The sequence below is a fragment of the Mirounga leonina genome, unplaced genomic scaffold (assembly GCF_011800145.1).
Source record: "Mirounga leonina isolate KUSES-001 unplaced genomic scaffold, KU_Mleo_1.0 Mir_129, whole genome shotgun sequence".
NCBI classification, from domain to species: domain Eukaryota; kingdom Metazoa; phylum Chordata; class Mammalia; order Carnivora; family Phocidae; genus Mirounga; species Mirounga leonina.
The window spans coordinates 49,631,061-49,703,149 of record NW_023270323.1 but is presented as its reverse complement, the minus strand read 5'-3'; the positions used below and the strand labels follow the sequence as shown (position 1 = coordinate 49,703,149).

General features: G+C 43.3%; 1 protein-coding gene across 4 annotated transcripts; it reads left to right on the top strand.

The window, feature by feature from the left end:
* Nucleotides 1–13,856: 13,856 nt before the first annotated feature.
* On the top strand, nt 13,857–48,925 carry KLF3 (Kruppel like factor 3). Of its 4 annotated transcripts, none has more exons than XM_035005142.1 (6): nt 13,857–14,181; nt 29,159–29,254; nt 36,769–37,255; nt 37,544–37,694; nt 42,587–42,747; nt 44,865–48,925. In XM_035005142.1, the coding sequence occupies exons 2-6, from the start codon at nt 29,198–29,200 to the stop codon at nt 45,044–45,046; spliced, it is 1,038 nt and encodes a 345-aa protein (XP_034861033.1). In that variant the 5' UTR covers nt 13,857–14,181; nt 29,159–29,197; the 3' UTR covers nt 45,047–48,925. The 4 variants fall into 4 exon arrangements, with proteins under 4 accessions (XP_034861033.1, XP_034861035.1, XP_034861034.1 ...); XM_035005144.1 differs by lacking the exon at nt 13,857–14,181 and adding an exon at nt 18,368–18,386; XM_035005143.1 differs by lacking the exon at nt 13,857–14,181 and adding an exon at nt 23,042–23,804.
* Nucleotides 48,926–72,089: the final 23,164 nt, after the last annotated feature.

The window sequence follows — 72,089 nt, the reverse complement described above, 5'->3', positions numbered from 1 at the left end:
AATAAATAAATAAAATCTTTAAAAAAAAAAAAATTACATTTTAAGTTATCCACTGGTTACCTTAAGTAAAAAAAAAAAAAAGTTAAGTACTTTTTTTCCCCATAAAATAATTGAGTAAAATTGATGTTCATAAAAAACGCATATTATCCTTTGGTTTTCCATATTTATGAAATACATGGATTTCTGTGAAATTGCCTGCCATGTGACAGTAGGTCCTCCATAAATGTTTGCTGAATCTGAATCTGTCCACCAGAGGAGCATCATAATTAAAACAGGCAGAACAGGTACTATGAGGATTCCTTCCATAGGAGTAGTGCCGTGGCAAGCTTCCTAGTCTGGAGATGAATCAAGAGGTACAGGTCAGAAGTGACCTGGAACTTTATTTAAATCTAGCTAATCCAAAGGAAGTGATTATTGCTATAAAAAAATGTAGGATTTATTTAATAGATAGTTGTATATATACTATAAATAACTATGGTTATTTGTAATAATGTGTTATTATATATAATAGTGTTCACTCATAAAATAATATATTGGATTATTTATAGAGGAAAAAATATACTTATCAAATATTACTTTTATCTTTTTTTTCTTAGAACCTAATATAAAAAAAAAAAAGACTTCCCTCTCTACATTAACATTAGAAATTGCTTCTGAATCTGAATCAGCCACGAATATATACCCTACACATTCAGCCACGGCTCAATTTTCATTTCCAAAGCTTTGACCACTGAAAACATTAAGCACAGGGCCTCTAAAGCAAACACCCCTATGACCTATGAGGGTGGTCCGCCCTCAGTTTCCTCAATGTAAAGTTTGGGTAACAATACTTACCTCCAGGGCTGGTTACAGCATTAAATGCAATGACGCACATGAGCATGCCTGGTACAGTGCCTGGCACACAGCGACCAGGAACACCCACGTTCTAGAATTTATTCGCTGCTCTCTGATCACTGCCCACTTGTTATGGGCTGAACTGTGTCCTTCCCAAAATGCATATGTTCAAGTCCTAATCCCTGGTACCTCAGAATGTGACCATATTTGCTGATAGGGTCTTTACAAAGTAAGTAGGTTAAAATGAGGGTGGGCCCTAATCCAGTGTGACTGGTGTCATTATAAGAAGAGGAAATTTGGATACAGGCAAGTATAGAGAGAAGACAACGTGAAGACACAAGGAGAGTTGGCCATCTACAAGCCAAGGAGAGGGCCTAGCACAGGTCCTTCCCTCACGGTCCTAACAAGGAACCGGTTTGGCTGACTCTGTGACCTCAGATATCTAGTCTCCATATCTGTGAGAAAATAAACTTCTGTTATTTAAGACAGGTTGTGGCAGACTCAGCAAACTAATACACCGCTAGAATCCAAGCTCCATGAGGACATGAGGACAGAGATTTTTCTTTTTGTTCTATGTTGTACCCCGAGTGCCCCTAATAAGTAATTGTTGAACTACCACATAAATGTTCAGTCCTGTACTTGGCACAAGATAGTCAGCAAATATTTTAAGACTGAATAAATTATTTTATTTTCCAAATACCAAATCAGGATATAATCTGAGAAAAACAAAGTTATGTAAATGTATTTACGTAAGCGTTGTAAAACATTAAATATTGAATCGCCCTTAGCAGATACCTTAATTGAGAAGGGCAAAACGTCATGGTATTCAAGCTGGTCTTGGAAAATCCAACTTTGACAGAGTAAATCATCAATTGTTTGACGTCTCTACTCCTCGGCCTAAATTTAAGCACTGTCCCATCTAACTCTCACTGGTCTTTCAAACTTGTTCCCCAAGTCCACAGGATCCCCTCGCTAGAATCACAGTGGCCTGTGCATCTTCTGGCTACATCATCCTTCTAGGCTCAGCTGCTCTCCCAGGAAGCTTTTCCTGACCCTCTGAAGCCAAAGTGATACCACGCTCATTTTGGACTACCATTCAAAAAATATATCACTTACCTCCTCATACCATTAGTTATCTCTGTGTGAAGATATGTGTCTGGTTTCCATTTCGGACTAAGGTCTCTGAGGACAGGAACCTTGAAAAATACTTAATTCTACCCCTATCTAAATAGGGGTCCAGCAAATATTATAAATAGATTTTGAATTAAATCACTGGAAAAAACATATCAGCATTCGTACCCAGCCACTGCCCTGACAGGTATGAAGAGCCAGAGAAGGCACTGGCAAATCCAAATCTCTTTTAACAACTTGGGCACAAATCCTCCCACAAGTGGGAAATAGAGAATAGTAATGACGTTCTTGATATGGGGCTACAGCCCCCAAAGAGTATAGCATGACCATTGCCCATCAGTCTAATAAACATCCACCATGCCTTATTTTTGAATAATGCCTATTTAATTTACATTGGGAGTTTCCTTTCCAAGGATTCTTACTCTTTGTTCCTCTGGGTGTTTTTTGGATCGAATAGCCACTTACCTCAGATAACCAAATCAGCAGCAGGATGCGGAAATTCATTCGATCTCTGCCTCTGTGGGCTTTGGCAAACAGTTAGGGTGTGGTTTGTGCGATCACAGGTAAAAGAAATACTGTACAGAATTAATTACTTTTTGTGTTGTTGTTTTTCACAGTCAGTGATTTTTTCTGATTCCCTTGATAGGAAATGTGAGCCAATATAAGGAAGTCTTTTCTCTTGATTTAAGGCAAAACTTTTAGGAAAAATGAGTGTGATATTCTTCAGGATGCTTTCTGACCACTTGATCTCATTTTCATATGACCTTTAAAAATCCTGTTATGTTTCTTTTCATTTAATTGGATCCAAGCAATAATGATAAATAAAGATAATTGGAGAAGGAGGGCCCTAACCTCACACATAGGCATGGATGTCACCTTCTTTGATTATTTTCGTGACCATTCCTTGTTTAATCCCCAGTCTAATTTTCTCTCCATGTTTATGTGATATAAAGAGGACATTCTGAGTGGACCTTTTAAGTACAGTATTTTAAATATAATATTTAATTATAATATTTTCCCTGAAAAGTTAGGCTCTAATAACAAACACTATCTTGAATAAAGCTTATATTTTCAGGAATATAACTCAGAGATACTAAAGCAAGTAATATGTAATAAGGTATAAAACATAAAAATGCAAATTGATACTATATAAATCAGAGTATAGGTATTCTTATATAGATAAATAAGTTGTAATGAGAAAACACGTTATTTATATTGTTAAGGCAATCAGTTGTCGGGATAATATAGAACTGTCTGTTAACTATAAAGACTTGTAACAGGAGCTGTAAAAAGATAAAGCCCGTACCCTAATTAGCTTACAAACAGCTTATTGGAGGTCACGCTAACTAGAAACATAAAATACACAGAGAAGCTGAAGGGGGTGTAATTCTAGAGTATAAAAACAATTTTTTAAACTTTTTTTGGAATATTTTTTTCTTAGATTCAAAAGGAAAATCTGAATTATACTCATTAAAAAAAAGCAATAATACAAGAAACATTTTCTTTAAAATAAGCTAAACAAGCTTTGCTTTCCTTTCCTAGTTTTTAAAGACTATGGAATAGAAAGACTTATCTAGACTTGAAATAACATGATCAACAGTGTTATTAGAGAGGGCATCAGACATAGCTATCACTGTGTCTGAATTAGACAATGCATCTTCGTCAGGTCATCTGTACCAAATGGTCTAGATTAAATTAGCTGGGCTTTTTTTTTTTTTTTTTTTTAAGGCTCTAAGTGTACTTTTGCTTGAAGTAGAGAAGAAAGTAAAGGGAACTACATGAGGAAATGTGACAAATGTTGTCATCCAAATGGCACCGCTCATTTGCTAGCACCACCAGCTAATCAAAACCGCCAAGTCCTGAGGACTGGACTTTTGGCAAAGTACTTTCAAAGGCAACAGAACAGGGAACACCTTGAGATATTTTGGGGGGCGCACGGGAAGCAAACTAAGATTCTACCAAAATCATCTCTCCTGGGACATTGTAATAAATCCTCATGGAGACCTTTCCTGTCTCCTCCTGAATCTTCTTGGGATCTTCTTTAAGATGCCCTTGTCTTCTCAGCCCTTAGTGAAAGAAAGCGAATTGTATTTGAGAAATTTGCCAAACAAGCAATCATGGAAAGGAGAGAAATTTGTGTGAATCTGGGGTGAATCTTAATTTTTCAGACATCTCCGTAGTATTTGGAGAAAGGAGTTTAGGAATACATCATGGTCAATTTCTGCTTCTTTTGAGTCTCTATTTTTCTTATCTTCAGTACAGAAAAGGAAACTGATTAGATAAGTTACTGTGTAACAAAAATTGTATTCAATGAGTTTGAAAGTGTTTTCCTCCTTTTTTTAGAAAATTAATTTTCTCTCCTGTGAAGATACTACTAATAGGCAGAACCATACATTCAGTGGTACTGATGACTTTTTCATGGTGGTATTCTAAAAAAAATTTTTTTAGTGTTTCTCTAAACCTGCAAGATTTAAGAGATGCTGGATTCTCTAGCATTTAATAGCTAATAGAGACATCTACAGCAATACTGAGCAAAATTGAAATATAAGTCTAAATAGTTCATATAAAATTATGGACAGGCCAAAATGTTCTTTAAATTTTAATAAGCTAAAGATTATACCAATGTGAGTAGAAACACAGTATACACTGTAGATTTTTTGTTCCTATCATAACAGAGTAATTTTAAATAGGCAAAACTCACGAAAAAAGGTCCTGTACATAAATTTAAAGTTTCCCCCATATTTTCTTTTATGCTCTCTACTCTTCCAAATTTTCTGGAAATACAGTGTCTTCAAGACAAGGTAGGGGGAGACACACATTGGAACGTACATGACACACATTTTAAAGGTACTCACAGGAGAAGAAATGATAAATCAATGAACAAAAAATGAATCTCTGGTAGGCCTCCTTTGGTATTGAGAACACTGATAAAAATAGAAATTTAAAATTAACTAACCGAGGGAAGAAAAACATGGCTAAAAGCTGAGCGGGGGCGGGGATGGGGCGGGGGACAGAGTCAGGGAGACAAACAGGATGCTGGGAGGTGAGAAATAAGGGTGGGGAGTAGTGGGCAATCTCAAGAGGAACTAACAAGGTCTGTTGCTTAGAGTTACCCAGAAAACTTTAAGAACAATAACAGACAAACAAATGTAGCTTAGAAAGAAATCCGAGAGAAGCTAGAACCCCAATAGCTGAGGCGATGCCATCCCCCCCTGAATTAATGGTGCTTTGGGGAGCCGAAGGTAGCCCCGCACCGATTCACATCCAGCGCAACTGCTGACTCTTCTGTTTCCCGCTGAATCAACAGATCCTGGCCAGAGCGCATGGGGAGAGGGAGAGTGGACCTTGTGCTCCAGGAAGTATGTTTCTGTCTTTTGAGAAATAGGAACTTGGGCTCTATTCACTCCAGTGTGCTGGGCTTTCTATTTTTGTTTTTGTTTTCAACGTTTACTCTTTGGAGTGGTTTTTAAAGTAAATACGTATTATTTTGAGGAAGAATTCCGGTTCCAAGAACGTGCCCACCACCGGCGATTCAAGCAGCCCTTAACAAGTTAAGAGTCAATAAAAGGAGATGTTCACCCTCTCCCGTAGCCCTCCCCTCCGAGAGCCCTTCCCTCCTCTCCCCACCCTGCTTCAGAATTCACAAGCACACAACCACACCTTTGGGCCCCGGGGGCTTTCAAGGTCCCCTCCCGCAAAATTGTGCTTTGAGGGCCCACATTTAATCATACACGACGTGCACATTTTTTCTCGGCTATTTTGTAAAAGCACACTTCTTTTTTTTTTTTTTAAATCACAAAAGTAGTATTTGCTCATTAAAGAAAAAAAAATAGAAAAGTATTCAAAGGCAAAGAAAAAAATATCACCCTACTTCTATCACTTCAATACGACCATTATTATGATTTTAATACTGTCTTCAAGTAGCAAATCTTTCTGAATGACAAGGGTGATAAAGAACTCTCTCCCGTTCATATGCTCCTACCATCTGCTGGCTGTTTCCCAGAACGTATCAGCAAAACTTCTGAAGCATGTGAAGTGTGGCCTCGCTGGCTGGCTGGCTTGAGAGACTAAGGAACGAAAGGCTGAAGTCTTCTTCCCGGGCTAGTACCAGTGAAACCAGTGTAACCAGGTTTTGACACGGAGGCAAGTGCTTCGGTCTGCGGGGTTTGGGGTTTAGGCCTGCAGCACACTTGGAATGAGCAGAAAAAGGAAGGTGGCAAGGCCACTTCCTAGAACCTAATTCACACACCCTCTCTTTGCTAGCTTAGTTACTCCTGCACCCACCGCAGACCTACGGTAAATGTTCAACCAGTACTTGCTCAAGTAACTTAAATCCAGGACTTCAGTGCCGATAATTTTTCACGAGAGGGGAGGGTTGGAAACATAGTCAGGCCCATGCCAAAAACCAGCTGAAAAATGACAAGTAGTTTATCTTATTTTGTGGGTCCCCCATTCTTTACACACTCTGCCTCCCAGCACAGGAGAAATCTAGGTAGTCCCCAAATTAGAAATAAGTTACACTCTACATCTTTATATGCGTAGGTCATTGATTTGGAAATTACAGTTCATTTCCCTTTCAAATAATATAATAATATATTCCCTTTGAAATGATATAATAAATAATATTTAAGATCCCTGACAAGTCCCCCTCCCCTCCAAAGGGGGATTCGAACTCTCAATGAAGCAGAAATAGTACATTTGCAATAAAAAGTAGAAAATAAAACTATTGACATATTTTATTAGTAAAGTAACCTTTATTGGTTATTACCCCATATGAATGATTATTTTTGACTCAAATAATCATGACGTACAGAAAGCACATTTAACCATAGAAAAAGGAGGCTGTGTCTAACTGTTCTCTCCTGGTTGCTGTTGTTCACCAGTTCCTTGAAGTCTTTTTCTCATGAATGGAAGATGTGGCCTGAGAGCCTAGGTCTTGCTCTTGACCCTAAGTCCGGCCACAATTCTGAGTAATTTTAGGCTCCATGAACCTGCTCAGTACTCCAGTCATTCTTTCCCTTGGTCTCACCACCTCTTCTAGTCTCCCACACCCACAGGTACACCCTGAGCCTTGTCATCTCTGGTACTGTGCCACCTTTAAATGTTAAGGCCACATGTCCCCACTCTCCAACTGCTCACCTCCTAACCCTTCACTCCATTATCCCCAATATGCCCTCTCTTCAGTGTATTTGAAATGTCCAGTTCATTGATCCTTTGGCTATCTCTCTGGAGTCCCCTTCTGTTTTAGCTCTTCAACTTAGATTCCAAGATCCAACATTTCAACTGTTTTGTACCACTGTTCTTCAATTGCGTTGTCTTGCCAAACATAATCCAGGACAATTCCAATTGTACTAGAAATGTTGAGAGCTCCTGGAGGGGTCGGGGGTGAGGGAAGCGGGGAGATCATACATCCAGTTTCATATTTATTATAACTCTTGGTCACCTTACTCTACCTCAATACTTCCTGGCAAACCGAAATTGAATGAATGGATGGATTGATGGATCGATGGATAATATTGGTGGAATTTGCAGAGAAACCAAAGAGAATCTCTGGGCCCTTTGTAATGCTTTTGAGATAGATGACCTTTAGTCTAGCATTTCTAATTTTATTTCAAAACATATGGTTTTGCAATTCTGAGAAAGAACAAAGTTGGAGGCATCACAATTCCTGATTTCAAACTATATTACAAAGTTATGGCAATCAAAATAGTATGTTTCTGGCATAAAAACAGACACATAGAGCAATAGAACAGAATTGAAAGCCCAGAAATAAACCCACACACATACAGTCAACTAATATTTGACAAAAGAGCCAAGAATACTCAGTGGGGAAAGGATAGTCTCTTTTTTTTTTTTTTTTTTAAGATTTTTATTTATTTGAGAGAGAGAGAATGAGAGAGAGAGTACATGAGAGGGGGGAGGGTCAGAGGAGAAGCAGACTCCCTGACGAGCAGGGAGCCCGATGCGGGACTCGATCCAGGGACTCCAGGATCATGACCTGAGCCGAAGGCAGTCGCTTAACCAACTGAGCCACCCAGGCGCCCAGGATAGTCTCTTTAATAAAAACAATATTAGGAAAACTGGATATTCACATGCAAAAGAATGAAATTGGACCCCATATCTTAACACCACTCACAAAAATTAACTCAAAAATGGATTAAAAACTTAAATGTAAGACCAGAAACTATTAAATGACTAGAAGAAAACATGGGAGAAAAGCTCCTTGACCTTGGTCTTGGCAACAGTTTTTTGGATATGACACCAAAAGCACAAGCAACTAAAGCAAAAGTCAACAAATGGGACTACAGCAAACTAGAAAGCTTCTTCACAGCAAAAGAAACAATCAGCAAAATGAAAGGGCAATCTACACAATGGGAGAAAATATTTGCAAACTACCTACTAATGAGAGCTTGATATCCAAAATGTATTAGGAACTCATATAACTCAATAACAAAACAAGCAAACAAACCATCTGATTAAAAAATGAACAAAAGACTTGACTTGAATAAACATTTTTCCAAAGAAGACATCCAAATGGTCAAGAGGTATGTGAAAAGGTGCTCAACAGCACTCATCATCAGGGAAATGCAAATAAAAACCACAACAAGTTATCACCCACACCTGTTAGAATGGCTATCATAAAAAAGATGAGAGACAAGTATTGGTGAGGGTGTGAAGAAAAGGGAACCCTTCTGCATTGTTGATGGGAATGTAAATTGGTATAACCACTATGGAAAACAGTCTGGCTGTTCCTCAAAAAGTTTACAGTAGGACTACCATATATATATATATATATATAGGATACATCCAATATATATATATGTAGGATACATCCAATATATATATATATAGGATACATCCAATATATATATTGGATACATATGATCCAGCAATTCCACTTCTAGGTATATATCCGAAGGAAATGAAACGCTATCTCAAAGAGATCTCTGCATTCCCATGTTCATTGCAGCATAATTTACAATAGCCAATATATTGAAACAACAAGTACTGATGGATGAATGGATAAGAAAAATGTCTTTCTCTCTCATTCTCACTCTCTCTTGCCATACACACACACACACACACACATTAAAAAAGAAGGAAATCCTACCTTTTCCAACAACATAGATGGACCTTGAGGACATCATGCTAAGTGAAATAAGTCAGACAGAGAAAGACAAATACTGTATCTCACTTATATGTGGAATCTAAAAAAGCCAAAACTCATGAAACAGGTGGTAGAATGGTGGTTTCCAGTGCCCAGGGGGGAAATGGGGAGATGTCAGTCAAAGGGCACAAACTTCCAGCTACAAAATGAATAAGGTCTAAGGATCTAATGTACAGCATGGTGAATATAATTAACAATATTGTATTATATACTTGAAAGTTGTTAACAGGTTAGTTTTATATGTCATCACCACACACACATACATACATACACAAAAAATACTAATTATGTGAGGGGATGGAAATGTTAACTAACCTTATTATGGCAATCATTTGCAATATATAGGTGTCTCTAACCATCATGTCGTACACCTTAAACTTACATATGTTATAGGCCAATAATATCTCAATAAAGCTAGCAGGAAAAAAAAGAAAAAAGAAAAAACCATATGGCTTTGTTATTGTTTAAGGTAGATGTTATCTGTGTTGCTCATAATTTCTTAAGCACATGACACTTTTCTACCTTCATAACGTTGTGCGTCGTCAAATGAAAAGGAGAAACTTTCCTGTGGGAAGGAATGGAAAAGCTCTGAAAGAGAGTGGGAGAGGAAGAAGGAATCTCAAGACTATGTCTTTGTATAGCAGAAAGAGACCTCCTGAAATGGAACTAACTATGATACAAGCCACGGAAGAGAAAATGGAGGTGTGCGGTGGCTTGTGTCCGCGCATCCCTGAATCAGTTTCAACACACTGTTACTATTTAGTTGTCAGCCATTAATCAACAATTACTTTTGGAACACCTTCTATTTACCAGACCCTGTTGTAGGAGCTTGGGAAATAGAAGTGAAGAATAGAATGTCCCTGCTCTCACAGAGCCCAGGTTCCAGTGGGGAAAAAGGTATCTAAAAAATGAACAAGAACAACTAGACAGAGACTGGGGAAGGGATATTTTAGATTATGTGGTCAAAGAAGTCATCTCTGAAGATGTCATATTTGAGCTGATGACTAATGATGAAAAAAGAGCTATTTATCCTTATGGAAATCTGAAACGTTGCTTTCTTCTCATGATTACAAGATGGCTGCCACAGAGTCAAGAATCACATCCTCACGTAACTTCCAAAGCAGGCCTGGGGGTTTATCCTTGCAAGAGTTTCCTTTACTCAGGATGAAAAACAAGCCCCAGCACACTTCCCTTCATGTCCTACTGGCCAGAACTGGCCAGAACATCCTTTACTCAGGATGAAAAACAAGCCCTAGCACACTTCCCTTCATATCCTACTGGCCAGAACTCGGTCACATATCTACTCTCCAGCCAGTCACTGGCAAAAGAGACCAGGGCTGCCATGACTGATTAGGAGCAACAAGGCTGGGGCCAGGGAGGAGTATCCTTCCCCCAGTATGTGCTGCCCCAAACCTAAACCAGACTGGCCTACTGTCCTCAAAGAACAAGAGTAAAGCAGCTACCACAAGGACCAAGCTTGAGATATTTCGTTTATACGGGTTGTCTTGAACAACTGAGCACGTGTGGGCACTGTGCTAATGTTAAGGATAAAAAGAAGACCTAGGCACCACTTTGACCATCTCACTTTACTGCTCAAAGACAGTCAGGGAGAGAGAACCCCCTCCTCCCTACTTTTCACTATCTCAAAGGTATATACAGTTCATGGCCACTGCCACCTTGAAGCTCGCCAATTATTCTCTCATCTCTTTAGCTCTGAATGACTTCTTCCCAATTCAGAGCTGACATTCATTCATTTTACAAATATTCATTGAACATCTGGGCCATGAGGATACAATTTTGCTAAAAAGACAGTGTCCGTGCCCTCACAGAGTTTCTTATTTCAGTGCCACGGAAAGAGAGTTAAACAACCAATTATAAGAAAGAGTTAGAAGAGGTGGAGCATGAGTGCTATAAGAGCACCAAGAAGGAGCACCTCCACTCATCCAAAGGTGGGATGAGGGATGGTGGTAAGACAAGATGCATTTTGTTGAAAATGTCATTTAAGTCAATAATTATAGGATGGATGGAACGTACAGAAATGAGAGTGGAGGTCAGGAGTTGGGGGAGAAGGCAAGGAGGCTAGTCCACCTACAAAAATTAGCATGTGCAAAGGGCCAGAGGTGGGGAGAGTGAGTTGGAGGGAAAAAAGTTGAGTGTTGCTGGAGGGAAGGATAGGGTGGGGGATAATAGGAAGAGATGAGTCTATAAAGATAGATGGAGGCCAGGTCAGCACAGGTAGTAAACTCTTGGACTTTATCCGATGGGAATGTAATGAAGACTTTGACACGTTTAGGTTTCCATTTTAGAAAAAGTATTCTTACTATTCCTTTGCTCCAATCCCTTTCCCACATGTCAGCCCCCGCGACAAACAGGTTGACCAACAAGACGCTGTGGCAATGGGCTGGACCAGGAGAGTGGTCAAGGAATGGGTAGGATTGAGGAGGTCCAAGATTCAGTGAATGACAGGGCTCTGACCAGCTAGGGGAAGGGAGGAGTCAAGGATGACTTCAGACATTTCTGGTTTGGGTACCTGGACAGAGGGTGGTCTCCTTCAATGGATCCTTCATCATTGTACAAGTTGTGTTTCAGCTATCTCCCACAGGGCACTGAACACAGTGTGTTCATTAATTAAACTTTTTTATGACTTTTCTCCTCCTTCCCCCACCTTCCATATCGAAGCCACTCCCTACTTATCTTGGATCACACTTTTCTCAGACCTCTTTCACATTTCTCCTTTGGGTCCACACCCACATGAACAATGTAAAGAACACTGTTTATGTGCTTTAGGTTTTCACCTCTGGTGTCCTCTGAGCAAAGCCTATAGTTTTGGGGCCCCTACTACGGAGCTAGACGGACGTGCAAAACGATTTCATCAGTCATCACTAATAGAGTCTTCCAGCTAATACAAATCTAAGCCATCCAATCAGACGTTTGATGTCAGTGATCAATGAACCGCAATTAGTAATTGACACGAATCCAACTTATTTTCCTGCATCTGTCCTTTACCCGTTAAAAGAAACTCCTCATCCCTTTTAAACATTAATCTTATGGGACAGGAACCAGTGTCAGATCTGGGTGTTCTCCATGTGGTCTTTTATGTTATGTGCATTTTTTTATAACGTGCAATTTCACTACTTGAGGTTACCCGGTACTAATTTTATAGTACTGCATAGCTACATGATGGGGCTCGGCATATACTGTTATCTCTACGTTTTAAGCAGTACCATGCCTGGATGAAGCATCAAAGTGAGAATGGTGAACTTAAAGGGCCTTTAAAACATCTTGAAGCAATACACTGAAGCAGCGCGGTTTTTTTGTTTTTTTTTTAACATTACACAGGACTAAAACAATTGAACCAATTTGTCCTTTGTTCTTTTTATTGCATTCTTTATTACATTAATACTGTTTAAAAGAAATTCAAAAAGCATTAAACTCGGGGGCTAAGCTATACCCAGTCCTCCCGGGGGGCCTGGCTGGGACAGCAAGCGCGTTTCCGCCGCCCCGCACCCAGCACGCTCGCGCTCGGTCCCAGGGAAGCGACAAAAAAATGAAAGGTCCCGGGCCGAGCCCTCTGCTGGCCCGGAGTTCTCCCTCCGGGCAGGAGGAACCCGGCCGAAGTTTGCCAAGTTTTCGGGCAGGCCCGGCTGAGCAAATGCCGCTGCTACCGGTTGCCTTTTCGCTCCAGTGGCAGGCCGGGCCCGTGGGAAGTTTGCCTCCGGGAGTCCCCGGACCTTCAAAGAAGCCCTGGGGGGGGGGGCGGGAACGCGCCCCCAACCCCCAGCCCCGGGCCGCCCCTCCGCGGGGCGGGCGACGAGGGGACCCGGCGCCGCGGGCACAAAGAAAGAGCGCTCTAACAGTGTGTCGAATGACCTTGGAAACTCGGGACCATTTTAGGGTTTAAGTCAATCCCCACTGCCCTCCCCTTTGCCGCCGCTCCTCTGCCCCCGAATCCGCCCCGCTCCTCCGCTCCTTCAGCTCCCCTGCCTTTTTCTTTAAGAGAGTTGCACGCACTCGGTCCAGGAGGAGCCGCGCTGGCCGCGGGGCCCAGCCCTTCCCGCCGCGCCCGGGGCCGCCCTTCCCGCCGGAGCCGGCTGATTGATGGCCCGGCCGCCCGGGTCCCCCGCCTCGGCGGGCCCGCGCGCCCGCCCGTGTGTTTTGGAAGCGGCGCAGCGGGCTGCAGCCCTGTGACGCCCGGAGCGGGCAGCGCCGCCCTTCCTTCCCCCCGGGCTGGGGCGGCGGCGCGGCGGCGGGTCCCGAGCGGGCGGGGGCCGGGAGGCGGAGGGCGCAGGGAGGGGGCGCGGGCGGGGACTCCGGGGCGGGGGCAGGGGCGCGGGCAGGGGCGCGCGGCCGGGTCGGCCGGGCCGGGCCGGGCCGGGCACGGGGGGGCGGGGGGGAGGGCGGAGGGCGGAGGCTCAAGGGCGGGGGCCGCGCCGCGCACGCCCAGCCTCTCGGCCGCGCCGCGCCTCGCCGGACAGGTTGGGCCGGCGGGGCGGCGCCCGGCTCCGGGGAATAATGAGTGTCTGTCAGGCCGTCCCCGGGTGACTGGGCGGGGCGGGGCGGAGGCGGCGCGGGAGGCGGGGGTGGCGGGGGAAGGGCGCAGGGCGGGGTGCGTGTTTGCGCGAGTGACTCGGCCGACCCCTCCGGCGGCTGCCTCCACCCAAGTGGGTGGGGACCCGCCCAGCCCGGGCGGCCGCGGCGGCTCCCTCTCCCCTCCCTGACCCTCCCACCCCGGGTCCCAGCCTCTACTTACCCCGCCAGCCCCGGGAGGCTCGCAGAGCGAGCGGCGCCGGCGTCATGTGACTGCCCGGAGTTGGTGCCAGGAGCCAGAGGGGAGCCAGGAGCGGAGCCGCGCGGAGCCGGGGCCCGAGCCGGAGCGCAGCGCGAGCGCCCGCCGCACGCGCGCCCGTCCCCGTTCCTGTCCCCGTGCCCTGCGGCCGCCACCGCCACCCCGGCTGGCGCGCTGACATTACTGCATTCGCGGGGTTCAAGGCGGCTCGGATCAGGGCCTTTATTTCTCGTCTGCAGCGCTCAGCACCGCGCCTCGAAAAGTAAGTCCCCTCTCCCTCACCTTCCCTCGGCCCGACTCCTGCTGTCGCCCTTTCTGGCTCGTCCGGTCTCATTTTTTTTTCCTTTGGGGGCGCGCAGTGAATGGGCTGGGGGGGTGCAACGCGGGGGTGGGGGCGCCTGTGGGCTTGGGAAAGTGCAACAGCTCCTGGAAGCCGGGGGTGGGGGCGGAAGGGGAGGCGAGGGGGAGGGGGGAACCCCGGGTTCATCGGTTGAAAGTGTGGGATTCGGGGGAGCCACCGTGCGGATGCCGCGATGTGGGGGACCGAGACCGGCGGCGCCCGCCGCGGTCCCGGCGAGGGCGCGGGCGGGGGCTCACCTGTGTGGTCCCCCGGCTGCCGCCCGCCCGCCCGCTCGCCCGCTCCCTCGCTCGCGATTCCCTCCAAAGCCCCAGAAATCTCAGGGCTCTCCGCGTGTGGCAACGTTGTTTGGAGAAAGGTAGTGAGGAGGCCGCGCACTCCTGCTCCTGCTCCTCCCCCTCCGGGTCCCCCACCCCCCGCTCCCGCGCCCTCCCCTCCCCGCCCCCCGCCGCCCCCCGCCGCCCCCCTCTTCGGACCGGGCGCGCCACCGCTCGCCCGCCGGAGCAAACTTGGAGCAACCTCCCGGGCCCTCTGGGAAGAAACTTGGGGCCGTTGGGACTGAAGGCAGCATCCCATTCTCGGTCCTGGAGCCCAGGAGCTGCCAGGGCGTCTGGATCCTCGGGGGCAGGAGAAAAGAGCTGGCCGGGTTTGGAGAGTCCTCCTCGGGGGCACAGAGAGAACCTGCCGCAGTGCCTGGAGCAAGGATTGCAGCGAGGCTGGAGGCGGAGAGCGCCTTAGGCAACTGCCTGCAGCGTTAGGGACTCGAGCCGTGTGGGGACTGAGGGACTGATCCCCTGGACCTGGACCCTTGGGACTTACCTAACATTTCAGAGTGCCTTTCTTGGAGATGGCAGATAATACTTGGAATTTTCATATCCACTTCTTTGGCAGATATCAGGGAGAATCTTCTGCTTTACATTTTACAGCAATATACAATAATAATAGATGGAGAACCTGTGTGAACTGGACTTATTTTTAATAAGTCAGGTTAAACGGAAACTGGAAATTGCTCACCTTCTTGTATTGCACTAAAATAAACATTTTGCACTGAATTTTTTACTAGCTCAGAATGTATTTTTCTGCTAATATCACCCAAGATACTTTAAATATTTTGGTTGTATTCTCACAAAAGTCTGGTATTTGGGGAGAAGTATGTAGTGGTATTCTGACTTCATTTACATTTAGTATATAATTATTAGCAAAATCGAGTAGGAGACTAGGGCAGTTGTTCATTATAGATTTGTCCACTGAGCAGTTTTGTACTTTTTTTTTTTTTTTAAGTGCTTTCTGTATGAATTTGAGCAGCATTTTTATAAGAAATCCATCTGGATGATAATCTGCCTAACCGGAGGAAAGACTTGGTTTTAGGGAAAAGGCAACCTGATAACATTAACATCTCCAAAATTTCACGAGTTAGTGTTTTTTTGTTTGTTTGTTTGTTTGTTTTAAGAAAGAATGGACAAATGAGTTTCTTGCGGCTCAAAGCATGGAGTATGTTGACCTTAGCGCGTTACGAGAAACCTGAAATGAGATGTTTGATGAATTTCAACTCTAGAGAAACTGTCCCCAGTTCCACAGTCAGTGGGGTTTGCAGCAGAAGTATTAGAAGAAAAAAGCCTAATGTACTATTGTAAGTGCAGTAAAGATACACTTTAAGGAACATTTGGCTTTCATGGAGAGTGCAAGTCTAAAAATCTTAGTGTGAGAATAACAAAGAAAAGTAGCTGCTAAGACCACAAAATCTTGTCAGATATAAAACATGCTATTGTTTTTTCACTGCAAAGTTTCTAAATTAAAACCCAATCTTCTGGTTGCTATGGGCACAGTGATGCCTTTTTTTTTTTTACCTGTAGTTTTGTCTACACACAGATTATTCAATCTCTGATCATGGAAACCTGAGTTGAACAGTCCTGGCTAACAAAATAAAGAGACATAATGGGGGGAAAGACTATGAATGGGTTTTACTACCTTAAATATACCTAAGGGAAAATAGACATTTTCAGATATCTTATAAAAATTGATACTCTGGTCTCTAGACTGTATAACACTTTTGGGTTAAATGAAATGTCAGGAACAGAATCACATTCTCAAAAGGTGAATTTCTTTAGATGTGTGTACATGGAGAACAGATGTGCAGCTGTGTGCGGATAGGTTTCTGACTATGCAGTTGAGAAAGATGGTGAAATTTGGGGAGGGGGTGACTCTAGGTAGCCCGCACTCAGTGTCCAGGAATGTAGTTCTGCATAGCTGAGGGGCCCTTAGAACTGGTCCAGTTGTCAGTTCATGTGGGATAACCCAGTTGTCCTCTGAATTCTTACCAGTGCTTTCTTTGCATTTTCCTCATGATGCTGAGGCTGAACAATAATCATTGCCCTAACCCCGAATTTGATTATGGCTAGAGACCAGCCACTGGGATGGGGGAAAAAGAGACAAAAGAAATTGGAAAGGAGGCTGGTGTTAATTAGGAAGATCTCTGCTGCCCGCATATGATAAAATCACATATTCCCTTACGATGTTTACTATATGTGGAAGCTCCTATTTGTAAATAGGGCAGGTCCCCTGTATAAAGCTGGTGTTATTATTCACACCCATAGAACAAACACCTCCACCCCCCTGTTGTTGTCTGAAAAAACTCCAGCTGCTCATGAATATAGGGTCAGGGAGGGCCGGCTAAATGTTTCTCTGAGCTCGCTCTCCAGCACGGCCAGCAGAGCTGTTTCCTGTTCTTTGTTTCAAGGCTGGGGTTTGCGTCATACATTCCAAGTGGCATATGTGTGCTCTTTCCTGTTTCGGGCTGTTTTCTGGTAGATCAGTAGCCCAGACCAGGCCGTGGTCCCTGCCCCTAAACTCCCGATCCCCACCCAGGGAGTTATCATGTCTCTACACACTTGGCGATTGCCTAAGAGGCCAGTGTTAGGTCATAATGAGGAGTCGGTTAACCTTTTTTACATATACCCTTTGCTCCGGTGTGTTTTCTGTGAGGGAATAAATACTGTGTCTTTTTAAATTCACCATTGCCAAAGGGTGACTCTGAGAAATGTGTGTGCAGGTTGGCTAGACGTCTAAAGGAGTTGCATTCGTCTGTTTTCCAGGCTTGTTTTGAGGTGGGCAGGGTGTTTGCTTAGAGATAGGCCTTTGGCCCTGAAGCTGTCAATGTTGGAGGGGGATTGCCACCTTACAGTTTAGAAGACCTAGCATTATCTGCAGGCTTTGGCCCACCCTTGTTCCCAGGTAGCAGTGGCCCTCCAGGCAGGAGGCCCCCCTGGCGGACTGGGCTGATTGGAAGAATCTCACTTAGGTTTTAAGGATGAAATCTTTAGGAAAAGTATTGAAGCCAAAACGTAAGATACATTGAGGAAATCAATCCCAGGGTCATCTCTTTTAAAAAAGACAAAGATGTAAGTGCTAGGATAATTTTCCCAAGGACCAAGATGTATTCTACATCTGATCTCCGACCTGTTTTAAGAATAAAAAGCTCCAAGAAAAGGAGAACTGGAAATGAGAAATTCATATTCCTGACAGTCTGGAAAATTTTAATCTTACATTTTGAAAACAGAAGGAGACTTCTCTTGTTTTTATTGTCTTACAACACCAACTTTTTCATAATCCCCCCTTTTTTTGTTGTTATATTCTGTCAGTTGTGGGCTAACACATTTCTAGGTTAACTATTTAAAACCTACTAACTTTTTCTCTTGGTTCTTCAGAAACTAAGTTTTAAAGAAATAAGTTGGATAAGAAAACTCCTGGCAAGTTTCTTTTTAAACTTATTTTTGGATTTTCCTTAAAATCCGAAGGAATTATCTACAGTGTTCTCTAATGGAATTAATTCAGAGTTGCCGAGGCAGCAAATCAGATCCTATCCTCCCCAAAATTGATGATACTCGTACTTTGGTTTTTAACTTCACATTCTACCACATTCTTTCTTTATGGATAAAGGGAAATATATGGTATGATATTAAGAAAACTACTAGAATCAAATAGAAGGTTACTGATAACCTTCCTTGAAAAAAGATGGATGCTTTGGAAGCTTTCAGTAAGAAAACTTCGGGAGAAGAAAACTTGAAATATTAAACTGATTTAGAGCGCAAGGGACCTTTAAACTAAAATTCGTAAGTAACCCAAATCAAGCAACTTTTTCAATTTTAGTTCCAAAGCTGTTAACAATCCAACTAGATTTTGTAGACAAAATCTTTGTTTAGCTTACTCCAAGTTATTCTTTCTTCCCCATTTTGGGGGAGAGGGACGTGGTTGGCTAATAGACATGATTAGGGTCTGATGTATTTTATCAGAAAAAAAAGCTTTTCAAACCTTTAAAAGCTAAGCTGAACAACTTGGGAAAATTATACCAGTCTGATAGTTACTAAATTACAAAAGGGGGAAAAAATGGGAATAATAGTTTCATCTCTTGACCATGCAAGTCATTATTCCTAATTTAATCCCATTTTATTTCTACCCCCCCTTTACATACTTGTCTTAATACTTCCAAGTCAACATTCTTGCTATAATGAACAGCTTTCTTAGGTGGTATTTCTTACTCTGTTTTTTCACACCAGTTGTGTTTTAAGAAAAAAAAAAATACAAGCAACCTCATCCTTTAAAGACTAGGAATTACATTATTCTGGAAATTGGGTTTCTTTCTGAAATGCTTCATATTCATTGGTTCTAGCTTTAAAAAAAAAATCTCTAGATTCATAAAGCAATTGATACCTGATTTGCTAATGTGTAATGTTCTAGTCAAAATTCATCTTGGAGTGAGTTGCAAGAGGATTGTGGTGGTTTTTAGTATTCTCATTTTCAAGCCTGATCTGTCCCTTTCTTAGACCCCGGTTCTCATCTGAAGCAGTAATGCCAGAGCTTGAGACAGGAAACCAGACGGCAGTCTGCCTTGATAAGGGAGAGCATTGTCTAAAGGAGGTAGCCCTGCTTTTTCTCCCCCTCAACTCTCCTTCCTTGAAATTTGGTCGTAATGAAAAAGAGACACAGTGCTGTAGACACAGTTCTGCACCAGAACTAGGACTGTTTCCTCCCAAAGCAAAAATATCCTTTTAATTGGATCTGTGCTTTTTCTGGAATGTCACCATAGTTCAATGAAACATTTTTTAAAAAAATTAAAATCAGTATATTTTGTATCCCTTGTCAGGGTTTTTAGTAGTCAAGTTCATTTTCTAGCAAAACAGGTTCCTGGAGCTTTTTGAAACTCACTCTATTGTGTTGGCAGGCTGAATACATTATCATTTCCTCCATCCAATTATTAAGGGGAGCTGGAGACAAAATGTAGCACGTTAAGTGGCCCTTCATCCCGTGCATTCTGAACAAACCTGGGTCTAGCCCCTACCCTGACTTTTAGGAAGGGGCTGCTTCCTGAGGCAACCCCCTGACCAGAGGACACAAGAGAGCCCAGCTTAGCCTGGGACCTGCTTAAGGTGGTTACCAATCTCTGGCAGGCCTGGGGATCTCCAGGGATGACCTGGGGCTAGTCTCAATCCGGATCAGTGGAGTTTCGCCAAATCTAGACATAAGAGACCAAGTGGACATTGAGGTCAGCGCATTCTACCCTGGAGAGCGACCTGTGAATGAACTGTGGGGTTTTTTCTCCTCTGGCATGTACACCTTCTGTCTACTAACTACTGTGCTTGAGTCTAATCACTGAAATCCACTCCTCTATCTGTTCTTGTGCTTTTATACTCATACCTTCCAAAGCTTTGCACCCCAAAACTACTTTCCTTAGCAAGTTCAAGTTCCTGTTCCGCTCCATTCTCCAAACAAGGGAGCTTTTCTCTCCCGAGCCTCCCAGAGTGTTTGCGTTTACTTTGTGTTTGAGACTTAGATGATTTTCAGGCTAGCTTCACTGGCCTCTGGGCAAGGTTTCCTTGAGTGACACCTGTCACACAATCATTGTGAGGCCCTTGCCCTTCTTTGTATCCTCATGTGTAAGAAGGGTAGTTTGACATCCATTCATTTATTCATCTCCCAAGTACTTATTGAGCACCTACTCATTAGAGCTAATCTCAAATTATGTGCAGTCCTTATTATTAGTTATGCCACAGGATGGAGTAGGTCCCGAGTGATATCACCTGAAATCTTAATTACCCTCTGGAACCTCCCCAGGGCACTGCCTCACACGGGCTGGCTGGCACGGAGCATGTCCCATCCCCTCTGTACCCGGGGAGTGGTCCCAGTTTGAGAGGACTTGGCCACGGCACAGAACCCGAAGCAGAACAGAAAGACCCCTGGGTCTGCCGGCAGACTTACTTCTGTTCTTGACTGTGGCTCCAGCCTGCTCTGTGAATTTGGGCAAGTCATTTCACCTCTGGTCCTCCATTTCCTCACTTCTAAAATGGGGATGAGGACCTGACCCTTCCACCTTTGTACAGTATTATGAGGATTTCCGTATTTACTCGGGTAAAGCTGCCAGGTTTTTTGTTGTTTTTTTTGTTCTTTTTTCTGAGTAGTTTTATGGACCAATTGCAGGTGCATTGGCTAGGAAGAATAATAGCCTAATTTGGGGCCTTCAGAGTGTGTCTTTCTGATCTTGCGTCCAGCATGCACACTCTGAGACCGGGCAGGCAGCAGGGGCCAGTTGGGAGGAGGTGAAATTGTAAATACTCTGTGCCTGCCTTCCACATCCCCTGTGGACAGATTGCATCTGCAGAAGCGCTAGCCCCCTGTCGCGGTTGGTGGTGTCATGTTCTCTGCCTGGGAAGGGAGCAGAGGAGGGTGCCAGGTCCACCAGTTTTGAAGTCCAACTACTTTGGTTCAAAAACCCAGCTTTACAACTTGGCAGCTGTGTGATCTTGGGCAGATTGCTTTACCTCTCTGTGCCATCATTGTCAAAGTAATAGGAAAGTAGTACCCACCCACCCGATTCAGTGATGCAGTCCATGTGAAGAACAGCACCTTGGTCGTGAAGGTGTCGTGATTAGTAGGAAACCTGTGACATCACCTAGCCCCTTGCTTTCCTTGGTCCATAAAAGTATCCTTTAAAAAAGAATACCTGCACACACACACACACACACTCATTTCTGTCTCTCCTCATGCAAAATTGCCTCTTCTTTTGCTTTTTTCCCCCCTTCTATTGTAGGTTTTAAAGCAGAGGGTACTGCTTTAACACTAGATTTGTTTAGAAGATCTCTCTGGGTAGCTAAAAAAAATTCTTGGAGGATGATACTAATAAGGTCTCTGGAGGACCCATAACAGGCAAGGTTAAGGTTAGGAGCAATAACCTTTTTTAAGGAAGTTTGGTTTAAAAAGTTTCCTTTAAGGTTAGGCCCCCTCACCCCTATTACTTATTTAGGGGAGGTTTCAAGTGTCTTCAAAGGCCAAAGGAAAAGGAGAGGCTGTGGAAGTCCTAGGATGGGCTGAGTGCTCTTTGAGCCCCTCCTTCTGCCTGCTGGAAAACGGCATCTAGTGAGCAAGGCTGACCTCCTTTGGGGAGTTGGGAGGGGGCCCTCTCTGCTCCCCTAAGGAAATGTAAGGCGCCCCTGTCCTTCAGGTGCTCCCAACCCAGGTGGTGGTCTGAGACAACCATCTAAAAGGCCCCGCCCATCTAGGTAAGAAGGGGTGGCCTCCGATCAACTGGGGCGCAATCAGCTGGCTGCACAGGGTGGAGAGGGCCTTGAGCTGGTCTTTGAAGAATTAGGAGGATTTAGATAAGCCGGAAGGGGATGGGGCATTCCACGCTGGTTGCCCAGCATCAGGGCCAAAAATGAACAAAGGCATGGGGGTGGAGGGAACAGGGCAGCCAGCGTGAAGGGCGCTTGGAGCAGGGGGCAGCCGGTTAGAAACGGGGTGTGGAGCATGGGCGCTTGAACCCACTCTGCAAGCCCTGGGGATCCCTTCGGAGGAAGGCTTGTGAGCTTGGGCAAGACTAAGGAGGAGAGGGCTTTGAGAAATGTCGGTGGCCAGGGGGTCGGGATGAATTGGAGGGACCAAGGGACATGGTGGGAGACGAGCGGAGGGAGATACCCAGTCACAGAGCGGGAATGGAGGGAAAAGTCGCTGAGGAAGACTTGCAAGATGACCTCTAGGTTTCCATGGTGAACGACCAGCTCATAAGGCAAATGGGGAGGTGGGGGCCGGCAGGCAGGCAGGCTTTTTGAGGCAGGAGCAAGGAGAAGGAGGAGTTGGGTTGGGGACATGTTGAATTAATTCTCTCACATAGCAGGGGCTCAAAATGCTCTCCTCTTTCCCTTTTGTGTACTTTTGAAGGGAGGGGGCAGTATTAGCTCACGGTTTCATATCCAGAGGTCCGGTGGCTCTGTGAGGTAAACTTTTCATGGAGAACCCTCGGGAGCCAAGGGCATTACTACCACCCTAACGATTCTTTCTGGTTATTTTTTTTTTTTAAGATTTTTGTTTATTCATTTGAGACAGATACAGAGAGAGCACGAGCAGGGGGAGAGTCAGAGGGAGAGGGAGAAGCAGACTCCCCGCTGAGCCAGGAGCCCGATGTGGGTCCCCGATCCCAGGACCCTGGGATCATGACCTGAGCCCAAGGCAGACGCTTAACCATCTGAGCCACTCAGGCGCCCCTCTTTCTGGTTATTTTTAAGGTTCCAGCCATCCCTGCTCAGGCCGGAATTTCCAGGAACTGGCTGCTGACCGGAGCCAGTTGGTCGGTCCCTCCCTGCCTCCCACTCCCTCCAGGGTGGGGCCCCATGGGTGGAGGCCCCTTGGGGTAGAGCGGGGTGGGTCTCCAGTGATAGGGCCCCAGCACCGAGGCAGAGGCGAGGCACTGCGGCCTCACGCAGCCCTTCTGGATTGGATTATATAATGCTTCGCAGAAGAGAAGCGTGAGGGCTGTGACCGGCCTTGTAGGACACAGCAGGATTATTACACAGTATGGGCGGTGGGGTTTGTTTGTTTGTTTTTTGTTTTTCTCAGTTGATCTTGGGTTGCTGGCCCTTAAAACTAAAACACCACAAATTGTCAGAGAGCATAAAGAAGGAAAACAAGTGTGTAATCTTAGGAGGCGAAATGATTTGCATTTGCGAAAAATTTCTTTAAGAAAGGTGTGGAATGCTACTAGCCAGGTGGCATTGAACTTGAGAGTTTACCTGAAGGATATGGGTTCGGGTTTCCCCACCCCCACCCCCCTGCTGAGCCGGGCCCCTCTCAGTCTGCAACTGTGTAGGGATTTTGCTTGGTTGTTACCTTTGCACCTGTCCCTATTTACATGCAAAATCAATTGCTTCACTTGGTCTTTTCCGAAGTACAGGGTGTGGGCAGAATCTTATCTGAAGCCATGTCCTGTTTGGACAAGTTGGACTCGCCTTGGCAACTCTCCACAGGGTGGAGCAGATGGGTGGAGGCAGAAAGTAAAATTGGGTGGCTTGTTAGCAGAGAGAGGAGAGAGGGCGGATTGTTTGCTCGTCGGATCATTATATTTAATCTAAAACTAAATAATTAACTTCTTTCCCATTTACAAAACATTTTGATGCAAAATGGCTAATCTAATTTGTGAGGGGCAAAGATTTAGAACTACTCCGTGGAATTTTTTCCTCTCAAACCAACACTAGGAGACAAAGGTAGGTGAAAATCATCCTGTGATGGGAAAACTGGGGCACATTTCCAGGTAGGGGCCAGCATCTGGCTGTCCTGAAAGGAGCCCCCAACCTAAACATGCCTTTTCCCACATCTGTTGCCTGGCGCCCCTGTGTTTCTGGCCAGGCCAACTGCCATGAAATATTTGACTCCTCTGGAGCTCTTAAGCAGTTTGGGTACAGACGTGAAGAAGTGTTTCTTTTGAAAGAAAGTTTAGCTGCAGGGATGTGGCCTGCTTGCCTGCCCTGGTCCTTCTCCTGACACAAGAATTACACACATAACACACACACAATTAAAAATTTTTTTTTCTTTTTTTCTTTTTCCCCTGCAGTTCCTTTGGGGAGTAAAGGGTGGGGGAAGGCAGTACACTTCCTCTTTTAACATCCAAACCCTTGGGAAAATTAAGGGCACTTGCAGATGGTGTCTTGCTTTGGTCATACTGTTTTTCTCCTTATACCTTGCAGAGGTCAGCTGGGAGACAAAGACTGCTCGGAGGGTGGCAGGTAATTTGGAGGCTCAGGCTCAGGCTGGGTTGGGGGAGGATAGCACAGGGACCCTTTGAGGATCTGAGGAGAGAAAGAGATGGAAAGTGCCCAAGAAGGGAGAACCTCAGAAGCAACTCCTGCCGTATCACAAGAAACTTTGCTTCAGACACACACATTCTCTGTGTGTGTGTGTCTGTCATGCTTCTAAGGAAGGGACAATCATTTATAAGATTGTTTCTATAATAAAACTTGCTCTCACTTCAAGTCAAGCTACTTTCAAAGGAGGTTTGGTGACATCATAGCCTCTTACATTAAGGACTGTGTTTATTTCTGAGCTCTGCGGCTCATTTGTACCCTCATAAAGTGACTGTTGAGTAGGCCTCAGGGTGGACTGGATATGATTGTGAGATGGAACTATATTGCTTCTGAAACTATGTAAATGATTCACCAAAGCTTTAAATACATAAATCACGTTTTTTGCATTTTGGCAAAAAAAAAAAAAATCTGACCTGTATTTTGACTTCTGAAAAGTCAGAAGTGTAAGGAGAGAGAGTGAAGGGAAATGTGTTTCTTCTTTTGGAGGAAAAATTCAGTCGTCTCACCCTTCCCAGCAAAATAACACAGAGAAGATGACATTTGTTCCCGTTATGGAAAATTCTGGCAAGTTCAGTACAACTAAGATGTAAATGTATTAATGATTGGAAAATAGTTGTTTGGAAAAAACAACCACATTTGGGGTCTCCTCATCTCTGTGATACCCACACAAAATGGTTAACAGAATTCCTGGGCCTGCTTAAAACCCACTAGGTTTAAAGACCCTGAGGTTGGCAAACTCAATTTACTGCCTGTGTCCCTAGCCTCTAATACCTGTTGTAGTGCGCCACCTACTGGTTCTACTTAAGACTGCGGTCAGTGTTGTGTACTAGATTTCCTCAGCCTTTGTATTTTATTGAGCATTCTTTTCAAAGGATGGCAGTATCCCCAGAGCATGAGTGGCCCATGTGTAACAAAAGCCACTGAGTTCTCATTCTTTCAGTACATGAGTTTTATGGAAGGCACCTTGGAGACATTGCAGTCACTCTTCCGACTCTAGACCAAAACCCAAAGCCAAGGTCAATACCAGTAGGGAAAGTGGTCTCTTCAGAGATAGGCTCAGTAGTTACAGAGTATAGATTCTTTCTGCAAATAAACAAACAAATGCCCGATTTGTGTTAATGTGTTCTATTCTCTTCCTAAATTTGGTTTCTTTCTAGCTTAGCTTCTCTCCCTTGTTAATGAACGTTAAAATATAGTTAATACATTTAAAAATTGGCACACAGATGTGTGTAAAGCTGTCCCACCTCGTCTTATTAACAGCTGAGAGCGTACAGTTTTCTTTGCATGTCCTTCACCTTCTCTTGTTCCATATCCCGTGACGACACAAAGTATGATCAGTCATTTTAGAAGCGACCAAATTAGGAACAGAGTACTGTTCGACATGCGAATGGACAGTGAGTGAGTTTGGTTCTGTTCATAGTGATATTCGACTTTTGTGCAGTCTTTGATTGTCCAGTGATGCCTTGTTTAGGAGTTTTGAAATGAGATAGTCTAATTCTACCACTCCCTTTTCACTCACTAGCTGAAATCCTTCTATGATGAGAAATACCCCTTCACCAGTGATTGGGTTACTCTTGAGGTACCATTCTGAACACATAAACATACCTTTACAATTATTTTTTTAATACACATAAATCAAGTTTTATTAGGGCAGATGCTCCATATTAGACTTTACTTTTTCTCTTACGATTTCAAGTCTTGTGAAGCATGAAGTTCCTTAAATTTAGATAAAACATAAACATTAAAGAATGCAAGGGATTTAAATAATGTCTTAAAATGAGAAGAGATGTAGTAGGTTAACGCGTCATTCATTTCTAAACGCATTTAGTAGTCACTGCTGTGGGTATTAGGAAAAGTCATTAAAGGCTTTATGAGCTAAATGGTGGAGTTAGAGTTTGAACCAGAGCCCGTGCTAAACTGTGCACTCTTACTGGTAGTGAGGGGGGTGAGGTACCTACCGTGAGGCATACACATGCTGGGAAGCTAGTGCCCTGGTGCAGTTGGGAAGTGACGAGGCTCTAGGTGAGGTCTCCGGCAGGATGTAGGCTGCTAGTCACTTTTAAACAATTCGGTCTGAGGGTTTTGTTGTTTTGTTTTGTTTTTTTTAGATTTTATTTATTTGTCAGAGAGAGAGAGCACAAGCAGGGGGAGCAGCAGGCAGAGGGAGAAGCAAGCTCCCTGCTGAGCAGGGAGCCCGATGCGGGAGCTCGATCCCAGGGCTCTTGGATCATGACCTGAGCTGAAGGCAGACGCTTAACCGGCTGAGCCACCCAGACGCCCCAGGTCTGAGTTTTTTAAAACGGCAGAGGGGACTGACCTCTAAGGCTAGGTATGTTAGCAAAGAGGCAGATACTTGACGTTGCTCCAGAAGTTGGACCTGACAAATTTACGTGAATACAGTATGTATGTCTAAAAATTGTGTATGTATTTGTGGCAAAGAGTTTTGCTTTGCTTTCAATTTCATAGCGAGGATGCAGATCTCCTGCTTGAGTCTCCAGACCTGGACCCTTTCATTATGCACCTGATAATAGGACTGCTTTCATTTAGAAGGATTTGCATCAAGATACACTCCAGTAGAGTGAATGAATCTGTAAGAGTAAATTCAATTTAAAAGGCTTGGGGGAGGGGTGGCCATTAAATTCAATTTAAAAGGCTTGGGGGAGGGGTGGCCAGCCAAGGGTGAGGGCTACTGAATTACCTGACCTCATTGATGAAAGCAGGAGGCCTCACATCTTGTTTACAGTCTGCTAGGAGGCACCGGGCAGCAGTTCTTAGAACCATATCCATCTCTGCAGCTGCTAGGCTGGGAACTGGTTAATAATAGATCCTAAGACACAAAAGGGGTTTTCATCCTTCATTATGAAATCATCCATTTTTCACTGGCTGTTGGGGTTTGTTTTTGCTGGCATGCATAAGAGGGTATTAGCACCATTGATTTGAGCAGCCTGGTATTAAATTGTGTTCACAGATTATAATACATACTGTGATGTAGGAAAATAAAATTCGAAGTCAGAGCCTTATGTTGAGTTAATGATGATACTCACGTGTTGTCATGAGACCCAGAACAGTCTTCCTTCAACGGAGCAAGGGAGCACAAGAATGACACAGTATTGTTTTTATAATTGTACGGGAAGCTTTCCTAGTATAGCCCACAGAGCATGGATACAGCAAACTGCAGGACTGTGGTCGTGGAGGTGGGGCTGGGGCTGGGGAGTTGTCATACTGAAATACAGGAGGGAACCTGGAACCAGAGACTTCTGCAGCTTTTTTGGGTAGAATGCAGTCTGGAACTTGTTCACTTTCCCACCTAAAACAGAGTGGTGCAGAAGAGACCTTGCCTCCAACCAAAGCTCTGTGAACCCTTAAGACGAATTTGGGTAGTAGGTGCCTAAAGCAGGTTGTTGAAGATCTGGGTACTAGCTGGGCAGTGATTCCAAAGCCTATGAAATGCAGCTGAATGTTGAGCAGACTGAATATTTTGTCTTGTGGGGAAGCAGTTGGCTTGATGTAGATAAGTGCCGGAAGTGAACTAGTCCAGAACACTGAAGGAAAGGGAAGGATAACACTAGCGTAACAACAGGAGAAGAGAGAGGCCAAACAGGATTAAGATGGACATTTCCTTTACATTAGGCTGAAGATTCGCTTATTTCCTAATGAAGACTTGGAGTGAATACAAACTAATAGTCTTCATATATAAAAAGTGCTTAGAAAACAATGGGCAGCCTCTGGGGAGGGGTGCAAGGCCCTAATATAGGCATTTCTCTAGAGGAGACAAGCAAATGGTAAATAAAGATGGAAAAAAATTGACTTTAATAATTAAATCAATTTAGAATAAAAATAGTTTGCCATTTTGAAACTAGCAAACAGTTTGTTTTTTTTTTAAGTGGTAATACACATTGCAGGTGGACGTGTTGAGAAATGGGTTCTTATTTTATTCACGGAAATAATAGAATGCTCTAAAAATAGAGCATTTTTGCTGGATGATGCATCAGCTGCTTTGGAAAACGTGCATGCTTCTCACCCAAGGATTCCCCTACGTAAGATTAACCCTAAAAATGAATTAAGGATGTGCAGGAGGACCTAAGTCCAAAGATGCTCACTGCCATCCATAATGGTGAAAATTTAGAAGCAACCTCAGTGCCCAGTAAAAAGGGGTACTTTAAATAAACTGATCCGTTCCGCACAGTGGCACACTGAATTCGATGGTATGGAACCATACTTGCTGAAAAAGAAACATTTTCACAATCAATTGTCAAGTGAAATTATGGGTACTAAATAGTATGTGTGCTATAATCCATTTTAAAACAGTTTGGAAGGATAAAAACAAAGATATGAATGGTGGTTGGTTCTAGATTTTCTTTTTGCCTGTCTTGTTTTTTCTTGATTTTTTCTGTAATGAACATAAGGAAAAATGTTTAACACTCATATATCATGTGAACTTCTGGTGAATTGCACAGCACTCTTAAGCAAGCTTGGCTGCTCAGAAGAGGCCGTACATATTGTTCCAGAAATGTCAAGGTTTATGTATTTGAGTTAGAAATGCCAGTTGGCTCTCATCGACTTAGGACCATGGCATCTGGTTTTAATTCTATCAAATGGCATGTTTCATAGGTAAGGAAAATAAATTCCAGCCATTCTGGGGCCAGGGGAGAAGAAGGAGCAGAGGAGGGATTTGAGGAATATTATGTTTTATTTTTTACTAGTTTATATTTAAAGTAACCTTGGGATTCATTTGGACCCCTTGTTTTGTTTTCTAGGCCAAACACCAGAGCACCCTAGAAAGCCGAACTAAAAGAATGCTCATGTTTGACCCAGTCCCTGTCAAGCAAGAGGCCATGGACCCCGTGTCAGTGGTAAGTTTTCCAGAATGGAGCCCCTCTTCTTTATTCCCAGTGCCAGTAACATGACTATGTGTTGTGTTGCTCCTTAAAGTTACTCATCACTTGACAGGCATTTGGCAAACAGACTTTTCTCAAAGCCTCGGTCAGTAAGTGGGGTAAACACCCTTCTAGCAACTGCATCCTTTAATAAATGGGGTCCACATTTCCTCAAGCCCCATGCCCCATGCCCTCCAAGATGTGATCAGCACAGAACTTGGGTCACAGGTGAATCTAGTCATGACAGAAGGAGGCTTTGCAAAAACTCCTCAGTGACCAGCATTTTAGTTTGGGCTCTCAGGATTATTGGTTTTGGCCAAAAAAAAGTCTGGCCAGACTGACTTAAAAATTAATGTGTGCATCTGGGGACATTTAAAAAAAAAAAAAAAGTCCTGTACTCAATGTTTATCGTGGTTAGGAAGCAATTTTCAGATGTACTTTTACAAGAAATCTGCATCAGGAATATGATCCTGTGACGTGTTTTTTTACTCAAGATCACCACCACGATCATATAGAAGAGTTCCTTAAAAATGTTTGTGAATGTCTTTTTCTTTTTAATACTGGAAGAAAAAATATCTCGTTTTGTCTCCTGTAGTGTTCAGCATGTCCTTCATGGAGCTGATTTAAAAAAAAACAAAAAACAAAAAAAACCCCTCAGTCCTGCATCTAAAAACGTATTCAGAATAAAATGATTTGCTTAAAACCCGCTGACAGCAGCTATAGTGAGCTGTGCCTGGGTGAGATGGTTGAGGAGAAGCTAGCGAAAGAGAACGTGGCCGTGAGGTTGGGATTCCTTTCCACTTGGAGGAGTCTGTGGCTGGAAGGGAACCTTGTCTTCTTCAAAACCTTCATGTGAAGTCAGCCCCTCCGTGAGTCCAGCCCCTCGGGATGCTTCTGGGCCCCAGGCGGCTAGGAGTGAGTCCAGGGGCTTCTCGAGGTCCAGCACTGGTGCTGTGGAAATGGGATGGGGTGGTAACAGAAAGGGTCCAGGGACTTCCAGGCAGGGAGTGGTTTGGACTCATGGCCATCTGGTTGGGCCAATAGGAAATAACAAGGCAAGGCTCCCACTCTGTCTTGCTCTTTTCTTCCACGGGCTTGGAAAATAGTCACAAGGGGAAAAACTTGGCCGGGAGTTGTGTATCTGAAGGTTGGTAATGACATGCTTGCAAAATTAGATCATCCTTATGCATCGGCCACTGAGGCTCCTGCCAAAAATGTTTATACAAGACACAGGGGTCACTCGGAGGCCCTTGGAGCTGAGTTGCCATGGGTATGACTGAGCCAGTGACGTGTTTACCGCTGTGTACAATGAAAAGTGAGGTCCAAGTGGCTTTAAGGAAATAACATTTACATTCCAGCGTGATAACTGGATAACCAAGTGTCTGAATACGGTAATAACTGAGCAATAAGAACTTCATTAATCAAAAAACTAAATCGACTTCTAATGTTATTCGGTGCTGTCACCGTATTCATCAGCTCCTTACCCCAAACTATTGCATGATCACTGAGGAAAATTGAGGTATAAAATCTCCCTATTAATTATATCCTTGAAATATGAATAGGTTTTTAGTACTGGGGAATATGATTAATTTTATAAATGATGCAGAACCATCTTTGATGCATTTTAATATTCAGTATACTTCCAATGCTTTTAATCAAGCATGAAAATATGGTTGAAGAGCCAATTTAAAGCTCAAATGAAGATCCTCATTGCTAAGTTGGTATGATATAATTAAGTGCAAGCAAATGCACTTGACTGAAAAAAAAAAGGAAGTAAAAGGAATTTGAAGTAACATACTTATAATGCTGTAACTTACATAAATGCATGAAGTTAAAATACATAGAAGTATTTTTGCAATTAATGGTCTTTTTCTCCTTCCCACTCTAGTTTTCAACTTCCAGCTAACACTTAGAGAATTTAATTAGATCATTTCACCAAAAGTTAGTATCAGTCCTTACAATGAAATTTCTTTTTCTTAATTCAGCAAAACCTCAGTTAACTGAAACATTTGGGGAGTGTGGGGTGTTGTGATTATTTTACTTAACAAAAACTCAAAAAGTTTTGTTTCCACTCTTGAACCGTCAGATTTTCTTTCCTGCCTCTGTAGGTGGAGTGTGCTAAGTCTAATTTATTATTCCTTTATTCCACCTTTTTTTTTTTTTTTTAATTCCACCCTTGACCTGAAGGTTGATTACCTGTTCGGTATTTTGCTATAGTTTAGAGAAAATAAGGAATTGTCACTTCTTTCTTAGTGAAATGTAAGCCTCAGTACCCTCCTCTGCTAAACCTTGTGCTTTGAGGCAAACAGGAAGGCTTTGGATTGTCCTATGAACATTTGCAAGAATGTGGAGCAGAGACCACCCCCTCCCCGCACTGTAGGTCTCTCCTACTTCCTATCAGTGTGATGCTGGCAAACCCCCAGTGGCTCCCTGAGCCTCTTTTTTCTTTCTGTAAAATTAGAGACAATATGTACAATGTGAGACAGCATGTGATACAAAATGCACATGTAACAGAGTTGCTTTTACTAATATATTGTCAAAGACGGTTGGAAATTAAAGAATTTAATTCAGGAAGTGAGAAAGAAAACAAAGTTTTGAAAAGTATTCTTTCTTATTTTATTCCTAGAGGAAGATTACTTTTGAAAAAAGTGTGTTTTTCCCCCTTCCTTTCTTGTAATGAAAATTATCCTCTAACAGACTCCTTACAGGTTGAGAAGTACTTAAAATCAGTAGTACTTCTGTTCTGTTCTCACAGACACTTTCATGACTTTTCTGAGCCTGGTAGAAGGAGAGCTTTCTACTTTTGTTTGCACAGAAGGGTATGACATTTGCTGTTTCCAGAGTGTGTGTTTATAAACGCACCACGCCTTCCTGTGCTGGGAACCCCACCCTTGGTATGAAGATCCCTTTGACTTGCCTTTGCCCTGTCATGGATGTTCACTGTGTTTTCATATTCAAGAGCAGTGAGACAGAGACTCTACTACCCAGGTTTCGTGCAGTCACTCCCTCCGCTTCAACTGTCCTGTGGTGGAAAACTCACCCAAACTATTCCCAATAAACCGAGAAACGATTGAAATGCTCACTTAAGTACAAAGTGGTAGCTTTGGAAAATCAACCAAACCTCTGTTCCTTCTTCCCTGTCACAATTGAAATCCTTGTTTTCGAGAATCAAAAGAATGGGTACTATCCTTCATCTTGACAGTAGTAAAAACCTGCACAGAGTATACCTTGATTCACTTCATTCATTCATCACTTTTTTGTCGATGAATGCCAGACCCGCATCTCCCATTCTAGTAAGAGGAGGCAATCAGCAAATAAATTACGCAGGGTGAACACATGAATGTGTGGCCCAACAGGAGAGAACTTCTTGAAAAGTTAGAGCCCTTTACCATCCCTACTGAGGGCCGGAAGATCGGAGAGACCCTTGTCTTCAGGCTGCTCTGTTCCAGGATATAAGGCCTCCCTGGGTAAGCGGTGTGCACAGGGGGAGTGGATAGCTATCCGTGGCTAGAGGACCTTTGGCTGCCTCCTCAACACTTGCCTCTGATTTGGATTTGGGGCTACTACAGCGCCTTTTTGCACTGCTTTGCTAGAAGATAGGAAAGGTCTGGAACAGGCAGCAGGCAGCTCTTGCCAGGGTGTGCTCAGCTAAGGCACACACCCAGAGGAATCCCGTATCTGTCCTTAGGCTGTGGAGAACCGGATTGTTGGAAGCTGATTGTGGTAGCTTGGGTGCTCCACCCAAATAATGAAAGCAAACACATCTTACAGAAGGTTCTGGTAAACATGCTATGGAATTGTCTAGTGAGATGGTGTGAGGAACCACATTTCTTCACCGTTTTTACACAAGGCGGTCAGACTGGAAATCGTTAATTGTGTACTCTGTTGTGTATCCAAATGCGTCTCCCGACTTTTAGCCCCGTAGCCTTGCAAACACTGCACATCGGTGCAGGGGGGACGGGGGGCATCCACTGGGGAGCAGAGTCAGCAGGAATGTGCATAATGTTTATAAAACTTGGCCTGATGTGTGGCTTTCTCTTCCTTGATGGCTTGAGAAACCTAAGAATATTATTAAACTTGCGAATCTCCCAGGTTCTAAATTCCTGCTTTCCTTAAACTCACCCCACAGTTAGAAAAATCCAGCAATGACAGCAATAAAATTTTGTCCTCGTTTTGCTTTCTATTTAGCTGCCAATAACTTGGCATTAAAATCTAGGTCATAGGGAGGTCTTTGAAGAATAGGGCTGAAAATAAGGGAGAAGCTACATTTTGATGAGTAGGAACAATTAGTGCTGCCTCCCATTTCCTAACTTTTTGTTTCTAGTACCAGAACTTTTGCCCTTTTGAGAATCGTATAAAGTGAGTTAACCTTTAGAACTACGAGAAATCTTTCTCCCCTGTATTTAATGACTTCTTTAAACCTTTGTTGTATATATTAGAATTTTTTTTTTTTTTTTGGTTAGCAAATCGCTGCCTCTTAACATTACCTATTTTAATTTTTAAATGTAAATATATTTAATATTAATATGGCTGTATGTTTTGGGCCTCTCACCCTGTGGTATACTTATATGTCCCTGGTTCTAAAGAAAGGTAGTATTAGTCTTTTCCTCCTTTGATTCTTGATAACAAAACTCAAAGCTGTTTTCAGAAACAATTTATAGGGCCGCTTGAGTGGCTTAGTCGGTTAAGCATCCGACTCTTGGTTTTGGCCCAGGTCATGATCTCAGGGTCATGGGATGGAGCCCTACGTCATGCTCCACGCTCAGCATGGATTCTCTTAGGATTTGTCTCCTTCTCCCTCCCCTTCTCCCACCCCAGCCCCGCTCATGTGCGCACATGGGCTCTCTCTCTTTAAATAAATTAAATCTTTTATAAACCACAATTTATATAATTTTGCATTTCCTGATTTTATATCCTTCACGTCCTTGTTTTTAAGCAGTATTATTAGTGAAAAATTCTTCCCCCACCTTTAAATTGTTTTTGAATGGTTTACCAAATTTTAATACTCAAAGTTAGTATTTTTATTCTATTCTATATCTCTTTGTCATTTAGAGCCATGCTGTTCGAAAGGGGTCTGTGCACGTAGGGCTGCTCCCCAGAAACTCAGAATCTGCATTTTGGCAAGATGGGTCAGGTGCATTGGTGCACAGTGAAGTTTGAGAAGCCCTGATTGGATCAAACCCATTACAGCGCTGCTACTTGTCTAGAAAAAGAAGGGACTTCTAGCACCACAGAGTATGTTAAGCTCAATACATAGCTTATCTCAGTGAATTCAATTTTACTTTTAACTTCACGGCCTCCTAGAATGTGGGTTTTCAATATCACCTTGACAAATTTTGCCCTATCTTCATGGCACCTGCACTTCTAATATTTAGTGAATAATTTTTCCTGCCCTCTTTTGTAGAATTGCTTTTATTAACGTAATAAATTTATTTTGAAAAGGATATTTGTATCACTACTGTTAAAAAAAAAAAAGTGTTTCTTAACGCATTTAAATAAACACATGACTGTTTTAAAGCTCTGTGTGTTCTTTGCGTACTATCTAGAAGTATCTTTGGTGCCCCCTACTGCAGGAGTCACTGTTCTAGGAGACCATAGAGATTGCGTTGACAGGGATAAAGAAAGGAGAAAGAACAGAACACACAATCTTAACGATGAGAAACTGACTTCAAAAGCAGATAAAGATAAATACTGCCTGGTCCCATACCCCCCATATTCCCTGATCCTTATGCCTGATATGCCCAGAGAAGGGAGTTTTCAAAAACAACACAGGAGATGCATAGGCAGGTGGAGATTTCACCTAGTGGAGGCCCAGAGAAGGAAGGGTATGATCTCCGTAGCAATCCCGGTAAAAACCACTGTTGTCCCGCAGTCATTTATAACTCACAATAGTGGCCACTTGGGGGACTGGGGCGGCTCAGAAATTTATCATGTATTTAAGCTCTTTAATGATAAGGCCCCATTGGTGGGTTTTCTTGGTTGTATCATGAGCTAGTATTGCCTCAGAATGAGAACTGCATCGGATTTGAGTGCTGGAAGAGAGGCATAGTATGGTGCTTATCACTTTCAGTATAAAGTATTCCAATACAAGTAGTATTCTGCAGGGACTCCTGGGTGGCTCAGTTGGTTGAGCGTCTGCCTTCGGCTCAGGTCATGATCTCAGGGTCCTGGGATCGAGTCCCACATCGGGCTCCCTGCTCAACGGGGAGTCTGCTTCTCCCTCTCCCACTCGCCCTGCTTGTGTTCCTTCTCTCTCTCTCTCTCTGATAAATAAATAAATAAATATTAAAAAAAAAAAAACAAGTAGTATTCTGCAGATGGACTTGACATGTTACCACTTAAAGTTTCAGTTTCCCTAAAATACCTACGAGTAAAGAAAATAGCTTATGTTGGGTTTATTTTTTTTAAAAGCATCCTACAACAAAGTTTTCTTTCCAATTTTAGTTAAGGATGGAAGTCATTCTAGTGAATTCCATGGCCAAGGACCGCACCCATAGTGTGCAGTGATTATGACTTTTATATTTAAAGCTGGTAGTAGTCCATTATTTTGATACTACAAAAGAGGAACGTATTTAAAGAAATTAGGTCAATTGTCAGATCTTAGGTTTGGAGGAAACACCGGGCCCCAGTTTGTGTGCAAGTCGCTTCAAGCACCGTGTGTCCTTATTTGAGTCCTCTTAGCTGTCTCTTACAGTTCTGTGTCATGTGCAAATTTGGACATCAAGTCACCTTCTACAGTTTCATTCAGACTGTGACCAAGACCATTGAACAAGCTGGGGTCAGGGACATAATTGTGCTGTAGTGGGTGGCCTTCAGCATAAGGTGAGCAGGATGACTGACCGTCCTGGTTGTCTAAGACTGAGGCGTCCTGGGATGTAAGGCTTTTAGTGCTAAAACCAGACCGTCTGGGGCAAACCAGGACTGGTGATCAGGTCACCCTAGGCATGGATTGGTCAGCAGCTGAAGCTCCCCGCCCCCCCCCAATGTACTGCTGCATAGCTCCATTTCTCTGTATTCTACATAAGCGTATGGTGAGAACTGCACACGTCCTGCTGCTGAGGGGAAAGATTTCCTGCCGACTGAGAAGCCCCATCAGCAAAGCATCAGGGTTCGTTGGCTTGGCTGGCTGTTGGTGAACCCCGACACTGACTCCTACCAATCAAGGCCCATAATAAGTCTTCTGTTTATGACCTGTTTTATTTAGAATTTTTGCCCAGTATCAACCTCAACCTTAACGTTTGATGTGGGAATCATCTTAGAATTCAATTTGAGATTTTTCGTGGGACACAGTTATCCCATTAACCTTAACGTTTATTAGACCAGCCCCCTCATAGCATTTCTTTTAGGGTCACTAGACATCTAAATGTAAGCCGCTTATTGAGCCCACCTAATTGAGAGGGCCTTGTAGTACATTTTCATTTTCATTCACGTTTCCCAAGGGAATGCACATGTGTCATGGCTTGGACGTTTCTGTTTTTCCTTCCCGATAGTCCTACCCATCCAATTACATGGAGTCGATGAAGCCCAACAAGTACGGCGTCATCTACTCCACACCGTTACCGGATAAGTTCTTCCAGACCCCGGAGGGCCTGTCGCACGGGATGCAGATGGAGCCGGTGGACCTGACCGTGAACAAGCGCAGTTCCCCGCCCTCTGCAGGCAATTCTCCTTCCTCGCTGAAGTTCCAGCCCTCGCACCGAAGAGCCTCGCCCGGCCTGAGCATGCCCTCTTCCAGCCCGCCCATGAAGAAGTACTCGCCGCCTCCCCCGGGCGTGCAGCCCTTCGGCGTGCCGCTGTCCATGCCCCCGGTGATGGCCGCCGCCCTGTCCCGCCACGGCATCCGCAGCCCCGGGATACTGCCCGTTATCCAGCCCGTCGTGGTGCAGCCGGTCCCCTTCATGTACACCAGCCACCTCCAGCAGCCGCTCATGGTCTCCTTGTCGGAGGAGATGGAGAACTCAAATAGCAGCATGCAAGGTAAATGCCACGGCCGCTGTTGTGGCGCGGCGGCGCTCGGGGTCTGCACCAGCGCGTGGCGCGCGCGGCGCTCGGGGCCAGCTTCATATGCATGCTGCTTGCTGGCAGAGTAGTGGTCGGGGGAAACGAGAGCGCCCCCCCACCCGATTTCCTTTCTGCTATAATTTTGCCAAAGGCAAACAAATACTCCACACATCAGTGTTGTAGATAGAAGCTGTACAATAAACTTTTTAAAAGCTGAAATTGGTAAATTGTACATGGAGTGACTTTTCTATTTTTATTTTTTAGTACCTGTAATTGAATCATATGAGAAGCCTATATTACAGAAAAAAATTAAAATAGAACCGGGGATTGAACCACAGAGGACAGATTATTATCCTGAAGAAATGTCACCCCCTTTAATGAACTCAGTGTCCCCCCCGCAAGCACTGTTGCAAGAGTAAGTATGTTCAGATCTATCGGACATTTGCGTAGCAGCGCGGATCTTGGGACCTGGATTGGAAGCACACACTTCCAACTCATGGCGTGGTGTGGATTGCCAGGAACACCTTGCAGTAGGTGGCAGCCCCTGGGAAAGATGGGGAAATCTCTCCAAGGGCAATGTGTTCTGCTATATCAATTGCATTATGACATCTATGTCAAGTTGGCAGCAAATTGATCACTCAGGATTTGCCACTTGTCACATAAATCATTTTTATCTCAGTATTTTTTGGGTGTTTTTGTTTTATCCTCCCAGACTATACATAGTTTTCCCATAATCTTAATCCCAATATGGATTGAATTTGGTATTCTAGATATCCTGCGTAAGGTTGGATCATTTAAAACTTTATAAGACACACCTCGTCCTTGCAGTTGTCACCTCTAATACTGTTTCTGTGATGGGGAATGTCTTGAATCAGAATTTTCAGGCCAGCCATGAGCCCAAGGAAGTCAGTCCAAGAAAGACCTGTAAATAGTGGTGGCAACAGAAAGTAGTCCATGTAGCTCAGAGAAGTTCAGTGTTGGAATAACCCATTATTCTCTGGTCTCTTTCATCACATCTGCCCTTAGAATATTCAGTTCGCTTTAGAACTGCCAACCAGGAGGAAGGTTTCTGTATTGACCTACATCCAAACACCGGACAGTGGTTTGTTTTAGGTCTGACTTGCCATAATGTGACAGGTGTCATACAAGTTAAATAGCATCACTGATGGGATTTGCTACAATAGAAAGCCTTGCTTTCTACTGGAGACTGTGTTTGGAGGAGCTCAGAAGGTGACCTTTGGGTCGGACATCTTGGATCCCAGCTCTGCCCTCCACCCTAAGTATGACCTTGGCCTAGTCAATCTTGCTGCCTCTGTGTCCTCTTTATTTTCATTATTGGTTGTCATTATTTTTCTTGTAATGGTCTTGTGTTGTGGCACTTTCAAGGTTGGCTGCTATGGCCAGCGTCCTGGTATAAGGTAATAGTTACTGTCCCCTCCAGGTCTCTTCCATCATCTTTCTCCCATAGCACTTTGTTCCAACTTGAAACAGAGTTCTGCCCACCTTTCTGCTTCATCTTTTCCCCCCTCCCTTACCGAAGTCATTCTGCAACAGAGTGTGCATTCTCTGGCTTTCGAACCACTATTTTCTGGAACTTAAAATACATTCTAATTCTATCCACATTCAACCCAAGTGGGTGCCTTCATAGTAGGTCATGTTAAGTGCCCATTGCACCAAGTCCTAGTCAGGTGTTTGGGGGGAGGGGTTGTCTTCACTCCCTGAGAGATGAAGAAGAGAAAGAATCCTACGAGTAGCCACATCAGCAGGGAGAGAGTGTCGGATAAACTCATACATTATTACCTTTCACGGTTGCATAATGTGCCCCCCCTCCAACCTCCAATGAGACTTCCTCACATGTTTTCAAAGGATTTATTTCATTCCCCCACAAGCATGTGGGAGTCGGAGCAAATGGAGACGGGTGAGCCAAGACATTAGATAACTCGCCTAGCAGTGGGGCCCAGGCTTGATCCCCTGCCACCCAGTGAGGGCTCTTCCTGCCACGTCCCTGTCTGACCAGTGCTTCCCACTCCTCTCTCGGGTGAAAGGAGACGCAGAAAGACCAGCCAAAATAGACACACCTTGTAGGCTGAGTTCCCTCTTTTATGATGCCGGGTGTCTCTGGCAAGGTGAATGGCAACATGACTTGCACTTGTCATTGTTCCTGCTCAGCTGATGGATGAGATGCTGTGCAGCTAAATAAAGCAAAGTGCCCGCAGAGAGAGGGATGATCCCTGGACCAAAAAAGGGTTATTCCAAAGTCGAGGTTATTATGAATTACAATGTAAACCACAATAGAAGGATATTTGAAAGCAATATTCTGTGTCCTAAATGCTGCTGAAAAGAAAATGCTTTTTGCTTACCTTAAGTGATGTTCTTTTGGTGATCTCAAGCTCAGTGGCTTTTAATGATTAATGAGTAATAGGCTTATTTTAATGCTGACCTAAGAATGCATTTTGCTCCTCAAAAAATGCAACAGATTAGCCACAACTGGGACATGTATTCTTTTAAGTAATTCTCTCCCAGATGTGATTAAGTAATGTCTTGGAATGTGCCCAGTAGCAGCCCACATAGGAAACCAGCTAGCCAGGAAAGAATCGATTGAAACCAAGCACCTAGTACCATTGCGATGAGGCAGTCCTGATAATCATTCGCCTTCCAGAAACCCGTCCTTTCCAAAGGCGGACTTTAAAATACAGCTTTGAAATCCATTTGCTTGAACATAAGAGTTACAGCTTTAGGATTATTTTTAAAGGCACTCAAATGTCTATCAGATTCCTCCTCCTTTTTTGTTTTTATATTTACACATGTGAAATGTATTTAGAACAAAGAGCTTGAGGATCAGCTCTCCCCATTTAATTGTGTCTGTGAATTATAGTAAACTTAACGAGGGGCTGGCTTAACTCAAAACAATGACCAGGTATCTGATATTTAATAGCTATTCTAACTTCTTGGTTGTAATGATCCCAAACAGCCTCTCTGAAAATGAGCAGTGGAGAGTCCAGAAAGGGGGAGATCTTGGGACCCCGCCATCCAGCTGCTGCCTGTGCCAGCATCTGGCTCTTTAGAGATGGGACCGCCAACCACTCTCAGAATGATGCTACCTGTCAAGGTAGACATTGGCTTGAATAGTGATTTCCTTTCCTGGTGTTGGGACATCCCCCAAAAAGCTCCTCATGAAATTAAACAGCTGTAGGGGCAAAGTTTGCAAATGGGCTTCTGAACCTCAAAATACTGACAGCTACCATTTAGTAGATTGACATCTGGAACACATGTTTTACTGCAGTGCTCTGTGTACATTACTCACAACCTCCTGAGGTCATACTATTACCATCATCCCCATTGTACAGAGGAAATGGAGGCGCAGAGAGGATAAATCCCTTGCCCAGGGTCCCACGGACTGCGAGTGACAGAGCTGGGATTTGACGTTGGGGCACACAGCCTTTTAACGTACCTTTATATGCAAAAGGAGCTGGGAAAAGCAGTCATAACTACCGCACGGAAACTATCAGATTCCCAACCCATGAAGTCTAATAACTGGGAGAAATTTCTAAAATCACCTGGGATACTCCCCCAGTATCCCAGAGGCAGAGGAGATGTATTTAACCATTCGGTTTTTTTTTCCCCTCAGCATTTTATTTCCTGAAGTTCTCTTAATAAAGATGAAACATTTCAATCAATGGCGTTAACGTTGAAAGTTAAAAATAAGCTGAGAACTCTTTTCTTTCTGTGGAAGGATTTTTAAATTAATAATTCAGCTCTCTAAAAACTGTATGTGTCCACAGATTGTCACTTTTCTATTTTCTCTCTGTTTGTACATACATATAAGTGAAGTCCTTGTTCCCACCCTTCCATGTTCACTTTTCCATCTAAACTTGGCTACTTTATTCTTCTGTATTGCCCCGCTCAACATTAAGGTAGGAAGGTAAAGTGAGAGTCAGAACTGCCATTTTCCTTTGCTGATAATAGAAGTGAGAAATAAGTACAGTCACTTAAAATCAATGCACCTTTTATTCTTTTCCTAGTTAGTTAGCATGCCTGGAAGAGTTCCTGATGGGGGACATGTATTGAGATTTTTACCAAGATCAAAACAAGTTTCATTTCAGGGGCCCCCTTTTGATTTTTATGGTGAAATTTTATTATCCTTTTTTATCTCCTAAGCTTGAGTGTTTGCCTTCATCAGATTCCCTTTCTCCTCATCCATATTTGTACAGAAAAATTCGTATATTATTTGGAACATTGTAAGAACTTTAGATTCCAATTTAAAAGACAAAGAAGTCTTTCATTACCGTCAGAGGCCAGTTCCATAAGCTTGTGATGTATCAAGTAATTAGTCGTTAGGAAAGCAAATGAACAGATTAGAATTTTTTAATTACTGACATTAATCAGTGGAGGAAGCCCGAGAAAGCTTTACAGACTTTGCCCAGCTCTTCCCCCCCATCTGCCTCTTCTCTCCTTCTGAAAAAGAGAAAGTTTAGAGCAACGGTGTTTGACATGATTGGATTTCAAAGCCACCCTGGAAAGGTGTGCCGACGCAGGAACGGGTCTGGGTGAGCGGACAGGAAGGCAGGGAGACGCCAGGTGCCCCCGAAAGCCAGCACTGCGCCAGAATTCTCCCTCACGCAGGAAAAACAGCAACCGTAAAGGTTTGAGGTTTGAAAACAGCAGTGCCATTATTTGTTTATGTAGTTAGTTCAGAAGAGCCAGAAGTGGAAGCTCAAATGTGAATTGGTGATCTTTAAGAGAAGCTCATTGCCAATTATGTAAAGGATAAATGTAGATAACGAGTGGGGTTGGACTGAGCTGTAGGAATTTGACCTTTTGCATTCTTCCCTACAGAGCAATAAATGACCATCAGGGCAAGCTGTGGGAAGACATTGGAACCGTACTGAGCATTGCTCTCCTACCACGAGATTCTATAAATAGGCAAATTTTAACCGAGGGCAAGAGCCTCTCCTAGCACCTGCATCTCCCTCTAGCATAGCACCTAACCCTTCTTACTGTCATTACTTATCTACATGTCTGTCTCCCCCTAGAGTGTGAGCTCCTCGAGGGCAGGAACCCTGTTTTTATTCATCTTTGTGTCCCGGTGCCAAGCACAGTGCCTGGCTCATGGTAGGTGCTCGCTCCATGTTTGTTGAATGAATATAGCAGTGCTTCTTGGGTTGATCAGCTAATTTCTTTTTGTTTATTTTGTTGGGTTTTTTGGTTTTGTTTGGTTTTGCCTAGTGTTGTTAATGCCTTTGGTAGACTGAAGGAAAGGAAAGAGCCTCTCCCCCGATATTTTACATTTCGCGTTGGCTTTCCTAGGAATCACCCGTCGGTCATAGTGCAACCAGGAAAGAGACCTTTACCTGTGGAATCTCCGGACACCCAAAGGAAGCGCAGGATCCACAGATGCGACTATGACGGATGCAACAAGGTGTACACTAAGAGCTCTCACTTGAAAGCCCACAGAAGAACACACACAGGTATCAGAACTACAAGGCGCGCGCACTCTTCTCTTAAGAAACAGGCCGATGGAATGTTAGGGACAAACAGTCGAACTTTCAAAGGTGATGATAAGGACACGGTCCAGGCACCTTGAAAGGGAGCAGAGCTGTCTACAGATCTGTCTGCTGGTCGTGAAAAACGCACTTTTTTGGGTCAAGATTTATTTTTGTAATGAGTTAGAATGGATTCAAGGCCCCCCCCCCCATCCAGTCATGTGGAGTTCTGTACTCTGTGTTGCAGGAGGGGAGAGGGAGGGTTGGAAAGGCTGCTGGAACGGAGGAAAAGTGCTCTTAGCCATGGGCCCGCTTCATCAAGGAGGCGGCCTTCGTGTGGACCATCATTTAGTAAATGGGGTACATTATCAAATTCACAGTGGCAAAAAAAAAAGAGAAAACCCCACAGTTCTTTACGCAGAACAAATACAGAAAAGTAAAGATATTTGGGTGATTCGTGTCTTCTAAAACGGAGGGAACTTCTGTGCTCTTGCCTGTCCTGTTTGTTCTGGGGTATTATTTATTCTGCCCAGGATTGAATACAGAGCATGCAGCCAGATCTTCCAAAAATGATGATACAGGTGAAGAAAACATAAAACTGTTCCATTTGCCCTTGAACATTTCATGAGCAAGATAGCTTCGGGAACCCGTACAGAAATGTTGTCCACAGCCTGATTCATCAGTCAGTATGGGTGATCCTTGTTGACAGCAGGCCTCATCTGACCTAACCTCAAACCCTTCGATGTGAAATTCTAGTACAACGGCAGTTGTTCCCTGGGCCCATCTTCCTTCAGTCAGAATGTCATTTGTTTGTTTGTTTGTTTGTTTGTTTTTGAGCCTTATGAGTCATTCGTATTAGGAATGTTTACAACAAGGAAAATTTGGGATTTGGAAGAGAAATGGGAAGGAAAGTGGTGGTGTGGAGTGTCAAGTTTCTCAGTGACTCGGGGAGAGGGAAAGTCAGCTTGCGGACAACTGAGTTCTTGGGCTTGGTCACAGTGTTCTTACAGAGGGAACTGAGGAGGGGGGCCTTGTGTTTAGAGGAATGTCCAGTCTGAGATGCCAAGGAAACCAGTAAAAGCATCCCCAGGGCATTAATGCGACCTGAGAGGTGGATGTTACCAACTTCCAGCCCAAGATTACAAGGACATTGGCTATTTGAATAACAATTTGGATGCAGGAAAAATACCTCAGCATTTATATTCTCTGAAGCAGAGCAGATAAGACAGTTCTGAAGAGCTCCTCGAAATGTCAATCCTTAAAATTTCTAGAGAATAAGGGATAGTAAGTGGGAATTGATTTGTGAGGCCCATTTGCCCACGATGACTCATAAAAACATGTAAGATTACCACTACCAGCCTTTTTATTTGTAAGGGCCTTCATGCTGGCTCCTCCCTATGATTTCCCCCCAAGGGTCTCCTGTTCCTCACCTGCCAGCTACCATTATCCCACAGCAGGGGGGTGGAGAGACCTGGCTTCTGACAGGCTGGGGAGGAATTACTGTATTTTTAGTATGTCTCAATTAGAGCATTATACTTAGGCATAATTGCTGAGATAAGATGCTGAAATCCCTGCCAGTGTCTGTCACACTTCTTATTTTTAGGGAACTGTTAAAATAATAAGGAAATCCCACAAACTTTCAATTTGGACTCCTCTTTAAGTGGAAAACACTGCGTATAACTCACCTCAGTAGCTCGAAGACTTGGAGATAAATACAGATCACAAGTTGTTTCTTAAGTGATTCATCCCTATTATTGAGGGTGAAACCAAAATTATTTGCTAGCTCCTCAGGATGGATTTTAGTGGCTTTATGCTTTAAGAACTAAATCTTCTTTTGGCAGTGGGGGGGCTGCGGCCAGAGTGGCCGGAGTGGCAGAGTTCCAGTTAAATATTAAGAGAATTAAGCCACTTGTTTTCTTTTTTGTCCTTCTGTGGTTTCTATGGCACTCTTGGTTTTTGGGGGGAACAAACAAACGGACATACCTTAGAAATAATATTTGCCCAGAGCTGTAGCTCAAAAATCTTAACTGCAAAATTTTTACTAATGAATAGCCTTTCGCCCTCAGGAAAAATATAAGCTCTTCCGTTTTTCCTTTTTGCAGGAGAAAAACCCTACAAATGTACATGGGAAGGATGCACATGGAAGTTTGCTCGGTCTGATGAACTGACAAGACATTTCCGAAAACATACTGGAATCAAACCTTTCCAGTGTCCAGACTGTGACCGCAGCTTCTCCCGCTCTGACCACCTTGCCCTCCATAGGAAACGCCACATGCTAGTTTGAATGGCTCCGTCCCCCGCCTCAGCGTGGTTCCCCACTCTCCCGGCTCTCTCTCTGTCCTCCTTCCCATGATCTAACTCATTTTTTACATGTACATTTTAATTTGGATTCAGCTGGTCTGAATCTCTGAATTTATATCATTCAAACTTCCATATGGTCAGTAGTAGATGTTCTCTAATCCTCCTCTCCTTACCACGGGTCAGACCTAAAGAATGTGAACACTTTTTTTTTTTTTTTTTTTTTTTTCCGGGGATGCTAAGCAAACCCTTCTTACAGATACGTTTAATGTAATGAGAACAAGGGAACATGTAAACTTAAAATAACCAATTGTCGGTTTCTCCATGTATTTCTCAAAAGAATGTCAAAGTAAATGTATTAGAAATACAGTATCCAGCCTGCAAGTCCTTGCCAGGGACGTTCATACCTCTGTGCCCTGGGATCGTATTTTGTGCTTGCCAGCAAGAAGGGTGGACCCTCTCCCAAGCTAGGTAGACATGGAGCAAGATTTCAGGTAGGACCGTCCATCCACTCTTCTTCCCTTCCATTGCCCTTCACAAATCCTGCTTGTCAACTCGGATTTATCACGTCCTCTAAATTAAGTCCTCGATACTCCTTTGGGCCTGCAGCTAACAAGGAGGTCTTTGCCACCCCTGGAGCTGAGCCAGAGCTGCTGATTTAGGCGGGTGATGTCTGTCAGTGAAGGGCTGAATGCTCTCCTTGCCCAGCACGGAGTCAACAAAGGGGCATGGCGCAGGGGAGAAGTGTGGGGGGGAGGGAAGAAGCCGGCCCTTCCTCCTAGGCGAGGGCTCTCCGGTGAGGTTTCATCATAGGGTTCGCTGCGCAAGGCATCCCCAGAGCTTCAGTCTCTATGCTCAACTGTGCAGAAGCATACAGCAAAGCCGAAAATGGATGGAGTTATCCCTGCCCCTGTCACCATTCCTCCAATGTCCTTAACGTGGGTCATCGAGCATCGACTGTTGGGACATCACAACAATATTTTGCCCAGTAATGGTAAAAAAAAAAAAAAAAAAAAAAAAATCTTTTGGGTAAGAATATGGGTGGCCTTTTACCCAACCTACTTAACAGCTTTTTTTCTTTGCAAACAGAGAAACGTTGAGGGGTAATTGTATTCCCATATCAAATTACTCATACAGCTTTTATACAGAAACTCTTCTGTGTGAACCATAGGGTGCCAAGTGGGCTGTCATTTGTGTTTGTGATGCATACCGTAAGTATCTGCTAATGCTTTAGTGGATGCATTCAATGTCAGACCTGAGTGACAAGATATGTAAATATAACTAGTTGTGAAGCACAGATACCTTCATTCGGGGGACAGATTTCTGAAAAACAAAACAAAATAAAACAAAAACAAAAAACAGAAAACCACAGTTCAGGGATTTATATCTTTAGAGTTCCAGAATTCCCCAACATTTACTGTTTTAAAGAGCTGGAAATTGATCACTATCAAGTATCCCCTCAGAAGAAGCTGAAAATGACTCGTGTTTATGTTAAAGATAAATAGCGCCATTATTCGGGGGAAGTTTTGTGTTTAGTTTTTGTTTTTCAAAAGCTGGCTTTTGAGCACCATAGTCTAAATGCCAATAAAAATAATTCATGCATAGAAATGTCATTGGTTCTAAATTTGAAGAAAGTGGGTGACGGTGGTCAAATGTGGGTGCATATAACCAAATGCGCCTTCATCCCTCGATAAAGGACGGAAGAGAAGAGAGAAGAATGGAATCCTGAAGATTCATCCCAGCCGCAACTCAGGATCCAACACAACCTTAACTGGGAGGAATACATTGTTCAATTGTTTTTAAAACATCAGTGAATGTGTGATTGTGGAGGCCTGCAAATCGTGTGGGGAGCTTACTTTGATGGCGCTGTTAATAAAAGTTAGTTGTAGGGACTGTGCACCTAAGAGATCCCACTCATCAGCCCTCTGAACCAGCTGAAAGGAAATGTAGTTGAGAAATGCAAAGTCATTTGTTACCTTCTTGGCACTTGGTTTCGATTTTCTTTCTTTCTTTTTTTTTTTTTTTTTTTGTGTAAGCACTGCAAAATTTGTTTAGAATATTAAAACCTCCCAATTGGGCTTTTTTTGTCTGTTTTTGCAACTATGACATGAATTGAGGGATAAAAATGGCTCTTGGGAAAGTAGGTATTGTCTGTACTGTAAATGCTTAGTCACATTCATGCCAAAGTGTTTATTTCTAGAAGTGGTTCTTTCGCAACACACTGAAGAATCAAGTTGGGATGCAAGGAACTTTTTTGTTTTAATGGAGATGACCAGTATGTGTGTGTTCCAACCCATAGAGAAGGTAGGGGAAAAAGGCAAGAAAGGGTAGACTGGTCATCTTTGAATAATTAGCTTTGAGTGTGAGTCCAGTTGATAGAAAGCTTCGTAGGTTCTCATGAAATTTGAGGTGTTTGTCACGGCATATTTAAATTTTGTTCAAAAGAGCAAGCAAGACCCTGCAAAGAGTATTCCATTACTATTCAGCTTGCCTAGGTTATGTTAACCATTCATTAACAAAGATCCATTTTAACTCGGAAAGAAAGGCAACCCAGAGAGGCCTTTCTCTGTTCCCATTGCTGGCCTATATACTTTAGTTGACTGATTGGCTCTTGACCAAATTTTCCTTTTTTATATATATTTGTATTTTACTATGATAGTTGAGAAATTTAGTCTCTTAGACATTTTTAGCTGTTATTGTGGAAGACCTCAAATACAAGATAGATGCCCTTGAACATGTGGTTTTAATGATGTGCCATGTTACTATCAATGGTGGTTTTAAATTGCCATATTTTACATTGATGAGAATGATTTGTAAACATGAAGTTAGTGTTGTATAAATTCTGTTATAGAGTTTCTTCTGATTATTGTCCAGGTGTCATCTTGGGGAAGTCAGAAAAATTAAGGCTGAATGCATCATATTTTAGAGTTCTGAAATGTGAATTTACATCATAAATGGGCATTAACATTCTAAATCATCCGGTGTGGAGAATGTTAGCAGCATAGCTATGTTCAACCAAGGAAATGCTAACTACACGGAAGTTTGAAGAGCCTTGGAACAGATTTATAGGGGAACTATAGATGTATATTTTATTAAACACCCATCTGCACTATCAGTGTTGCACTAATGTGGAATTTGAAAGACTTTATTGCTGATACTGTATATCTATCTGCACGTCATTCCTGATTAGATTGTTTTAAAGACAATCTCAAAGATCTAAGGTTTGAAAATAATTTGGTTTGAAAATATACAGTCATCTTGAAGGAATTGCTGTTATACATGAAGTTGCTCAGAGTTGTCTTTATTCTCTTCTCGGTCGAAGTTAACAATTTCTAAATGATCGCAAATTCACTTAATACATTTACAAAGCCATTTTACATGCATTAAACGAGGGCTACAACAATATTACGTTTTACAAATACTAGCACTTTTTTTTTTTTTTTGCTGTTATGTACTTAGTGTTAGAGGGTCAAAATAATCTTTCTGCTTAGCATCTCTTAAACCATACCTGCAAGTATAGCAGGATTATTACATTTACAGTACTTTAATACTTGTATAAACTATGCAGAAATTTTTAATAAAGTGTAATATATTTTATAAGCTAATAAGACTGAATGGGTAAAGGTTTTTAGCATGCATTAGTATACTTGCAAATACTGAAACATTTTGGTAATCTTTCTTACTAAAGATGTGAATGTTTAATGTACCTTCTCTGTTTCTACTCTGTAGTCCAATGGGAATTCAGTAATGACATTTTGTCATGTCAAACTGTGAACATAAATTTGTACTGTACAGTCCTCATATACTATATACAGTATGCAATATATGTATTATATACTTGTTAATAAAACCATCAGAATATTAAGTGTGATCATGTGATTACTATATATGCAGTGATCACTAGGAGCAAAACTTAGCAATGTAACATGTAAGAGACAGTACTTAGAAATTGCAAAGTGAATCACTGATAGGCAATTGTTGATGGGGGGAAAGAAAAATAAACTGGCAGATGCACGAAATGAGCTAACTTAGCCTTGAAGTTATGTCCCTGGGTTTTGGATAACAGCAGCCGGAAGTCTTCTAAGCCACAAACCATAGACTTGTAGACAACCCACCCTGAATCCACACACTTAACCTAAGTGAGTTCTTGGGATATTTTTTAGGACACAGACCTTCTGTCCAAAAAGGATTTCCAGTGCCTTGTATTAAAAGACACAATGTCTAATATATATATATTTTTAAGTTTTTAAATAAGAGATTAGGATTCATAGCTTGGGGAGTGGGGAATCAGAAACAGGACAGCAATTGCATTAAATAATTCTGGATAAACTTTGAAGCCTGCAGTAAACCATGTCCATGGACATTGCTATGTCCTCAGTATCCTAGGAACAACAAATAGTTTCTGATGGGGACTTAAGAGTTCTTGTTTAAAGCAAAATGTAACATCTCTCTACCCCTCCCCTAAATGTAATTGAAACTAAGATACTAACTTGTTAGATCTCACAGCAGCTACCTTGAACCTGGATTTCATCTTAGCATAACATAAAATGCTGGCTGGCCCTTACTATATGATACCTCCACAGCTTGGAGAGGGGAAGGAGGTTGGGGAGAAGGCTGAACTCAAATTTTGAAGCACTCTCCAGGTTTCTCCAAGAAACTTCCCTGCTTTTACACTGAGGTAGTTGACTGTAAACTCAAAAGATACAGATGACTGTTACATCCCAGTGGGATGCTGGCTTGGATTAGTCTAGGTGATTGGCTATAAGCTTCCAACTATATTTTGTATATGAGAGCTGGATTCTGCCTGGGTGATCAGAATGGTGACAAATGCAAATTTTATAAGAAACCAAATTCTTAGAGGAAGGGGAAGGAAGGATCTTCAGCACACACATGCATGCATGCACAAATCCGTAATCATTGTCCAGTATTTTAAGTGCTGTCAGGGTGAAGAAGAGATTAGGAGCCTTACTGGGGGCAAGTTACCAATTCCAGTGTGCCTAAAAGGAAAGAAGTGGCTCTGTTCAGGGAAGGACAAGTTGAGATGGTAGTAAAAACACATACATAGAGATGTAGAAGTTAAACTGTTAAGAGACCAGAGTGACCTGTGTGTGCACAAAACAAGGAATTGTTCTTCAAGGGTACATTCATTTTAAGATATGCAAACTGAACCTGTTACCTTTTCCTATTTGACCCAATCATAATCATGGTGGTTGGTAATGGTTCTGTATACATAGTGACCCCTAAATTAGAGTGATACATGCTACAAATTAGAATTCTTATTAAATGTATGACTTTGGCAGGTGGCAGTTCTCACTAAATCTAGACATGTTTATTGCTTTGAGTGCTTTTCTCATTATGTCCCTCGTTTTGCATTCCCTATGGGCATCCTGAGTGGTCTGGGTTAAGGATAGAAGACAGAAGCTGGATCTTTAGGTTCCTAGACCATATCTCTCACACTTCTTGACCCAATGTATCAGTCAGGGTTCCCCAGAGAGAAAGAGAACCAGTAGAATATTATATACACAGGAAGAGATTTATTATGAGGAAATGGCTCACATGACTATGGAGGCTGGGAAGTCCCATAATCTGCCATTTGCAAGCCAGAGATGTGGAAAAACCAGTGGTGTAATTCTAATCCAAAGGCTTGAAAACCAAGGGAGCCAATGGTATAAACCCCAGTCCAAGGGCAGAAGATCAGTGTCCCAGCTTAGGCACATAGGCAGAAAGCAAAAGGAGCAAATTCTTCCTTCACCTTTTTGTTCTATTCAGGCCCTCAATGGATTGGATGATGCCCAACCACATGGGGGAGTCAGTCTACTTGACTGAGTCCATAGGTTCAAAAATGTTAATCTCATCCAGAAACACCCACCCAGACACACCCAGAAATCATGTTTAGTCTGGGCACTCTGCAGCCCAGTCAAGTTGACATACAAGGAACCATTACTCTCAGGAAATCCATCAGGCTCAGAACTCAGCCTCTAAAAACTCAAAGAGAAGGCCTCTGAGGCTTGCCCATCTACTCCAGATCGCATCTCCTGCAGCAAAGTCCAGCTGCTTCCCTGTCAGTTACATGCCTCTACAGCTGTGCTCATGCAATCCCTCAACAAACTAAAATCCCACCACACATTCAAACCAGCTTCTCCCACATCATCCTCGAGCCTCTCCTTCATGAAACTTATGTAACATTGCAGGCCAACTATACCGAAATTAATTTTTTTTAAGAAGGCTCCATGCCCAGCATGGAACCCAACACAGGGCTTGATCCCACAACCCTGGGATCTAGACCTGAGCTGAGATCAAGAGCTGGACACTCAACAGACTGAGCCACCCAGGAACCCCTTAAATTAATTTAAAAAATAATAATAATAACCATTCCATCCTCCCTAATAGTCTCCCATACCCTTTTGAAGTCAATCCTTACCTCCAGGCCTATTTTGCTTTCCTGTACTTTTGCCTTTTTCATAATAGATTGCAGCCTTTTGAGTTTGACTTCTATTGCTTGGCAGTATGTATCTGAGATTCGTCCATGTTGTTACATGTATCAGTAGTTTGCTCCTTTTCATTATTTAATATGGATGTACCACAATATGCTTATACATTCTCCAGTTGAAGGATATTTGGATTATTTCCAGTTTGAGGCAATTATAAATAAAACTGCTACAAATATTCACGTAAAGATTTTTGTGTTAACATAAGTTTTCACTTCTCTTGGGCAAATGCTTAAGAGTGGGATTGCTAAATTGGGTGGTAGCTAATGTTTAGCTCTTTAAAAAAAAAAAGATTTATTTCTTTTAGAGAGAGAGCACAAGCAGCGGGAGGGGCAGAAGGAGAGAGAGAGGGAGAGAAGCAGACCCCCACTGAGCACAGAGCCCAACTTAGGGCTCAATCTCACAACCCTGAGATCACAACCTGAGCCAAAATCAAGAGTCAGAGGCTTAACCGACTGAGCCACCCAGGCGCCCCTCCAGCACCACTTTATTTTTAAAGATTTATTTATTTGTTTGAGAGAGAGAGAGAGAGTGAGTGTGGATGCATGAGCAGGGGGAGGGGTAGAGGGAGAGGGAAAGAGAAAGAATCTTAAGCAGACTCCCCATTGAGCAAGGAGCCCATCTCAGGGCTTGATCTCAAGATCCCAAGATCATGACCTGAGCCTAAATCAAGAGTCAGACATTTAACAGACTGAGCTTACCCAGGTGCCCCATCCAGCACAACTTTTGAAAAGATTATTCTTTCTTCAAATTGACTTTGTAGTTTTGTCAAAAAATCACCTAACCGTATACATATAGGTCAGTTTCTGGACTTGGTGTTTCACTATTCTATGTGTCCATCCTTTCACCAAAACCACATGATTTTGATTACAGTAGCTGAAACTGAGACTTCCTATATAAATCCCTGGATATGAGCAAATACCAAACACTTTTGGAAGCACATACTCTTAATCCATGACACAGAGAAAGCCTTACTTTGATTTACAAAACCAAACTAACGAAACACACGAGGAAACATATACCAGATGCAGGAGTCAGCTGTCCCTACAAATGGCACAACACAAGAGGTTCATGTGGTGGAATTGTCAGAAACAAACTATAAAATAAGTACATTTAAAGACATAATAGGATTAATCAAAGCCCTAAGAAAAGAATCTCTGGTTCCAGTTAAGGGATGAATAAGTGCATTCCACTCTATTCCTCCTGCTAATTACAACAGAAGACTCTAAAACAAGACTATCATAAAGCAACTCTTGGTAGACTCTGAAGGATGAAGAGAAGATGGTAAACTAGCTAGAGAACTTAGGACTTGAGGGACAACCCAGCAGCAAACTCCTCGAGGTAGTTTTCTGTTTGTTCTCCTGCCATAGAGACTGGTCTGGGAGCTAGAACACTCACAACCTGGAACCACTACCAGGTAGAGACAGGAAAAAAAAAAAAAAAAAGAAAAAAGAAAAAAGAAAGATCCAAGGAAAACCTACTCTGTTTCAACAAAGAACCAGAAAGAGGATGGCTCTACAGGATGGAGCCTTTATGACCATAACTGTCCCAGTGCAGGCAAATACCATAAAAGACACAACACTGCCCCGCTGCCCCCCATGCTGCAGAGTCTATGGGATGGAGCCCAATCACCACCCTTTACTCTGCACCGAGGGGCTCCCCTTTCCCCAGGCACTGGTGTCGTGGCAGTAGAGACAGTGGGGAGGAGCCCTGTCCACAGTGCTCACCCAGTACTAAGCAGCAAACAGGCAGCATCCCCGCCCCTTTCCAACCAGAGAGTTGGGAGATGATTATGGAGAGAAGGGAGCAGAAAAAAGAGACTCATCTCTGAGTGAGCCTAGCCTTACACTGACCATAATCAACGCAGCAAAAGCTTTGAGAATTAACTACCACGTGGAATACCCCCGAGCCTGCAGACTGGCCTCTCGGCAGTACACAGTGGGGCAGACCAGAGTAGCATTGCAAAGGTTCAAAAGGCAAATTCACATTTAAACCACAGCCCACAAAAGTGGGCCAGGATGTGTGTCCTAAATCTAAATGTGTTGACTGCCTGCTAAAATAGAGGACTTAAAGAGGAACCAGAGTCTCAAAACATAACACACAGAATTTCTAAGATACAATCCAAAATTTCTTGGCATAGCAAGAATCAGGAAAAATCTCATCTTTCATGAGAAAAAAAAAAAAATCAACAGATACTTAAGCCCAAAGAGTGTTGGGATTATCTCACAAAGATTTTAAACGAACGATCATAAAAATTCTCCAAAAGCAATTATGAGTACTCTTGAAACAAATGGAACACTAGAAAATCTCAGCAAAGAAACAGAAGATATTTAAAAAAGAGAATCAAATGAAAATTTAAAAATGAAAAATACAACATCCAAAAGAAAAATATTCACTGGGCGTGGTACCTGGGTGGCTAAATCAGTTAAAGGTCTGACTCTTAATCTCAGCCCTAGTGTTGATCTTGGGGTCGTGAGTTCAACTCCCGCGTTGGGCTCCACGCTGCACCTGGAGCCTACTTAAAAAAAATTATTTTTCATTAGATGAGCTCAATAGCAGAGAACACAGAAGAGAGAGTCAGTAGGCTTCAAGATCTATCAATACAAATTATCTGAACAACATAGAGAAAATAAATTGAAAAAAAAAAGAGCAAAACCTTGGGGACCCGCGAGAATTACAAAAGATTTAACATTCATATCCCTGGAGTGCCACTGGAGAGAAGAAAGTGCAGGGCTGAAGAAATATTTGAAAAAATAATGTCTGAACCCCCCCCCCAGTTTTTTGAAAGACAAAACAAACAAACAAACAATAACCACCATAGCAAAAACCCATCAGATTCAAGTAGCTGACTCAATTCCAAAACAACATCTTGGGATAAACACAAAGAAATCCCCCTCAGGCCCATCATGATCAAACTGCTGAAAATGAAAGACAAAGCAAAACAGTGTAGGGGTAGACATAACATGCATGAAGCATGATATTGAATTTTCACAGTGGCAACTAGATGGATATGAAATACTAGAATTATAATGGTCTTATTTTTATAAAGACATGTATAATATTTCATGAACTTTTCCAAAAATAAAATAAAATTTCTCAGCTTCTCCTTCTGCCTCATCCTGTTTCCCTCAGTCTCATGCAGGGCACACTCTATATCATAGGCGTTGTTCCTCATTAAACCACCTGCATCAAATCTCTGTCTGGGAGTGTATTTCCAGGGATTCTGGCCTGGCCATGTGCCAATTGGCCTAGTGGCAAAAAGAAATATTAGCCTTCTGTCTCCTCTTTCGCATGGTAGTGTGGTGAGATAAGCAAACGGTGAGTTTGCTGATAGATATTGTTAAATGTACTCCCATATTATAGCTTAATTTAAATAGCTTTGCTTTTTAAATTTTTTATACTAGATACATGTTGTGGTCTTCATTTGTATTCCTGCCCCAGGTACCACAAATGTTTGGAGTGAGCCTGCTCATCCCTCTTTATTTCTGTTATATTTTCTAGTTTCTGTTATAAAGAAACACTATTGGTTTTGTTATAAAGGAACACTATTGGTTTTAGAAGATGATCTTGTATCTGGCAAACAGGCTGAACTATCTTATTAGCTCTATTACAGAGCCTGCTGATGCTATTGAGTCATTTTTTTTTATGAGGATAATTAAAATACCTGCAATAGTAACTATTTACTTTTCCCCTTCAATCCTCATACCTCCTGTCTTATAGTGTTGGATTATTTCTGCAACATTGTGTTAAGCATTAGTAGTATCCTTGCCTTATAGTAATCTTTATGGAAACGCAACCAAAAATGTCTCCAATAAGCATGATTTCTGTTATAGGATTTTTTATCTGGGCACAAAGTTTAACAAGTGTTCTTCATCTATTTATACTCTGTGGTTTTTCTCCTTAGATCATTAATATGGTAAGTTATAGTGATAGATTGTGAAACCAATCTTGCATTTCTTATATAAAGCCTGCTTGTATATATAAATATGCATATTTTAATAAAATTTAAAACTTGTGTAGCTCATGTTTTATTTAGGATTTTGTATCTATGACAATAAGTGAAACAAACTTACAGTTGCCTGACCGTAGTTTCACTGGCTTCCTAAACCATGTGGAAACAAAGGAAGACCAACTAGGTGAGAACAAGCAAAGGCTACTATTTAGAGCTTGATATAACAAGAGAGTCGGCCACATCACTTGGATTTTGGCAGACTCAAAAGCAGGCAGAAAAGTGGGAAAGCTTTATAGTGGATTAAAAAAGAAAAACGGCTTCATGTATGCCTTGATTGGAGATTGTCGACACAGGGAAGCTATAGGAGGGCCAAGTATAAGCAGGGTATCTGTGTGATTGGTTAGGGCTACACAGTTGGCTTTTTCTGGTTGGCCCTAAGTTGAACATGGGGGCAAAAATCGGGGAAGCTGTCAATTATTAATCAAATCCTGGCTATTTGGGGCCAATCATTATAGGAATTATTGTTTGGCTTCCTGACTGTTTACTAGAGATAGTGGTCTGACTTCCTACAAATCTGACTTGCAGCTAGCACCTGGGCTTCATGAGCTGGTTACAATAAATAATGGATTAGTTTCCTGGGCAGCTCATTGCATATTATGGGCCAGAGTACTATTTGTACCAATGATCTGGCTATTATCTGTTTGTATATTCAGTCTCTCAGTGGAGTTGAACACCCTTTCCTTCTTTTTCAATTTTCTGGAATAACTTATAAAAGATAGAAATTCTTGAAAGTTTGGTAAAATTCCTCTGAATAACAGCTTGGGCCAAACCTTGGACAGTGGAGGTCTTTGTTTTTAATAACTATTAAATAATCAGGTTTTAAAATAATCATTACTCTATTTAAATTTTTTATTTCGTTTTTCCACCAGTTTTTACCTTCCACATTTTTCCAGAAATGTATCTGGTTTTTCTTTTCTTTTTTTTTTTTTTTAAGATTTTATTTATTTATTTGACAGAGAAAGACACAGCGAGAGAGGGAACACAAACGGGGAGTGGGAGAGGGAGAAGCAGACTCCCTGCCGAGCAGGGAGCCCGATGCGGGACCGATCCCGGGACTCCAGGATCATGACCTGAGCCGAAGGCAGTCGCTTAACCAACTGAGCCACCCAGGCGCCCTGTATCTGGTTTTTCTAAGTCAATATTTGAAAACTGTTAGTCATAATGGCATTTCAAAATTCTTTTAATCTCTGTGTCTAAAAGCTATTTTCCTTTTTATTCTACCTTTTACATATTTCTGTCTTCTCTTTCCTTTTCTTGATCAGTCTTGCCAGAAGTCTATCATCCCAATTTTTTCAAACTGCTAAGTATGTTTTGCTAATTAATCTTCTGGAGTGCATTGTGTTAGTTTTGTTAGTATCTGATTCCATTAATTCTTTTATCTTTATTATTTCCTCCCTTGGTGCTGTGTTTGCATTGTTATTTTTTGACTGCTTGAGAAAATTGCCTGACTCATTTCTTTTCAATCTCCCTTGTTTGCTTGTGTTAAAGTTACAAATTTCTTTCTAAGTTCTGCTTTAATTGGGTCCCCTGAATTTTGGCATCCAGGCAGAGTTGCCCCATAGTGTATGTAATGTCTTCTACTCAGTGCACCATCAGGCCTGGAAGGGGTGAGTGGAGGCCCTGCAGAAAGGAAGGAATGTTGTTTCTTTGCCCAAAGGGACCTTTAGCTCACTTCTCATAGCCCCCTCAGGGTTGGAATCACCCAAAACACATGCCTCTTTCTGATTCAAACAGAGATGCCACATAGCGTGGTGGGAATCCTGAGATGGGGCTGTTGCTTGCTCATCCCCAAGTGTTTTGCTATTTGTCTTCTTTTTTTTTTTTTCCAAATGTCACTTTTTCATTTATTAATAAATTATTTATGGGGAAGATTTGAAAAAGGCAAGGATTTTACAATTATTTATGGAAAAAGTGGAGGATCCCAAAAATGTTTCCAAGAGAATTAGTTGAAATTCACTAGTGATCTTTTTGGGAAGGGCTCAATGAATAATATCATATGAATGAACTAAGGAAGAACTAAACATATAGGATTATAAGTCCCTAAAAACTCAATCTTTGTTTTATATATATAAATAAATCCACACGTATTCCAAAATCCTACCTTTTTTTCTACATTCTGCCACTCAAGTAATTTTAATTTTCAAAAGTGGAAGAAGTGTTACTGATGATTATATCTTCCTTTGAAACCTGTAGAAAATCTGGAAGGTCAGTTGGGGACTAGTAGGTGTAAACACAAAGAATCGGGAGATCTGCACTTACCATTCTTGGCACGGGCTTACGTTTTCCATGGTGGAAAGTCTCCTTTAAAGAGAAGACAAAGCGAATACTACTGAAGGATTCCTGGAGTCCTCTTGTAATGAAGGCTGCTTTGGGTTCCTGTGAAAGTTTGCCATTGGGCCCACACACCTGCATGTCCTGGAAATTCATATCATTGTTATTTGTTTTAACTGAAAAGTTACGTAGTAGTGTTTTATTCAGTTTCTAGGTATCTGTGATTTTGTTTTAGCAATACGCCTGAGAAAGAAGGAGAAAACAGACCAATGAAACTGAAGAGACAAGCCGGAAACGCATCCTGGCACATATGGGCTTGTGTTATGTAAGAACGGTGGTACCACACATTAATGGATGAAAAGTCACTTAGGAAATGGCTTGAGAAGAACTGAATCACTACGTTATATCATATACAAAGATAGACACCTGGTGTAAAGAAAAAAACTAAAAGCTAACTGAAGGAAATGCAGGAGACCATCACTGTAAGCTCCCAGTAGGGAGAGATTTCTTCAACAAGACTGAAAATATATAAACTCCCTGGCAAGGTTTTGATGGATTGGATCGTACCAAAAAAAATTTTTTTTCAGTGAAGTTAGCAGTAGTTAACAGAATGGAAGAAGATATTTTCAATATCTTTACAAGCACCATACAAAGAACACATGTAAATCAATATTCTATCTCTCAAAAATAGTGTGGAGTGGGGCGCCTGGGTGGCTCAGTCATTGAGTGTCTGCCTTCGGCTCGGGTCATGATCCCAGGGTCCTGGAATCGAGCCCCGCATCGGGCTCTCTGCTCAGCAGGAAGCCTTCTTCCTCTCTCGCTGTGTCTCTGTCAAATAAATAAATAAAATCTTTCAAAAAAAAAATAGTGCGGAGTGAGAAAAGTAGGAAACAATATCACACACCCATTCATATAAAGTAGGTACACATATACATACAAAATAAACTACATGTTTTACAAGAGTACATGCACATTTGGGGCACCTGGGTGGCTCAGTTGGTTAAGCATCCGCTCTTGATTTCGGCTCAGGTCAGGATCTCAGGGTCTGAGATCGAGCCCACCTGGGGCTCTGCACTCAACGTGCAGTCTGCTTGAGATTCTCTCTCCCTCTCCCTATGCCCCTCCCCTCTCTAAACATATAAATAAAATCTTTTTTTTAAAAAAAGAATACCTGCATATTTAAAGTCACAACTTAATGTGTGTTTCAATGGAGGTAGGAAAATAAGGAAGGAACTAAGAAGAAGGGAAAAGAAAGAGAGGAAGAAAGAAAGCCGTCAGCTCAGAGCCTAAGGGCATCATGAGTCTATACATGAGTAACTCGATTGTATGCAGAAACCAAGAAGACTAGTCTAGTCCCTTGTATACTAGCTGTATACTTGTCAGTCCACGACTACCTTAAAAACTCATGTAAGACGGTGCAACCTAACCTTATTTTTTCTTTTAATAAGCAGAAGCTTTCAACCTTACTAATCAGAACTTTCTTTTTACTAAAAGTAGAATGTGAGAAAATGGCTGACCTGAATGTTTGAAATGAAGAGTCATCTGGCTAATTTCATTTAAAGGCCTCTCTTCCCTCATAAAGAATGGAGTGGAACAGTTGGTTTCATTTGAGCTTTTAATTAGACCAAATTTAATATGCCTACAAGTATTTTGCCTGCCAGACATTGCAAAAGTCTCTGCTGCTGATTTTACAAGAATTTAATACATGGGCTGGCAAGTTGGCTGCAATTAAATCAGAGATTATCTTGGTAAGTGAGAATGACAAAAGAAATCAAGGAGAAATACAATCTTATTGGAAGGGGAGGCAGGACAAGAAGGATGGGCTAGCAGGGATGGGCAGGCAGCCATGTGGGACGTGAGTCTCAGAAATGCAGTGTAGGGGCTCTTGGGTGGCTCCGTTGCTTAAGCCTTTGACTCTTGATTTCAGCTCTGGTCATGATCTCAGGGTTGTGAGATCGAACCCTGCGGTGGGCTCCACGTTGGGTGTGAAACCTGCTCAAGATTCTCTCTCTCCCCACTCCCTCTGCCCAACCCCCCCCTCCCCCCAGGCACCTGCTGGTGCTCCCTCTCTCTCTATATATATATTAAAAAAAAAAATGCAGTACAATTCAGTCAAGAGTAAAGCCAGGTTTTGTGAGACCCAAAGCTTACCTATTTGGGAAGGGGAAAGACTCTTAAAAAAAGAATATAACAAATACAAATACAAAATCAACTATGATTATGTGAATATGTGAATATTTATTTCAAATGAGAAAAGAAATCCAAATAAACTATAAAATTTAAAAGCCGATAGATATGTTAAACATTACAAAATTTATAAAAATATCATAGTATCTCTTAGCAAACTGCCTGACCATCTTTACAATACTTGTTTTCTGCACTTTTTAGATGCATAGGCTTAAATAGCCTCTTTCTATGGCAACAATTTCATAATTTTTTTTTTATTGAGAGAATAAAAAGACAAGCCAATCTTTCCTCTCCTGTGGTTGATTAAAATTTGTCTTTTAATAACTGGATGCATAAAACATGTGATTTCGCACACCAATGGACTCACCTTTGTAGAATTGCTATAGGCTTGTGTCCTATAAATATAGAAATTCTGAAAAAAAAAATCTATTTCATGTGATTCCTTCAAAAGGGAAAGACATATATATATGCTTCATTTATAATTTGCAGCATTATTGAGTAGATGCCTTTTTTTAATTGAAGTATAATTAACATACAGTACTCTATTAGTTTCAGGTACAATATAATGATCCAACAATTCTATACATGACTCAGTGCTCATCATAAGTGTGCTCTTGATCCCCTTCACCTGTTTCATCCATTCCCCCCCACCCACCTCCCCTCTGGCAACCCCTAGTTCTCTGTATTAAACAGTCTGGTTTTGTTTGTCTATACCATATGATTTCTCTTATATGTGAAAATTTTTAAAATATTTTATGTATCTATTTGAGAGAGAGAGAGAGAAAGACAGTGAGCATGAACAGGGGGAGCAGCAGAGAGGGGAGGGAGGAACAGACTCCATGCTGAGCCAGGAGCCGGACACAGGACTCGATCCCAGGACCCTGGAATCATGACCTGAGCCTAAGGCAGACGCTTAACTGACAGCCACCCAGGCGCCCCTTATATGTGGAATTTAAGAAACAAAACAAATGAATAAACAAAGAAAAAGAGAGTAGATTCTTGATAGGAAAGAACTTCTGTTTGGAGCAGGTATTGATGAGAATGAGTCCCCTGCTTTTGATTTTACACACCTTGATGACTGGAAGAATTTTCTATGGATTCGCTTCTGACCCTATTCTTCCACTGGCACATCTGGGCCAGATGCCACAGGAAACATTCCTATTTCAATATGACCTTGGACCCTGTGGCTTCAGGTGTCCATGCTAGCCCCGTAAGTGATAAAAGTATTCCTGGATATTATTCCCACCCTGGAATGAGCTGACAGTAACTCAGCATGGAAGTAATGTGAACACATGCATACCTTCTAAGAACCCCAAACAAAATGAAATTCCTTAGATAATATCCTTTTCCTGGAGCTGCTTCAGTCCCATTGACGTGAACAGAAGCCAGACAGGAATCTTGGCCAGATGCAGTTAAAATATTGTACTCTTGCAAATTTCATAAAAACAAATGGCAAGAGAGCATGACACTCGTGCCATCCCAGAATTTAGAAGGACTTATGCACGTGAATCCCTTGAAGCTTTATTAGCTTCAGAGTCAATCCACATCTGACACTATCGGGTTGCAAACCCAGCAGATAACTCATCTGCCGACCCTGTCAGAGAAGGCACACTCTAAGGTCTCCCCCTCTGGAGACTCGGACTCAGTAAATCTGTGCTTTGGAGCTGAGTGGGGTGGGGCAAGGTGGGTGTGGAGGTGGGACGGTGTAGAGGACAGAGGGGACCTATGGAGACCTTCTTATCTTATCTTAAATGAATGAAGAAATCTTTATCTCCAGGGCTCGTCCTGCCAACCTATGACCTACGCGTCAGCTTTTTAAGTCTCCGGGTATTCCAAGGGATGATGGCCAAGGTCAGCTTCTCCAAATTGCTAGTACTGCCCTTCCATCACAAACACACACATCCTGCTTCTCCCCATGCACTTCCATTCTGACCCTTTTAAAATAAGGCATGCACGCACATGCAGGCACACACACACAGGGCAAACATGAAGTCAGGGGCTGAATCTATCGATTGGAATCCTGGACTGGCCACTTGCAAACCGGGAAGCTTTGGTCTCCTTTCTGTGTTCTAAAATGGAGGCCATCGTACTTGTGCTCATCTCCCGCACAGACAGCCCAGGTGAGCAATGGGATCAACACGATCCCCCCCAGAGTTCATAGAAAGCTGCTTACATCCTAAGGATGATCTTCCTTCTTCAAAAAAAGATTTTATTTCTGCACTGCTGGAGGTAGACACAACTCTGACCTTGAGAGAGCATTTGAATAATCAAATGCCAACCAAATACTATTATGAAAACGGTAAGAACCCTTGCCATTAAGTCTGTCTCTCTCTCTCTTTTTTTTTTTTTTTTTATGCTTCTGCTCCTAAGCACACAGGCTTCAGAGGGGATCACCCTTGTTCACGTGTCCGCGGTGTCCCTGGCCATTCTGAAGTCCCAGCAATCTCTTTAACCTCTCAGGACCTCACTTGCCTGGTCTGTAACACAGGGGCAGCTCATATCGATATGATGGGGTTGTCAGAATGGAATGAAACTGTGTTTGTAAAGTCTTTATTTCATGCAATGTAGAGTTTTGCTCCATAAACCATAGTTATTGTCCTGACTACATTACTATTTAGTGCTCTCAGAATGAACAAGGAGGCCATGCCAAGAAAAAGGGGAAAGAGACCCCAGAGCTTCTAAGATGACAGGAAAAGGACGTTCTCAACCACTGGTAACGGGAGGATTGATTAGAGATTTCTTTAGAAAGTAACTTGATAGTGTTTATCAAAATTTAGTATTTTCTAGGAAGGCATTGCAAACTAATCTATACTAAGTTGACTAGGGAACATCCGTCAGGTGCTCTTGGCAAAATCAGTTGACTCCAGTGAGTAGAGGCAGATGATACAACCTTTATACTGAACCACATACCTGACCCTCGGGCGTCGGATTAGGGCGCTTCCAGGACTAACTGGCCGCCCTAGTACAGATAGACTGTGATGCACACCGCTCACACTCAGGACGGATGGGGTGAATTGGCCCTCTGCATTCATGCAACCTTTTCCTAACACGCCTTCTGGGACTGCAGAGCCTGGAAAACTAAACATGCCATTTCCTGAACTGCCTTGCAGCTGAGATTGGGAATGAAAATTAGGTCCCACCAAAGGCATGTCAGATGTGGTTCAAAATACTCCTTTTTTTTTTTTTTTTTTTTTACAGAAAACGGCTAAGCTGGAGGGCATGCTTTATGTGAGATCCAGATGGTCTGCTAATCAAAGCCTAGGACAGGGCCAACGTACCTGCCTGTGTAGGACTGGGCTGGTGGTCTTCCCGCCCCAAGGGAGGGGACGTGGCGGTGATGACCAGTAACCCTCAGGACAGAGGAGAATTTGCCTTTCTTACAGACAGCTCACTCCCAGGAGGAAGAGAGGCTAAACCGAGCTAAGCCCCTCCAGTATGGTTCCCAAACTCACCAACTAAGTGCCGCCACCTTCTTCCTCCCCTAGGCATGCCAGAAAGCGAGAGGAAGAGTGGACAGGAGTGTCACAACTTCACACGGAGGGGAGACACCAAGGACGGTAAGAAGTGTTCATCCTTCTCCGTTACCTATGGGCAGAAAGCCTCGGAGAGGGGCAAAGAGGACCGTCAATGATTTACTGTCGTATTGTTCGTTATTTTAAATTAATGTGTATAAGGATATTGCATTGTGTACCACGTGTGTAGTTAAAAAAGAAAGAAATGTGTGAAAGTAAGTGCTGTGAATTCCACCTCTATGTGGGATAAAGTAGCCTACAGCACACCAAAGCTTCTGCCAGAAAAAACTGGAAAATCTAGATACAGCAGGAAGAAAATCTTTCAAAAGCATCAGAGGGCTGGCTGAAGCCATGGGGATTAGGCAGTGCTGATTCTGGAGGAGGGAGAAGTGGGGGGAGGCAGGCAAGCTGCTGACTGGCAGCCACTCTTCCCCTGGGGGGCTCCTCACCTGCTAGCTGCGAAGGAAAAGTCGCTTCCTTGGAGGACCCTCTCTATCTAAAGCAGCTGGGCGGCTAGGTCTGGTGGCTCGCACTGCAATTTGTAATTCAATGTTGGTTTCATTGTGCTTTGATCTGTGTCAACCTTTAGACTCTAAACTTCTTGCAGGTGGAAGAGTTTGTCTATCTTGTTCACTGCTGTATTCCTAGCTTCCAGCCACGACACGGTAAATAGTTAGCTGAATTCGTTGAATTCAGTTGAGTTGGACTGAACCAAAACAGTAAAGTTTTATGGCTCCTTTATGTATGTATTTATTTATTTATTTGACAGAGACAGCGAGAGAGGGAACACAAGCAGAGAAGCAGGCTTCCCGCTGGGCAGGGAGCCTGATGTGGGGCTCGATCCCAGGGTCCTGGGATCATGATCTGAGCCGGAGGCAGAAGCCACCCAGGCGCCCCAGTTTTATGGCTCTTTTGGATTTCCTGAGTTCCACCACTTCTCGACCTCTCGGCTAAGATCAAGTGCGGATTTCCTGGGTTCCAGAGGCACCTATTTCCACTGGAGGCCCTCCTCTGAGCAAACTTTGTCAGTGGGATCAAACCCAAGCCCTTTCTGACCAGCACCGCATCCCCTGGGTCCTGCTCTAATGCGTCTAGGGCTTGGAAGTGGGTGGGGTTGGGAGCCTTACCATCCCCCCACCATCCTCCCAGGCCACACCCAAGCCACACCCCTGGGCCCGCCTTCTCCTAACCACCGAAAGTCCTGAGGCTCTAACAGAACAAGTTTCAGAACTTCCACTCTCAGAGCCTCGCGAGCCTCCAGTTTCGGTTTAACTCAGCGCATTTCACAACCTCTGCCAAACCCTGTGGGTTCCTCAAGTCTACCTGCTCTCAAACGCTTACCTCGAGATTCTGAAACTGGGCTTGCCCCCTCTCCAGTTCTGGGCCCCTCCTCCCTTATTCTCACCTCCTCCAGGGGTTCCCCCAAGTTCCCACCTTGAGGGAGCCCCTGCTCTATGAGTGAAGACGGTTGATAGAAAGCACACTCCATGGTACCCACTGAGCTCCTCAACTGTGGGGTAACTTCTTACATGTGTGTTTGTAAGTGTGGCTCCACGTCCTCAGAACTTCATTCCTGTATTCAATCCTCCCTTTCTCTTTCCAAGTACAAAGTACCATGACGGAAGCAAAAAAAAACAAAAACAAAAACCAACAAACCCGGGCTTCTGGTCCCCATGCTCCTGCTGTTAGATCTTGTACCGACTGTGTTCTGGTGGAGCTCTGATAAATTCGCTTTGGGGTTCGATCCTTTCACATTCCTAATGGGGGGTTTGATTTTCTTCTGAGCACCCTGAGGCAGTCAGGCTCAGGGAAACTAAGGCACGGGGCCCACATTTACAGAAGAGACGGGTACAAGCCGGATGCCCTATAATGAAATTGCCACGAGAGGCATGTCTGTATTGTGTCCTAGCCACGCGCAATCAAGTGACCAAGGACCCCAAGCCCCACCTGATGAGGCTATTTGGTACCTGTAGAGGAACTGCTAGAATTCCTGCCCCGGCGCCCCATTGTCGTTCCCGGCTCTCTACCTAGCTGCATGAGACACCTGGAGTAAATCACTCCACCTCTGGATCCAGGCCTCACATTTTGGAGGGGCGCAGTACATGTACCCCATAGGTTTATTGTGAGGATTAAATGGACCATCAGGTGTCAAGTGCTTGGAACAGCCCTGGGCCCAGAGGAAGCCTGCATAAGTACTAACGTGACAAATTTACCCACAATGGAGAGCCCGAGAAGGCTTTCTCCGGCCTCGGCAACTAGCTCACACCTCTCCTGATTGTAACTTGGGCCCTCCCGGCGGCTGGATAAACATGAAGAGAGTGGACTCCAAGGCCCCCTTTCTAGCACTCAATGCTGGCCACACACTTAAGGCTGTAAACACTCAGATTAATTCAATTGATTGGATTACTTTTCTTTGTTGACATTTAGTCGCAGATTATACTCTAAGGCACCTGGCGGCAGGGACTGGGCTGAGTTTCATGTGAAATCCCCACGGTGTTGCATAGTGTCAGTAGAGTATTCCGCCCATGTCTGTTTCATAAATGCATGGATTTCATTTTGGTGTTTTCGAGTCTCCCTAGGCAGCCATCTACAACACACCTTGAGGGTGAATTACACCTGCAGATAGCAAATCTCATCTACTACTTTCTCCCTAGTTTCTCAGTGGTAACGTTTACCCGACCTCTCTTCCAGAATCTGGTTGCAATTTTCCAAAGCCTCTACTTAGAAGAGGCCTGTGCCCAGAGGGGGTGTCTTTCCTTTCCTCCAACCCTTACCAAATCTTTCTAGCCTTTCAAGGATTAATCAATAACTGATAAATGGATGGTCAAAGTCTCCCCCAGTTTATTCCTTTCTTTCATCTTATGTAACAGTGTACTTTTTTTTTTTAGAGAAATTTTTTTTCATTGAAAGATTTATTCATTTATTTGAGAGAGAGAAAGAACGGGGGTGGGAGGGAGGGGGGCGGGGTGCAGAGGGAGAGGGAGAATCTTAAGCAGGCTCCATGCCCAGCACAGAACCCAACGTGAGGCTTGATCCCATGACCCTGAGATCATGACCAGAGCTGAAATCAAGAGTTGGACGCTTAAAACCAACTGAGCCACCCAGGTGCCCCATGTAACAGTCTACTTTAAACCTCCATCTAGAAGTGGGAATTTCAAGCAAAACAGGATAGGTGTTTTTAGTTAAGGCCCTCAAAAGAGGTAAGGAAGTTCAAGTAGCTGTCCAAATGGAACTGCAAGGGGAGACAATCTTTCAACCTGTCAAGCTGTTTGATCACAACACAAGGGTTTTCCTGTTCGCAGATTGGCCAGTGGGCTCCTTGTGGGCAAGACCAACATCTCCCTCATGGAGGTGGATCCAGGACCCAGCTTGGTGCCCAATGAGAAGAGCTCTGTAAGTGTTTATGAAAACTGAGCACATTGGAATGTTTCAACTGATTAAATAAAATCACAATAGCTTGGCTCATAGCAAGGCACTCAATCAAGGGTTCTTGGGGTGAGGTTGGTCAATGAAAGGCAGTAAGACACCGTGATTCTGGTTCCAGAGTTTGAGATTCAGAATCAGATAATCCTGGGAGCAAATCCCAGCTTTGCTTGCTTCTTTCAGTGTGCCCTAAGCTTCTGCTCTGTAGAGGACTTGTTTCAGGATTGTTGTGAGTCGGGCATGAAGTCGTGCAGGTGAAATTTACATTAGCAACTGCTAATACTTACCCAACATTGGGCCTTGGGCCAGAAACTATCCTGGGACTTTCTCACTTCATCCTCCCAGAGCCCAAGGAAGAAAGTGCTTTTTCTTCTTCCTCTTCCCCTTCTTCTTCTTTTACAACTTACACACACTTTATTTCCTTGATTGAAAGCCTTCTTATGGTACATAAAATGTTTTAAGTAATTGACCTCAGCTTTGTTCACGCAGACTTCAGTGAGTTCTGTTTTGGTTTTCTGTGCTCAAGACTCCACTCAATTGCTGCTATTGCCAGGTGGTCTATTTTCTCTCAGGATCAAGGTGGGCATTTTCATATAAAATCTGATTGTTAATTCCTCCTCCGGCAATTCTTTCCTGGATTCTTAGCTTTGCCTACTTACACCTACATGCACCCGGCATCCAAAAGTCACCAAGATAAATTCCCCCACCCCGACATCCCCTGGTCTAATTCTGTCTTTCCCTTCCTGGGCTCCAGCATGGTGGCCGTGGGGTCCGGTGGGTGCCTCCAGCCCTGCCGTCCGCAAAGGTGCTTTAACCACCCCACTTCTTACAGAGGAGGATGTCGAGGAATCGAGAGGCTAAGACAAGTCCCCAAAGTCATGCAGCTCATGAGTGGTGGTTCTGGGACCCACACGTAGCCCCTGGTCCTAACGATCAAGGGAGCACTTGGAGTGCCACACGTGGTTCATAAGGACTCAGGAAAGGCAACGCTATTCGTGTTGCTCTTGTTGTTGTTGTGTGAGGAGCAGAGAGCCCGAGGTTCTTCAGCCTTTAGACCCAGGCCCCTGTGGCTGGTGGCTGGGCTCCCTTCTCCAAGGCCTGTCCTGGGCAGCCCCACCCAGAGTTCTGGCCACACCCTGCCCGCTCCCAGAAGGTAAACAGGGCCACAGGAGAAGGGACGCATTGTTGGGCCGGCTATCTTGGCCCTGGAGGCCATGCACTTTGGCTTAGAAACGACACAAATCAATAACAGTAAAAGTCAGAATGTTGGCCCTCTTGAACTTCAACTGACCCCATCCCCGAGCCAGTTATTCAGGAGGGTAAATGCCCGGGACCTGATTCCAGGAAAGAAAACTTCCGGCATGGTATCTAGTCAACGACCTTGAAGGAGTGAGGTCGCAGATCAGAGGTGGTGAGGAGGGCGGTATGTTCCTGGGTGGGGGGAGAAAGGAAGTATGCTAGTGGGGCCCAGAACAGAGAGACCTACCCTGGTGGATCGCGGTGGTGGCAGAAAGCAAGATTCCTTCTCTGGGGAGTGCTGGACTGCACGGATAGGTTTGCTCACAACAGCTAAGATTGACCGGGCGCTTCCTACAGGCCAAACACAGGGCTTCCTCTTAACCTGCCTTAATTCGCTGGACATGCTCCTATGAGATGCATTTTCTCATCGTCCTTGTTCAAGGGAGAAAGCCGTGGTGCGGAAAGGGTAAATCAGCTTTCGGTGTGGGGGGGGGGGGGGGCTGCCCAGCCCACGGGAGGCCGGACCGGAATCTGAACCCCGGAGATCTCTAGCCCCTCCCTGGAGGCCGGCATCAGTTTATTTCTCTCTCTGTTTTTCCTCATTTAATTTGAATCAGATTTCTTACACCGGAAGATATTCAGAGAAAGGGTCACTGGGAGGGTCTGAGGAGGGTGCCCTGCAGGCTGCTAGGGATCCTCAGGGCAATCCATTCGGTTCCTGTTCCTAGTCGGACAGGCCCCCTTAAAAGTTAGCCCCCCTCCACCCACTCTTCATTGCAGAGTATTACCAGGGTGGAGGCGGAGACTGAGAAGGGGTACAGACCCCTCCCCAAGCCACCCTCCTCCCACCACTATGAAAACTACAAATTGTGTCCACATCCTGTCTCTCATGACCAGGTTAAGTCGGGCCTTCTCCGCTGCTCCTCTGATCTAGTTTCTACAAAGCATATAACAAAGGTCGCTAGAGAGGACACCTCAACATAAGTTCCAAAGGGCAGCGCAGCGCATCCAGCGTGGACTCCCCGACCTTACAGACCAGGTGGGAGGACTATTATGTCCGTGGCCACCCCGAGAGCAGGGGTTTGTGTGAATCACATGCTTTCTGAGTGTGGCAAGAAAAATCCCTGCCTCTCATGTCTCTGTGGTTTATCTGGAGCCAGGAAGTGCTGCTGTAAGCTTGGAGATTATGCAGGTTTATTGGGCTTGTGGTTATCCATGCCCATTGCAGGTCCTCCGAGAAATGTAGGGTATTATTTCCTTGATTCTTTCCACACACTGGAGGATTCCTTTGATTAGTAGACTATAAATACTTCAAGAATGATAGACAACGTTTTAAAATGGGGGCTCTTCCTGATAAGGGTCAGGAGTTCTGGTTCTCAACAGCTGAGGCTTCTGTCCTTAAGGGGCACCTCAGAAAATGTGGACTGTGGGCGCCCCCTGCTGGACAGGGGGGACCCAGATGTTCGGGGCCCTGAGTTCAGAGCCAGCGGTCTTATGAGGTATTTGAAGTACCTCCTGCTCCCCTCGGATACCTGGCTCTTCTCCTTCTTGTCCTTCCAGGACTAAATTGCATACAAGTAGTGAAAAGACCACATGGCTTAGGGGTAAGGAGGGTGGACCCTAGAGCTAGACTGCCTGGGTTCCAATCCTATCTCTGTCGTGCTGTGTGACTTTGGGCAGATCACTAAACCTCTCTGTGCCTTACCTTCCTCATCTGTATAATCAGGATTCTAATACTACAGCTCACCTCACAGAGCAGTTATGAGACATGAATGGAGTCATATGTGTTGAAATTGAGACATAAATGAGGTAATATGTGTAAATGAGCATAATTTTTAATTATATATGTATTGATTATTGCTATTATAAATGCCATCATCATTATTCTCATTAGTATTATTAATAAAACCTAATAGAAAGCTTCTTCCCTCTCTGCACTCTAAGGGTCACTGTCATGGCCCACCAAAAACTCCAACAATCTGGGAGTCCCATAATGGGGAGACAGCTCAGAGAGGGAATATGGCAGAGATAATAATGATATATATAAAAAAATACATCTCCAGTCCCACCCCTCAGTAAACATGCAATTCCCGGCAGCTGGTAGTCATCCAGACCTTGGCCTGCATCATAGCACGCATTATTCTAGACACCAAAGGAAGGGAAGAAATCATTAACACCATTCCAACAATAAAGCTTTCTCAAAGGAAAAAGGTAAAATAATTTGTATCAGCCAAGCACTTCCAGCCAGCCAGCCAAGTTTGTTGGGTTTGTTGGCTTTTATTGCTAGAAAAATAAGCTGTAGGCCACCTATTATTGCTTTATTAAATTTGTCTAATAAAGTTTGGTGCCTGAAGTAGCAGCAGTAACCCCAACTGAACAATTAGTGTTCTTAGAAATTTGGAGATTATACATATGTACATTGGTGCATATAGACACATATATATGCATTGTGTGTACGTATATGTATGCAAACATGTATACTTATATTTTACATCTTAAAGCATTTGCATAGGTAACCAACATCTTGAAGACTGTACATATGTACATATACATACATACAATATAAACAGAATGCCTTAAAGATATTTATGCCCCTTTGAGTGGAATGTTGGTGGTTATGGGGAGGGAATGAGGCATGAAAGAATTTTTGATAGCTATAGGACTACACAGGGCACTGTATTCTTTTTTTTTTTTTAAGATTAATTTATTTATTTTAGAGAGAGAGCATGAGTGGGAGGGGTAGAGGGAGAGGGAGAGAGAATCCCAAGCACACTCTGTCCTGACAGCGGAGCTGATGCAGCGCTCAGTCTTATGACCCTGAGATCATGACCTGAGCCAAAACCAAGAGTCGGATGTTCAACCAACTGAGCCACCCAGGCGCCCCCAGGGCACTGTATTCTTAAAAAGTTTGGAAGTTGGGCAGGGCAGGGCTTGGAAAGGGAGGTGGTGGTGAGTGATGGCGATGGTGTATCTAAATGATACAGCTGACAAGTGGAAGATCCCCCAGTAGCTTGATTTCAGGGGTAGCTAGTAATTGTAGTAGAAAGAGCTTTGCCATCCTTTTGCTTGGAAAAGCTTGTGCTAGGCATCACTGCTTGTGGATTTTCCTGACTTCCCTGATCCCAGCGCCTGGACCACGGGCCTCCTCCGGGCCTCTGCAGCACCCTATACCAGCCGAGGCACTCACCACTCTCTTCTCTGACTTCTCATTCGAATGGGAGCTTCATGGGGGTGAAGATATGCCTTTCCTTTTCACTTCTGGATCTCCAGCACAGAGTTGGCATGCAATAAATATTTGTTCCGGGTTTGAATGAATAAGCAGACAAATGGACACATGTATGAGTGGACAAATGAATGAATGAATGAATGAATGAATGAATGAATGAATGAATGAATAAGAGAAGCCGAGGCCTGCGAGCCTGGAACTGAGAAGTATTCCTATCTGACACATTTCAGAGACGTAGGACAAGAGCCTGGGATTTAATATGTGCTGGAGTCTGCCTCCCAGTAGGAAGAGGATTAGTGGCAACAGCAGTTTACCATAGTCCAAGGACATAATTTAGTCTTCTAAGTCAGAAGGCTTTTTTCTGAGACCGAGGAATCTCCTTACTGACAAGATAGTACCCAACGCAGCCAGAACTAGGTGGGAAGGCATTTGGGATGAAGTCACCCTGTGGCAGTTAAAAAATATATATATACTGGGGTGCCTGGGTGGCTTAGGTGGTTGAGCATCTGACTCTTGGTTCTGGTTCAGGTCATGATTTCAGGGTCATGAGATCGAGTCCCACGTCAGCTCCACACTCAGCGGGGACTCTACTTGAAAATTCTCTCCCTCTGCCCCTCCACTCTCTCTCTCACAAATAAATAAAATAAATCATTAAATATATATATACACAC

Excerpts from the sequence above, each read along its gene's own strand:
- KLF3 (XM_035005142.1), top strand. The coding sequence starts at position 29,198 with ATGCTCATGTTTGACCCAGTCCCTGTCAAGCAAGAGGCCATGGACCCC. Across the intron at positions 37,256-37,543 it reads CTCAAATAGCAGCATGCAAG|TACCTGTAATTGAATCATAT; the intron begins GTAAATGCCACG and ends TTTATTTTTTAG. Across the intron at positions 42,748-44,864 it reads CCACAGAAGAACACACACAG|GAGAAAAACCCTACAAATGT; the intron begins GTATCAGAACTA and ends TCCTTTTTGCAG.